The following is a 72,089-nucleotide window of genomic DNA, read 5'->3' as shown; positions in this document are numbered from 1 at the left end:
GGGGACCAACTTCATATCAATGTCTATGTATTTAGAATGCAATGTCCTCAAAATTCCTGTTGGTGTAATGCTCAGGTGTCCAATACTTGCATATAGAATGACAATGTAACTTATGTCAGAGACCTACCTCTTGGCCAACGTGGACCTCAAGTATTGTCTTATCGGCTTAAATGTCTTCAGCATCTTCCTGGTCATGGGGTCACTAACTTCTTTATCTGCCAGGGTAGTAAGGTAATTTTTTGGTGGTCATTGGGTGACCCTCAAATTGTGATTCTGATCATACCCTGAAGGTTTACCCCTTGTCTTTTGGTGTAAGAGTGAAGAAACCAAAGTCCTAACTGTCAGAGTACATGTAGGCTTAAACAGGAATGTGCCTGTTATAAGCTGAAGACCATTTATCTCAGGGCTCTCCATAGTTGTCTCAGACAAAGGGTCCATCAGTGAGGCAGTATCTTACATTCCTGTGTCCTCTAACTTCCCCACCCAGCCCTTTCTATACCCTTGCCCACTTCTCTCAGCCCTACATGCCTTGTATTTGTGCCTTGCTCATTCATGTTCTACAGCTGCTGTCTGGCTTCCTCAGACACTGACAGGGCTCTGTGAAGAAAGAGGATTGTGTGTTTATGTCAGGGATAGACTGGCCATTAGCACCCCAAACGCACTCGATCTTCTACTCCACCAGCAGATAAGGTGCTGCAGTGGTCGGTCACCAGCTGCAGCTGCCCTAAAATATAACTTAATCGAGAAAAAAAAATATTTAGAGGTTTTTCTTTTGTTTACTTGGGGGTAACAATTAACTAATTAGAAAATTAAAATTCCTACAAATCTATGTACGAGAACTTGACTTGGATCAATACTTATATGTAGAGGCAGCTATAGAAATCCCAATATTGTAGGCATAAAGGAAAACATGTGAGGGTCTCTCTGTGCCACACTAGGCTGCAGCATGGGACTAGACCAAGGACTGATAGGGGTTTGAGTCCCTTATACCATGAAAAATGGGGCAAATTATTCTAATGTGCCATTAAATTCAATGTTTCTGTGTTTATGCAGAGGGAAGTTTAGGATCCAGCTCTCCAGGTCCTCCCAACAATAGGCAGTGTAGCGGTGCCCTCAGCTTCACTGCATCACACGGTATTGGGGGTCTCAAAGGCACCACTACCTTATTGGCCTTGGCCTGTTTACTGGGCATTCTTATGGGTGAGCCCCTTGCTGCCTAACTACTGTTGCTAACTTCCTGGCCTGCTTTTGACCTTGCTTCTTGGGATACCCTTGTGCACCTGTTACCTGGCTTGTTAGATGTTTCTGTATTATCCTCTGGGTCTGACGCTGCAGTTTTCTCTGTTACCTCTGCACACATATGCTTCATCCCGAGTTGCAGTGGTCCTGCACTTGATTTCCTGTGTTCCACATCTACAGTGCAACCCAAGTCACAGTGAGTGTTCCTGCAACTGGTTTCCTGCTGCCCTTCATTCTGCCCTTGCTCACCAGTACTGGCCTGTCCACTTTTGCTATTTTTGGTGATTGACTGAAGTTTGTGGCCATTCCTGCCTTTGGTTCCTCCACCTGTGCTATAGATCAGGCAAGGTCGTGATAGTTACTATGCATAGACACAATTACTTGTTTAATTTTTATTTAATAAGCAGCTACTATTTATTTTCTGTTTTTAATATTTTCACTCAAAGTATTGATTATAGGAATACAATTGATTAGTTGTGTCATAATAGCATAGGGTAATACAGTATCTCACAAAAGTGAGTACACCTTTTTATTCGACAACACTGAAGAAATGACACTCTGCTACAATGGAAATTAGTGAATGTACACCCTGTATAACAGTGTAAAATTTGCTTCCCCCTCAAAATAACTCAACACACAGCCATTCAAGTCTAAACCTTGGCAACAAAAGTGAGTACACCACTAAGTGGAAATGTTATACAGGCTGTACACTTACTACTTTACATTGTAGCAGACATTTCTTCAGAGTCATTTCTTCAGTGTTGTCACATGAAAAGATATACCGTATTTGCTCGATTATAAGACGACCCCCCAAATCTGAATATTAATTTAGGAAAAAAAAGAAAAAGCCTGAATATAAGACGACCCTATAGGAAAAAAGTTTTACCAGTAAATGTTAATTCATGTAAACTATTTTTTTTTAATAAAAGCTATGATTGAGAAAAATATTTTGGTTTTATTTCCTTCTATTTTCCAACCTGCCCCCCCAGTTATGCACATCTTCCCCAGAAATGCCTTATACCCCCTATATGCCACTGTGCCCCATTATATGCCTTTTAACCCTCTAAATGCCACTGTGCCCCATGCTATGCCTTTTAACCCTCTGAATGCCACTGTGCCCCATGATATGCCTTTTAACCCTATATGCCACTGTGCCCCATGATATGCCTTTTGACCCCCTATGTGCCACTCTGCTTCCAGAAATGCCTTATACCCCTATATGCCACTCTGGCATTAAGGGGGTTAAAAGGCATATTAAAAGGCATATTATGGGGCAGAGTGGCATATAGGGAGGTTTAAGGCATTTCAGGAGGCAGAGTGGCATATAGGGAGGTTTAAGGCATTTCAGGAGGCAGAGTGGCATATAGAGAGTTAAAAAGGCATTTCTGGAGGCAGAGTTGCGTATAGAGAGTTAAAAAGGCATTTCTGGAGGCAGAGTGGCATTAAGGGGGTTAAAAGGCAGCTGCGGGGGATCTGGATCTTAGTCGTCTCATAGTCAGACCTATTTGAGGTCTGATTATAAGACGACCCGATTCTAAGACGAGGGGTATTTTTCAAAGCATTTGCTCTGAAAAAAACCCTGTCTTATTATCGAGCAAATACGGTAATAAAATATTTACAAAAATGTGAGGGGTATTCTCACTTTTGTGAGTTACTGTATATTTCATTTTTTATTACGTGCCATATGTTTTCTTGGGTTACAGCCCATGGGATTTGTTTTAAATTTATGCACTATGCGTGAGTTGGTCTTGAAACACTGCAATTAAAAAAAAAATAACCATTGGCAAAATGCTTTCTCGTGTAGCCTACATTATGATGTGCCAGACTCACCAGCTGCACATCCTAACATAGCAACAGAAATAAAGCTGACATTTGAGCACACCTGAGGTATCTGCAGGAGGAAATATTTATACACTAAATCTGACAAATACAACTGACATTATTGATATCATAAATATTTCATTATGAGGTTTCTCAACACAGGAGTGCAGAAACACAGACCAAGAGGGGCCATTAGGTAAAGAGAAGGTATTGATTGTTATTATGAGAAATGTTAGACATAAGGGATGTGAATAGTATTACTTTCTCTGTTTTAGGATCATTACATAATTACTTTTGAAATTCTGCCCAGGAAGGGGGCTTTCAAAGTCCTTAAGAATTGGGTGGTGAGTGGATGTGGCTAACTAAAAACTGCTCCACTGACCCAGAGAAGCAGTGCTTCACTCTGAGATGCCAGGTTGAACCTGTATAGTTCCCAGGTATGGGAATGAGATGTCAGGTAGCATGGTAATTCCACATGGTAGAAGAGGTACAAGAAAATTCCAAAAGTAAGAAGAGCCATCGAATTTGTAGAAGAATAAACGAAATGTATGGCATATGTCGAGCTGTATTATGAAATGTGTTATGAAATGTGTTGAGGCACTGTAAGCTGGGAGTTGCATTGGGGTCATAATTCCCTCAAGAGGTTATGTGAAAGTGTTGGAGGTTACAAACTGTTGAGTTACAAACAGTCAAATATTACCGTAAATATGGTGAATAATAGTATTGAATACATGTGTCAATGCTTTAGTATTGAACAAAGAAAGGTTTGTTTGCTAGTTTGAGAGAAGACTTTCCAATAATGGGAATATCAGTTTTATTTATGTTGATATTTCATTAAGTATATGTTTACTTGTCTTTGTTAATGCAAAGCTGTCACATTTACGGCTTTGAACTAATAATCATCCAAAACCTGAGAACAGGTAGATCGCCGCCCCAAATGCTATGGGCATTAGATTGGTTTCTAATATATTTGTATTGCTTTGCTGTATGGCAACACATAATATTTTGTATTTTTGTAATAAGATTTATAGATCTGCTTTAGCAGCAGTTCAACAGATGTGTGCAAGTTGAATATCCAGTTTAAAAAAATCCCTGTATGAATGAAATTCTAGGTTGTCACCATGTCCTGTGACCTTTTGTACTCAATAAGGTTTCTAAACATACCTGCTGAATGTGTGCTAGAATATATGCAAACATTTTCTTCACTTGTCCCCATGTGCATTACTTTATTGTTTATAGTACACATGTCAACTGGTGAATCGAAAGTTAACATAGAAGCCTTGTTCACATGTACACCAATCCAACCAATATTCATATACTGTACAGAGTTTAAACAACTGGGAAACTACCCTGACTGGGACAATTGGTTCCTAAGCGATTGCATGTATCATGAAGGGTTTACTCTGAAGAGGAATGTTAGCAAACCAACATTGTCTTCATTTACAAAGCAAACTACAAGTAATGTTATCACAAAACATTGAATCGTTATCACTTCAGAGAGTAGTATTTGATTTTGGGCCCATTATTTTACTAACATCAGAAGATTACAGTTGTTTACAAATAAAATATACATTTAAAAAAAAGGAATAGTAACACAGCCTTTCTAAGAAATCAAATCTACTAAAATAATTTTACTAAGTGGCTTGTTATTATATGAGCAGCCATACATGTAATTATTCAGTTTTTATTTATTATTCTAAAATTTATTAGACAAAAATGATGAAGCCATCATATGCACTGTATTGCATATAATAGCTGCACAGTTCCCTTAACTTTTCATGGTGTCCGTTTTGCAAATGCATGGGGGAGTGTACAGAATCCCCCATATGCATTTGCCTCTTTCCCCACCTTCCAGCTAGTTGCTTTACATTTCTATGTATGTGAAATACTTATCTCCGGTCAGTCAGTCAGGGGTGGGGGTCTGTTCAGGTCACTGTGCACATGCACAGAAAGTGCTCCCATTGATTCAAGCAGCCACTCAGGTGGGCACCTACAGTTCTCACGGAATTCTTGACATATCTCAGGAATAACATTCTTTTACTGTGACATGCCACAGAAAGGCAACCTTGTATACCTCAGAGGTATATTTCTCCAACTCCAGCTTAGAGTCATTTTCACATCTTCCCAAATGTAATCTAGGTACACAGTTGCAAACTGCTAAAAATAGTTTTGCAGACCTAATCATACACATATTCCTGAAACACACTAGGTAAACAATGAATTGCATGAACGTCTATTCAAAATGTCCTGAGCATGTGTTAAATGTTCTTCCATTTGCCATTTGACATTTTTAACAGGTTGTACATACTTCTAAGTTTCAGTTTTTCAAAGGTCTTAGACCCCTTCAGCTTATTGAATGTTTGGGAGATCAGCCATATTGGATGTGTTAAAACCTATATAGTCCACAATCTCCCATCTTTTTTCAATGAAAAATCAGTCACAAGCTAGAACGTCTGATGAATCCCTTGTCTAGACTCTATTTAATTTACTGTACCAGGTCAGCAATCTCTGGTGTGGATATGGGGTACACCCTCCCTCAGGGTCGTAACTAGAAACCACTGGGCCCTGGTGCGAAAAATTGACCGGGTACCCCAACTTCAACAGCTAGTCTGTGCCATCTTTGCCCCCACACAACTGGTCTGTGCCTCCTTTGCCCCCCTTCCAACATACAACATATCTAAACACACTTACACAAATTACATTCACTCCATCTCACCCCACTTACACAATTTTATACCCATTCTCTCTCACACACAAACACACACACAAATACACATGCATGCTCACACACACAAGTACACATGCATACTCACACACACACACAAGTAAACATACATGCTCACACACAAGTACACATGCATGCTCACACACAAGTACACATGCATGCTCACACACATATACAAGTAAACATGCATGCTTATACACACAGTGGATATAAAAGTCTACACACCCCTGTTAAAATGCCAGGTTCTTGTGATGTTAAAGAATGAGAAGATAAATCATGTCAGAACCTTTTCCACCTTTAATGTGACCTATAATATGAACAATTCAATTGCAAAACAAACTATGCGAGCAGCCTCGGTTTCACTGCTTATATGTTCCGGTGTCCCCTTGCCGGTTCAAAATATTTTAGAAAGGGCCCTTTCCGACCTGGATCAGGGTGGCCCATGTCAGAAGGGCCCTTTCTAAACAATTTTAAGTCCTCTTGTTTTTTCATTCACTAGATTCATATGTGATGGTCATTCATCAATGGCCTCCACACCCAAAGGACAATTCTCATCTAGTAGAGGAAGTCCATGTTTAGAACACAAAACCTCAGATTAAATCACTAGCCATACCAGTGTGAAGAATTTCTTTTGCTTCCACAATACAAACAGAAACCTCTTCAGTAGGTCTTATGAAACTCAGCTACATGGGCTCCTCTCGCTGTACTGGACACCAGCACCATTGGTATTTTTTGCAGTCTTTGTCTCTCCCTCACACATAGCTCAATGTGGCTCACAAGAGCAATCAGAGCTTCAAGATCATTATTTAAGTCTCTGGCTACATAACCAGAGTTATTATGACATTAAGCGAAGGTTGCGACTAGTTCATTACTGTCCCAATTCTCCTACTCGACAGGTCAAAAACCAGACAGTATTGAGCTCAAGATAGTTGTTCACTAGAAGGACTTTACTTTGCCACAATGGAGATGTCCAAGCTAGAGATCTGTCATGTAACAGGAATAGGCCATTGATTGTGGAAGCACATATAGGTGGTCAGGTCACCCCTGAAGTGAAGTGCTGGAGGCAGATTTTGGACTGGATAGATAGGTATGTCAGATTAAGTGGGATCAGTGTGGGCTAGCCGGGTCTGGAGTGCATGGGCAAACTGATCCAGGCTTTCTATTATCCCAGCAATGGCAAATAAACATATTGGAAGAGTGTCACGGACTGGGTCCAAACAGATGACTAAAAGACCCAGCGCGCCCGAGGATTGTGTGCAGGAGTTACGGTGCAGTAGTGGAGTTGATCTAGGGATGTGCAGCCAAACACCAGCGCCCTGATATGGCAGCGGATGTAGTCCAGAACAAAGTGAAATCCTGCAGGGCACCCTGGAACAGGCATGAGACATCACACAAGAATCACGTGCAGGATGCTGCAGGCTGGGAGTATGGAAGCTAAGCAGAGAAATATAGCAGACACATAACAAGCAAGGGACAGGGAGACCAAGCACGAAACATAACCAGACATGATATACATATTACTGAGCACAACAGTGAACAAGACAAGGAATAAACATAACTAGACAAGATATACATAACACAGGGCACAACAGGGAACAAGACAGGACACCCCGCTGCCGGGGATACAGGACAGGACACCCCGCTGCCGGGATACAGGACAGGCTGACACACATAACTACAGAAACTAGCCTAGGACTGTATAATAACTATTGGAGATTCCGTCACATCTTATGGCCATAGTATGCTTAGCCCACCACTACGCCAAAGTACTCCAATGACGGTGGGTCCTAACGCTAATCCCTGCTGACAGTGGTACGAAACAAACCAAACATGTAAACCAAACACATAGCACTGAGACATACCTTTAGACTGAAGACTGAGACAAACAGAACAAACGGGTGGGACACACTTTATAAAGGAAACAGAGCTGAAGCAAAGAGCAGAACTAGAAGCCAGGAATGAAAGATCAGAACTGAGCATACGGAAATCCAGGAATGGATTAAAGCAAAACAGAAAAACTGAAGCAAGATAGATATGCAGCTCCGCAGCCTGGGTAGAACGTGACAGTATCCCCCTCCAAATGAGCGGCCTCCGGACGCGAACAGGAACATGAACAGAAGGAAGGCCTGCTCTCTGACAGAAGAACTGCGTAGACAAGGCAACCCAGGAACCTGCATACTCAGGAATCTGAAATCACTTAGGAGTCCTTCGATGACCAGCACTGCCGCTTAGCAGGTCAATCTCCTCCAAAACAGGAATCAGCATATCTGATCAGGAATGAGGAAGCCGCTTCTTGCGCACTCTCCACCAATAAAAAAGGTATTACAAGATTCTGCAACATTCTGTTTTTTTGCACTCTCCACCGAAACAGGAATCAGCATATCTGAACAGGAATGAGGAAGTTGTCTCTAGCGGACTTTTAGGTCCAGGCGAAGGCAAGGTAGATCAGGTAACCCACTTGCTGGGCAGACACGACAGGTAACCCGCTTGCTGGGCAGACACGACAGGTAACCCGCTTGCTGGGCAGACACGACAGGTAACCCGCTTGCTGGGCAGACACGACAGGTAACCCACTTGCTGGGCAGACACGACAGGTAACCCACTTGCTGGGCAGACGACAGGTAACCCACTTGCTGGGCAGACGACAGGAAACCCCTTTGGTGGGGTGCACACGACAGGAAACCCCTTTGGTGGGGTGCACACGACAGGAAACCCCTTTGGTAGGGTGCACACGACAGGAAACCCCTTTGGTGGGGTGCACACGACCGGAAACCCCTTTGGTGGGGTGCACACGACCGGAAACCCCTTTGGTGGGGTGCACAGCTGCAGACTCCACTCCGCGAACTCCTGGCCGTTTGTCTGCGGCCATGTGTCACGGACTGGGTCCAAACAGATGACTAAAAGACCCAGCGCGCCCGAGGATTGTGCGCAGGAGTTACGGTGCAGTAGTGGAGTTGATCTAGGGATGTGCAGCCAAACACCAGCGCCCTGATATGGCAGCGGATGTAGTCCAGAACAAAGTGAAATCCTGCAGGGCACCCTGGAACAGGCATGAGACATCACACAAGAATCATGTGCAGGATGCTGCAGGCTGGGGGTATGGAAGCTAAGCAGAGAAATATAGCAGACACATAACAAGCAAGGGACAGGGAGACCAAGCACGAAACATAACCAGACAAGATATACATATTACTGAGCACAACAGTGAACAAGACAAGGAATAAACATAACTAGACAAGATATACATAACACAGGGCACAACAGGGAACAAGACAGGACACCCCGCTGCCGGGGATACAGGACAGGACACCCCGCTGCCGGGGATACAGGACAGGCTGACACACATAAATACAGAAACTAGCCTAGGACTGTATGATAACTATTGGAGATTCCGTCACATCTTATGGCCATAGTATGCTTAGCCCACCACTACGCCAAAGTACTCCAATGACGGTGGGTCCTAACGCTAATCCCTGCTGACAGTGGTACGAAACAAAACAAACATGTAAACCAAACACATAGCACTGAGACATACCTTTAGACTGAAGACTGAGACAAACAGAACAAACGGGTGGGACACACTTTATAAAGGAAACAGAGCTGAAGCAAAGAGCAGAACTAGAAGCCAGAAAAGAAAGATCAGAACTGAGCATACGGAAATCCAGGAATGGATTAAAGCAAAAGAGAAAAACTGAAGCAAGATAGATATGCAGATATGCAGCCTGGGTAGAACGTGACAAAGAGGACCTAGTAGCGGCATTACAGATAGAAAGACCTGTCTAAGATGCAGCCAATGGCCTAATTGAATGTACTTGAGACTACCGCCTTAAGACCTTCTGACCCATTAGTGAAGAGTTGGAAGAGAGTTTCAGGGCTTACCTTGAAGCCCTGATAATGGTCCCCAGTGCTTTCTCTTCGCTCTACTTGAACCTGGTTGGCGGACTTGTATTTGCCAGCCACAAGATCGCAGCACATGTCTCACCGGCTTAACGAGCAAGGGGCTCTAAATTATGGCTGGGTTTGGGAGGCTGTCAGAAGGCAGCTGATGACCCCTCTTGTCATGAAAGTGCAGGTGGTTATTGTAATGGTGCAAGGGGGTGTGACACAGGTGTTAGGAGTGCGGAGTTACCTCACTTTGGTCCCAATAGCTCTATAAATCTCTCCTGGGGTCAGTTGTTCTGGTGCCCTCTCTGAGTGTGCTGCTCTGCTTTCTGGATACTTATTTATCTGATCTCTAGGATCCTGACTTTTCTTTGTTCTCCTGGACATCCCTGTTTGCCACCTGCCCACTGAACCCTGGCTAGTAAATATCAACTATGTTGTTTCCTGCCAGTGCTTTCACCTCTGTACCTCTACCGAGCACCAGAGGTGAACTTTGGGTCCTTGGCATGCAGGGGGAGAGAGCAGACAAGTGATCCTCCTTAGAGAGGTGGGCCCTGTCACAGGTTTTTGTCCTACTTCTATGAGAGGCGGGAGCTAACCATGTTACTGATGCAGTTATAGTAAACCTGGATTTACATATCAGTGTACATGGAAAACACAGAAAACCTACTTTAAAAAAATCTTTCAAGTACAATAAGCATTCTACATCAATGGAAAATACTCAACATCTTAACATTTAAAAACGGGAGGCTGGCTTCCTGCTATCAGTGACTATTTACATAGCATATCAGCTACTAATAACTTTTTTAAGAGACACTCATTGAAGGAGAGGATTTAGAAAATCTAACATCTTCTTCATTAATCTTTCAGAAAAACAGGTGGTTGCCCTTTCTGCCAATGCTACAGAAAGAAGTATGCTATTTTATTAGGCATTAATGTGTTATTGGAGTCTGAAACTAAAGTATAGGTTGTATAAACGTACCACAATTTACTAAAATAACATACACAAGAATAATCACAGAGAATGGTATATAAAACTTATGATGCAGATAAGATCATCACCGGATGTGTTTGCTTACATATGAAAAACCACTATGGCCTTAATTTATTAATATGAAAAGAAATACTAGAAAATTCCATGCGGTAACACATCATTAATCTATGCCTAGATAAAGCTGTTGGCTTGCTCACGTTCCTCTTGCATCTGCTTTGGTATTATCTGATAAAAGCAATGGAAACATACATTTTAAAAACTGGAAGAGGACACAGAATGCCTACAGTACTTTAAAAGGCAGTGGGTCAGACAGGCATCAGGTAAATAGTTCATAAGCATCATCAACATTTCAGACTACATGTGGATTATCCAGGCCACAGAGGAAAATTTCTAAATATATTCCAAGCTGACACATGTATTGAACAGGTATGTTTATCTATATTCTGAGAAATATCAATACATTTTCAATACTTTTGGCAATAATTTTAGAGAGATTAAAACCAAACCAACACAAGAAATAGCTGTACAAATACATGTTTAAAAAATAAAGCATTTTCATCCAGTATTAGTATCTCATGTAAGCATACACCCTTAGGTCAGTGGTGCGCTAAGGCCAGTGTCCTGCATCTAGGCGCCCAGTAGCCAAGAAGCTCAGCAGGGTCACAATATATGCAATAGGTGATGACAGGGCTCCGTGTGAGGTAAGAGGGATGGACATTGAGGCAGAACTGTCTAAGCTATATGGATAACAGTAGAAGAGGAGATAAGTGTATGATCCTAGAGCGAGCATGTGTATGTTTGTATTTATGTATGTGTTTGATGTTAGACTAACTGACTGCATGTTGGTAGAGTATGCGTCTGTTGCCTGTTTAAAAGAAGTTGATTGCCTCCTAAGCTTAAACCGAAAACCCACCCCAGGGTGGACTGTGACTGCTCCTGAGAGCCTTAGCAAGAGATTCTGCCTTTTGTAAGATGGCGGCGCCATCCAGACCTTCCTGAGAATGATGAGCTCCCCTTGGAGGTTGAATACAGGTATTCAATGATACAAGCCAATGGAGCCAAGCTTACTGATCACAATGTGATTTGTAAAAAAAGTAAAAAAAAAAAAAATGAGGTAACATGTAAAAATAATTCCCCACTGATGTCATCAGTTCCAACAAAATGTAAAAAAAAAAAGTCCAAAACTATATATAAAAAAATGTCCTAAAATAAGCACTATATTTTCATAAAAATAGTTCCTTGAAAAGTGGTAAAAAACTGGCATTTGAAATATTCATGAGGTGTTTAGTTTAGACATATACTGGGAACTGTAAATGCATACCTGAAGTACAATGTGTGTGGGGAAAAAAACACACAAAAAATACTACCACACACTTTGACGAAGGATGGTGGTAAAATTAGCGCATGGAAAGGATTCAAATATCAGCATTTGAAATACATTTTGACTAGTTTTCAGTGTCTATTTTTCAAAAACATATGGTTTGATTGGGTAAATTGAAAAAGCCAGCTTCAAAGATCTCCCAAATGGGACATAGGGGCAGAATATTAAACATGTCAAAATTCCAAGTTGAAAAATTAAATGGTGCTTGTTCTGAATGTGTCCTTTTACCCCCAAACAACCTGACAGACCCATGCATTGATGGTATCACCATAGTTTTTAAACACATATGGTTTGAATTGGGGTAAATTGAACTGACTGCCTTCAAAGATGTCCCAAATAGGACATAGGGCAGTATGACCAGATTTAAAAAAAGATGGTTTTGATATGTGATACTTGTACTTATTGACCTATAACTTGCAAAAAAAAACAAAAAAAAATAAAAATTGGGTATTTCTAAACTTACTACAAATATAAAAATCTATTTAGCAGGTTTTCTCGTTAGCTTTTGTAGTAGAGTAAACTATTCTGAAAATACTGGTATCTAAAGAAAGTAAATGAGAAAGAACAAAATTAGAGCTAAACATGAGCATCGCAGAAATGTTAAAACAGCCATTGTCAGGAAGGGTACAAAAAAAAAAATCTGCCCTTAAGGGGTTAAACCTTTAAGTGCCATACATGTGAGCAATATCCTTTTGTACCAAACAATCCCATGTAGCACTGAAAGTTAAACATGCCACCCATAGTCACGAAACATTAATACCAGAGATCCATCCTCACTTTGATACATGGTGATTATACTGTGTGCACAAGAGGTGTGAAATATTTATCAAGATAAGAAACATCAAAAGCTTTATCTTAATGTTGCCTTGAGTGATGAATTTTAATGTTGTTTTAATTATTAAGACAAAATGTCATTCATCACTAGCAATATTGCTCAACATTGTTCATTAAAGCTGAAATTACAGTAGAGACTTTCTCAGTTAAAAAAAATACATTTAAACAAAAAAAAACAATAACAATCAAATATGCATTATTCTGTCAAGGATTCTGGAATATAGCGCATGTTAAAAATATTCCAAATTATTTTGTTCTATAATTTCATCAGATATACATAGTTACATATTTGCTGACCAAATTAACACAAAGAATGGAGTCCTAGAATGTATTATGCATTATGACCAAATTATACATTTCCTATACTTTTCTATATCATAGCTGTGACAATCATAACTGTGTAAGTCCCAGAGCCAAACAAGATTATTCAGGCTAATTAAGTTATAAGTGGCAAGTAAAAACCCTTATGAAATGTTGTGGTTTGGTCAAATTAGTTATACGTGAATGTTAACATTCAACACATTACATTTTTTTTTATATTTCCAAAGGTCTACTTAGAAATTTTGCTCCAAGCAGATAGTTCAATTTGTTTGAATATGTCCTTTACGTGTCCTTGTAAGGTTTCCAAAACAGTAACAAACAAAGCCTCCAAAGGCTGGTTTTTGCTTGCTTCTCTTTAGGCCACCCTTCCTTCCTTTGTGCTGAAGTAACACTTTCCATCTTCAAAATGTGGTTTCCTTTAGCAGCTTCTACTGTTAGTGAGTTAGAGCTTACGTTATATACGACCTAAGAGCAAACTGACAAGTGGTATTTGAAAAATGCAATTACAAGCGAAATATATAAATTGTCTGTCATGTGAAGGAAAACTTGCTTTAGAAATCATATACTGCAGAAAGAAACAAGGAACAAAAATAGAAGCAGAAGTGAAAAAGAAAATCAGCAATATATTAAACATTCAGTAATCTGATTAAAATGAGCAATGTACAAGACCACTGAGTCAAACAAAGTTTATTGAAGGTTTAGTGCTAATAATAAAAATACAGCAGATGAATTAATGGAGAGGAAAACATAACTGAAAATTCTGATGTCCCCTGAAGACTATTAGGGAAATGAAAGAGAGTCTTTGTAAAATAATATAGGATTTTTTAATCGTTACCTTATGAAATCTACCTAAAGGAAATTAAATAGGTTGAAACCCACTTGTTTTGCATAGTTCTGGACCTAATTATCTTAATGGTGCAATTTTGATGTTTAAAAGGGGTATCAAAAGCATTATATTTTTCAGTCAGAGTGTTAGAATTGCAATCTAGTCAACAGCAGTCAATGTAATAGACCAGAAAGCAGGGTCAATCCATTGGCTTGCATGATGATGACTACTTTAAAAAACTTTCTTACTAATACCTCTAACTATATCATCTTAAATGTAAATCTGTATTCATCATTTGTTATCTCAAAAATAAATGGTCAGCTATTAATTAACACGCAAAGAATCACACAATAAAATCATAAATAATAAGGCAGCTGGTGTTTAAGGTAAGGGTAATGAGACCAACATTGGGGAATATATATAGTGTCTTTAGTCAAAATTTATATTTTATTGAGCCAACACAGAAAAATATAAAGTTTTGGGACCTTGGTGGTCTTCTTCTTTTCACTACAGGCTCCACTTAATCTTGAGTTGACATTGTTATATCCATTTTCCTTAGGTTGAGTTGAAGAGTTAGATTAATGTATGGGACTGGTTTATTGTGAGTTTCAAGGCTGCACACTAACAGCAAGAAGAGTGAGAAAGACATTATAAATAATTTATATGGATGAAAAGGAGGATAAGAAGATGAAAATAGTGATTTGGGGAGAAACACCACGGTTAGAGTAAATGTATGCATAAAAAAAAAATGCTGGCTGTAAACTGATAAAGATACATGTTCCTTCCATCTAAACACCTGTGCTGTACTGCCCTGCCAACCATTCAACTTTGTGCTTGAAATATGCAAAAAAAATAATTTATGACACAATGTACTTATTTTACTCAAATAATTATGTTATGTTAATTGTGTATGCTAACCAACCCTGATATGCATGGTTTATAGAGTACATTGAGTACACTACACTCTGTGTATAAATCTATATAGATAAAGTTATTTTAATTATTATTATTAGTAATGCTATTTTACTTGATGTGAACATTCCAGTACTTATTTGGCATGAGAAAATTATTATTATTATTATTAGGTTGTCTAGTTCTAACTTACTATATTATTTCCTGTTAATTGTAAGTTTCATGTGCGTTGACCCTCAATTATATGTTTTCTGATTTCAAATGAAGCTATTGTGCCTTTATTTCAATAAAGCACATTAATGTTATTTTTTTCATGCAATTTAACTGATAAATTAGAAACAAAATTTGTTAAACAAGGATTATATCAGTCCATTTACTAATGCTACTTTGTTGATGCCCATTACACCAGAACATTTTAATGCATCTAGGATTAGAAATTCCATTCAACATCAGAATGTAAAACTTTATTTAAGGTTCTGTGTGGGTCTGAATTGAGAATGCTTACCAAGTTTGGTTAAAAACAGGAGCACAAGAGCAGCACTGTTTAATTATAGGATTCTCTTACCCTCAAACAACCAGATAGGTAAAATGATTAACACTGTTTTATATCATTGTATCATAACAAACTTGACATTTACATTGCACAGCGCAGCGAAGGATTGTCCAGAACATATTTCCGTCTCAGACAATAAACACACGTGTTGTTCCAGTGTCTATTTAAGCAAAGTAAAGGGAGCAATAGGGTTTCTGATTATCTAAGAATCTATGTTCTGTACAGATGCAAGAATTAGTTACAAAACTGAGGAGCAAATATCGATTTTAAAATATATGTATTTATACTTGAACGCTGCTTACCACACACACAAAAAAGTGATTATATGTCAGCATACTAGTCTGTGCAGTGATCATGATGAAAGGTACTATGTATATTGAAACAGTTTATTTAAGTATTACTTGAGGGAAACGATTACCTATTTTGTTTCTACACAGAGCAGCGGATGAACCAATTTTGTACAATGAAGGTGAAATCACTCAGAAGGGAACAGAATTACAAAACACTAGCCGTGCTGAATAACTGCAATAGTCCCATGCAAAAAAAATTTTAAATGTCTAAAAAAAGAGAACCTATTATGCTACTGCCTGTTTTTTCTCATTCTCGCTTCATAGACACCAAAGACTGTCTGGCTAGATAGAACAGACAGTGCTCCTAGATAACACAGAGAAATGTTGTCTTCATTGAATGAACATAGTAAGACTGTTTTCTCTATGACAGCAATAATACTACAGTCTGAATAGCTTTATTACCTGGGAGTCCAAATCAACCAGATTAAGGGCGGTTGTATACCCATTGCATTCTAATACCTGGTTGTTTATGTTAATGTTTGCTTTGCTGGCTATATCTAGCCACGTGTGAAATATAATAAGTGTTCTTCGTTTTTTAAATACCGTATATTAAGTCTCAGCTGGTGACTGGGCAATCGGGGAAGAGTATGTTGTCCCAGGCTAAAAGAGCACAAGTCGGTAGGTAGTCGGTCAGACTAGCCAGCTCTGTGACAAGAATTAAATCTGTGTGGCTGCACCTTGACCACAATCAATTTTGGTCTTCAGATTCTCCAGCAGTTCTGAGAAATACATTAATGAGGCTAGTAGCTTATCTCCTCACACTGGTAGTTCTGATGCCTATAGTTGGATGCTTATGATGCTTTTTTATTGGGAAAATAACTACAAGGCTGTGGTTTTGCATAGAAAAATGGATGAACTCAATGTTGAAGCACGTTGAGTCGTGGTGATCTATGCAGATTTGATGCAGATTTTTATAGGGAGGTTGTATGTGAACATGTTTTGGCATTTTGGGTATTTTCCTAAATGTATTATACTATTTTAATATATTATGTATATTAATAATTTACCTGTGTCACGTTCTGCCCAGGCTGCGGAGCTGCATATCTGTCTTGCTTCAGTTTCCCTGTTTTGCTTCAATCCATTCCTGGATTTCCTTTTGCTTTCTTCTGGTCTTCCATTCCTTGCTTCTGCTTCAGCTCTGTTTCCTTTATAAGGTGTGCCCCACCTGTGTGTTCTGTTTGTCTCAGTCTTCAGTCTAAGGTATGTCTCAGTGCTATGTGTTTGGTTTACATGTTTGGTTTGTTTCGTACCACTGTCAGCAGGGATTAGCGTTAGAACCCACCGTCATTGGAGTACTTTGGCGTAGTGGTGGGCTAAGCATACTATGGCCATATGACGTGACAGAATCTCCAATTGTTATCATATAGTTCTAGGCTAGTTCTTGTATTCATGTTTGTTTGTCTCTTATGTACCTTTCCCTTCTTCCTTGTATTATCTGAGGATTCTGGTTCCTCTCTCCTCTCCCTATGTCCTAGTTTATATGGCCTATCATTGCTTAAAGGAGAAGCGTCCGAGGATTCCGGCTCCTCACTCCTTCCCCTGTGTTCCTTGCCTTGTTCCCTGTCCTTTGTTGTGGCCTGTATCATGTATATCTTGTCTAGTAATGTTTATTCCTTGTCTGGTTCACTGTAGTGCCCTGTAACATGTATGTCTTGTCTGGTTATGTTTCGTGCCTGGTCTCCCTGTCCCTTGCTTGTTATGTTTCTGCTATACCCTTTGCTTAGCTTCCATTCTCCCAGCCTGCAGCATTCTGCACGTGATTCTAATGATATGCTTCATGCCTGCTCCAGGGTGCCTGCAGGATATATCTTCACTTCATTCTGGACTTCATCCGCTGCCATATCAGGGCGCTGGTGTTTGGCTGCACTACCCTAGGTGCTCAACACCTGGGTGAGTGTGGTCACCCTGCAACCAGGCCCTGTCCAAACTCCACTACTGCACTGTGACTCCTGCATATAATCATCAGGCGCGCTGGGTCCTTTCAGTCATCTGTTTGGACCCAGTCCGTGACAACCTGAAGTCGTGTAAAAACATGACAATAATCAACAGACCAATCATATTAATACAATAACACAATGTAAACTCAATTCTTGTACATATTAAAAAAAAGTTGAAGAAACCTTTTTCCCTATCCAAGGCAAACATACCACAGGATTTTATCATAACAATATAAACATACAGGAGACTTTTTTTATAGTATCCATTCAGAATAACACTACCTTCCACGGTTGGTTTCTTATCCCAAGGTGACAAGACAATTATTCAAGCAAGAATGATTTGGAATTAAGCTTCAACAGCATCTGTACAACTCTTACGATTTCCTTCAAGCATACAGGCAACACTATCCAGAGAAATGCTAGGAAGCCTCTCTTTTATTGAGCGAAAGATTATGATTCCTTTTTCCAGTTTAATCATTGCAATCTCCTTTATTCCCCCCCCGTCTGAAATATTGTTATTGACTTTTTCTTATAAGAAGAGTAATTGTAATTCACTAAGTTTTTCTTCTCAGAATGTCCATTTTTCTTTTATCCGTGGAGTGAAAACAATTCAAGACCATAGGACCATAATACTAATAAATAAATCTGTAATGCAATGTAACTTATTTTTTAAACAGACACAATAATGGGCTACCAGTTGGACAACAGACCTTTTCTATCAGACAACACATTCCACCTGTGGTAGTGATTGTTTCATCAAGTAAAACAGGGGTGGTATCAACACCTCCACCATCGATGTACCTATTGCCTTCTATTGAGATTGTGCTAGATAGCCACAGTCCTCCATAGTGTAAATGGGTTAGTTGGCCCATTAAGCAGAAGCGCACTAGGGAGCCTATGGTGCTATCTGCCCCCAGTTTTGTGGCATAGAGGCTGTCACCTTCTCAGACCTGCAGCCATAAGTCTACTTGTCTAGGCCAGAATATGTCACATGCCTCAAAATAGCACCTTATGTGGCTTTACTTTCCCTTTAATTGGTCTACGATATAATGTCTTCCATGCTAAACGTTTTCTTGTAAAAAAATAAAATTGTGTGGGATTCATTTGTCTGTTTCCTGCTCTTCATATGTAAATCAGTGTCTTCATTAAAAACAAAGAAGAAGCTATAAAAATAATCACATTCAAATTTGGAAAAAACATGAAGAAATTTGTACAGTAAGAAAAAGCACAAACGCTCATGGAAAATAACTGTTTACTTAGAAGTATCAAAACAGTAATGGTTATATTGTCCATTTTATTTTTATTTTTAAGAAATGTTTCCAGAAGCAAACATTTTAATTCTGGAAGAATCCTAATCTTTCCCAAAATAATAATAAGTGCATTTTATAAGGCAAATATATATTTTTTATATACATTTTTGTACAAATATGAATATATTATGTATACCTGTTCAGGTGTTTGCATAAAATAGTTTAACAATGTTTGTAATATTTTAGGGAAACTGATATTGTGTGTTGATTACAATTGGAAGATGTTATAAACAATAAAGATGCATGGCACTCATCAGTAGGTGGGATATATTAAATGATGTTAGAAGCATGAAAAATGGGAACGCGATTTTAACAAAGGCCAAATTGTGATGGCTAGACGACTGGGTCAGTGAGCATAAGAACTGGACCACAGAGCAATGGAAGAAGGTGACCTAGTCCGATGACATAACGTGGATGGTCGGGTGCAGGTGCGTCGCTTACTTGAAGAACACATGGCACCAGGATGCATCCATGGAGGCCCCACCTTGCAACTTACAGGACTCAAAGGATCTGCTACTAACGTCTTCGTGCCAGATATACCACAGCACACCTTCAGAGGTCTAGTGGCCTCAACGGGTCAGGGCTGTTTTGGTGGCAAAAATAGAATAACGTACACTATATTAGGCAGGTGGTCAGAATATTATGGCTGATCACTATATGTATAGAACAGTGATCTTGTGCTTAAGGACACTTTTAGGTTGAATTCAACCTTGCTTGTTAGTGTATTCTATGGTCATTCACTGTTTTCCATTTTACTTTTAGAAGGATATGGGACTAGATACTGCCAATTTTCCAATTATGTAGTTGGTAAGATAGACAAGAAACCCAGTAATAGCCCACCAGTGACATAAAGTGGCCATTAATCATTCCATACAGAGATCTACTTATATAAAGAATAAATAAACTCCAATCCATACATGTTTATGACTCAGGAGAAAGTGAGGATTGGGAATATTCCAGCTGCCATTGCTGAATATTTTTATTGCAGTCGGATGGATTTAATGGCGGCCTTTAGTGGTGGTCTGGGAAGAAAGTTCAGTACTACGTCTTAATTGTAATTTGTATGTCCTAAGTGCAAAGGGAGATTTCAAAAGTTTATGTTTGTTGTGTTTGTCATGGTGACAGCTACAGTACACATGCCTTTGTTTTGAGTCAATCAGTCAGACACAAGGTCTAATCCGCTGCACAAAGAGAATAAGTATACAAATAAAAAAGATAACCAAGATTACACATACAAAGGAATTATGAACATCGTTATATTCCAATACACTTTGTATTGGCAGATTAAGTATCACCTACTAGAAATCTCAAAACAAGAAAACATATAGCTCTACAGAAACTCTTATTATTGCCGGAGATGATGGGAGTTGTCATCAAAAGTACTGCCACTGAAGGGTCACAAGTAGCCTGCAGAGCTTCTATATTGAAATGCTGCTCAGAATAATGAGCCTCTGAACTAAGGTCACACCTGACAGATGAAAGAAGTGGATTGATGCATCACTACTGCTTGTGCCCTTTGAGTTTCAATACACTTGATATGTGAGATTCTTTATTTATTTAATTTTAAGAAATATTAACGTTTAACTCTTTTGCTTTATTACCTTTCCTTGCGCCTAGAGCAGTATTTCCCTTCAATTTTCCAGCACAGATATGTAATAATGTCAAGGCTGATTATTTGCTTTTTAATAATGCATTGGTATCATAAGGTATCTCATAGAGTACAGTCATCCCACTTTCAAAGTGTTTGAAAAATAGAGATGCATTACCTAAAACAGTTCTCCTTTTCCTTTTTTTTTAAATGTAAATGCTTATGTGATCTGCGATAAAAGAAAGGATTTGATGCGTGCATGATGCTTCCATAAACATAATATTTAACCTTTTGAGTGCCATATGTGGTTTTGCAAATTGCACCTAATAATTGAACATTTTAATTCCATTAATTGTCATGGAATCGATGTTTGCATGCCAGGCCTCAGTGCGCATTTCTGTCACCCTTTGATTAACAGGATAGTGTTATTCTTTTTCCATTGCATTGTTCTCATCCAGAGACCGTGTTATATATTGGATGTGAAAGGTATATGGCACACTCCTTTCGTGCTAATTCTGCACAGCTTCTTTATTTCCTTGTCTGTTTGCCCCATTAATTCGTGGTTGTGCAGGTGAATAAGGAATGGTGGCAAGACGAGAGTTTAAACTCATTACCTTCAGTAGCTTCTAGGGTATTTCTGTTACAATACTCATTAATCATTTGCAAGTTCATTAATTAATTACACAAGACAGAAAAATACGTACTAAAAGATCTCCTACTAATTTTATCCAGACTTGGACTGCCTTAAACATAGCCACCAAGGCACTGTGCAACTGCAGACAAAATTTGAAGGGACTATCATACCAATAACTTCTTTTATACAGAGAGTAGTTCAAACAGAATGAAATGAATAAATAAAACAACAGCTGTAGGTTGTTAGTAGAAGTAAACCAGCCTCTAAACTGCTGCTATATTGCCAAAAGTCCCAAGAATGTATGCTGTTAAGAGGAAGTTTCTATCTTTGGTACAAAATATAAATAAAGAACTCTCGACAACACTCAACACTTGAATTTTCAAAGTGTAAAAATATATTTGTCAACAAAAACAAGGCACTTGATGCCTAGGAATGACAGTACCTGACAAGTCATGCACATCTCCACATGCTACCGAGTGAATGTTTCTATAATTTTTGGAAACTAGAAAAATAAAATTCACATAAAAAACCTCTGATCTTTAAAGGGCCACCACACTATTTCTTTTTTTTTATTTTCTTTTTTTTTGTAAAAATCTTGTTTTATTCATTTCCAGACAGGACCATTGGGTCATCTGGGACAGACAGCTTGTTTCAGGATTGAACCCGGGTGTGACCTATGTAAACAGGTATCAGATTGTGAAAGGGGGACACCAGAGAAACATTTTACATAACACAGGTAGGCTACCATTGGGACTTTGTGATTTAGAACAAAAAGAGAAACAGCCATACAAATAAACAATCCTTTAAAATTTGATACAAAAGAATAAGCAGTGCCTTCCACGTGGTCAAAACATGGAAACTGTTATTTATTACAGTCAATTGAATCACAATGATCCAATGTGATTCACTGAATTTGATGTTTTATAATTTCGCAGTCCCTTGCTTTTATTTCTTTATACTGATTTCGAACACTATCAAGTCACTACAAGAGATAACCAACAATCCATATTTGAAACAGCTGTCAAAACTTTTTGAGGGCAGCTAGAAAAGAATTCTCAACTAAGCTTGGGTATTGCACAGTTTGGATGGTCAATAAAATGTTGTCCCTACAATGGAACAGCATTCTTATAGTTGTTGAAGGCCATGGACATTTAAATGCCCTGAAGCCTCACAATCAAAAAGGAAGTTGAAAGGAGAGGAAGTTCCCCTGTGCTCCCAGGGCAGGGAGAGGTCCTAAAGAAAATCCTTGACCCATGTGTGGCATTTCCTGCCCATGTGTGCTGTCTGAGTGAGGTTTTCCTGAGCCTGGCTTAGCTGAGTCTGGCAGGGCAATTCAAATTAGCAGATGCCTAGGCTAGTCAGTTTGGGCCAGCAGAGTATGTAAGAGAGGGCCTCTACTGTCTGTATCTATCATTTCTTGCTATTTTTTCTGTGGCATCTTACATCTAGTAAATTTATATTTAAATGTATATATATATAAATATATATATACATTTATATTTTTATTTAAATGTGTACATTTGTGAGCATAGATGTATAAATATGTTTGAGCATGATGTGTAAGCGTGTGTAAGCATGAATGTAAATGGGTAAAGGTGTCAGCATAGATGTGTATCTGTTTGTGTGTGAGTGTGTATTTGTAGATGTTTGTATTTTATCATAGATGTGTGTGTAACCGTGTATGTATAAATGTTTGTGTGTGAGTGGATGGATGTGTATACAGTTTATAAGTGTGTGTGAGCATGTATTTGTTTGTGTATGAGCATTAATGTGTGTGTACAGGTATGTGTATATGTGTGTGCATGGGTGTGTATGTTTAAGTATGTGTAAGCATGAATGTGTATCTATAAGTAGTGACTATATGTATGTATCTGTGAGTGTGCAAATCTTTGCAAATGTGAGAGTGTATGTAAAAAAGTGTTCCAGTGCATATGTGAGTTACCCAGGTAGGGTAATAAGGATTGTTCCTTCATAAACCTTCATTAGTCAGAATGGCTCAGGCTGTGTACCAGGACTAAGCTATTTTACTCTGTACCACAAGGAATTAAGGTAAGGAGCCAGGGTGGCTTGGAGTATATATAAAAATATATGTGAGAAACAAGGTTGCTCAATCCCTCTGGTAATTAATATTCAAAATGCGCTATGGTATTAAAGACCATCAGGCCCAGGGGGGAACTATAGAAAAACCTCCCATATCAGTTTATTACTTATTCCACCCAGATTGTACAAGTGCCCAAAGGATAACATCAGAGAGTTGTGGGGCCCAGCATGTTGGTAATCCCCACCTGAGCCCACTCCTCATAGAGAGAAGTACCCCTCAGGATTCACCTTGGTTTTTCATAGAGGTTATCCGTTCTCTGCTATTATTAATTCAGGGCTGTGTGTTATGGACTATATAACACATAGTAGAATAAACAACCAGTGGCTTCTACTATAGTATGCATGTCTGAGGTTTAAATAGTCAACCTGTTGGATCATGGGTGTCCATAGAAACCAAGAACAAACTGACATCTGTCGGTTTAATTTAGTTAATTCATGTATCAAGCATCATTTTTTTCCCTAATGGCTATTTTAGGTCAATAGGTCACATGAAGTATGCCTCCAAAGTTGTATCTGTTTCTATAGAATAAAACCGTATTTATATATGTAATGGTTTTAAAAACCTAATAGGATTTAACTTGGTTCATGGTTCACTTTCTATATAACCATGCCAGAGAAAATAATTTAGCACTTACTTAATTTTTGAGTATAATGTTAGAAACAGCAGCTCCTGGAAAAAAGCCAAGGAAATGTGCTTTCAAACTGTAGTTGAGAAATACCACCTACAGTTTCAACTATCTTTGTCTGTCAAAGAATGCAAAGCTTCATATTTATGATTTCTTATGTATATACTGGTATAAGAGAAGTTTTTTTGTGAATATAGTTTTCTTTGAATGTTGTCTTCCATGCAAATACATAAATGGCATGAACTATGTTTCACTGTAATGATAAGGCAGGCATTACATGAAAAGAATAATGAGGTTAGTCAAGCCTTAGAAAGCCTTGACTTCACACACTATACAGTATATAGGACTAGTTTTCATTTAATCAGGATTGCTTTATACTCCTAGTCTAGCCCTGGTTATTGCACCAATCACTATTATATTTTGGCTAGGTTTAGGACTAGTACTATATTAGGACTATTACTATATATATATACTAGTATAGAATGGTAGTGAATGAGAAAAAAAAAATCACAGATGGGGCTCAAGAGATAGGGGAAATCAAAGATAAATGAAAAGGACTGGAGGGGTGAAAATAATAATACTAAAACAGCAGGTAGACCGTAGGGAAAGAAGCATGCCCATATCTTCAACAGCAGATTCCTAAATTCATTGATATAACACCACCCTATGCACTACTCAAATCTAAGCTGTCTGCCCACCACAAAAGTAGCATGTAACCCAGAGTGTATTACATGTTCAAATGGACTAAAGCTTGCCATCCAAGTCAGGTCCCTCAGTGTTGTCCAAGTTTAGTTCCTGAGTGTTGAGATACAGCCCTAAAAGAAAGAGTTGTAAGATTTTATCACATCTCTGCCTGGCCAGGCTAAGCAATGAATTCTAGGCTTTGTCTGCCTCTGCCCACATGCTTTTCTTTGTAAAACATTTTTTTGGCTTCTTCAAAGGATAGCTTAACATGACTTTGCATTGTCAGATTACACCACATATGTTGGGTCAGTTAAGTGCAATTCAGATCACATCCAGTGATCAAAAAACACCTAAGGCATAAATATTGGGGATTCCATCAAACTATATGGCCATATATTGCTTAGCCCGCCACTACGTCAAAGTACTCCAAGTTTGGTGAGTCCTATCTAATTTTTCATGGCTATATCGCTTACCAAGGAGCTGTAGGAACACCCACAACTTTAGCAGGTAGGCCTGGCCATATCCCGCAAGGGTAGGTTTCATGTAGCCGGGCCCAGGTATGCTGTTCTGTCCCAGAGAGCCCCACTAAAGTAGAATGAATACTTTATTAGTACTTTCATATGTATTCTTTAAAAGACTTATAGTAATTAAATATGTAAGCACTTTGGGGAGAGGGTGTAGATACAGAGCGGCAGCTCCCTTCCTTCTTGTTATCCAAAAACTGAAGCAGCCAATCAGTGACAAGAAGGGGCTCCTGGTGAAATCAATAGGAGTGCTTTCAACTTGGTCTCAATAGACCTCTGGCCATAGTGTTTGCCGAGTCAGCACTGGCGGTAGGCATATCAGGTGCAACACATCTTCTGCACAGAAAATAACTGGGGTCAGACAAATGTGCAATATTGGGAGATGGCTGGAGTATTCCTTTAAAATCACAAGTTTTGTCCACCTAAATTATTTGTAACTATTTTCTCTTAAACCATAAAAGCATTATTTACCTAAAGAACCTGAACATTCTTTTTCTTCAGCACTTGCTGTTTTACGCACGTATATATATCGTTTTTTAGATTTCCTTTTGTTGCTTTATAGTATGAATTTACTTTACACTTCTACAGTTCTTGTCTCTCACATTTGCCTGTTATTTTAAAATGGATCAAAGGCATGATCATCAGATTACACTTCCAAGCTACTCTTTTTCATTCATTTTAAAAGTGTCTCATTTATAATTAGCTGTCTTGTTAAAGTACTTGGTTAGTATAAATCATTTCTTTACTGCATAGCCTAAAAGTGTCACAGAAATTTCACTCTTATAGAGTTCGTTAAAAATAGAATGCTACTTCTGTGCTTAGGGATTTTAATATTCCCACAGAGTTCTGCAAAACGTGCAGTAAAACAGGTTACACCAAAGAAAAGAAATTGGCATTTAGAGAGATGTACAAAATAAAGATAATGCACAATAAAATAGGTTTTATTTTAGTATTTTCTTACGCAGCTTTACATTTCCCACATTTATTCATATAGAGCAGCGGTTCTCCACCTGTGGGTCGCGACTTCTGTGGGGGTCGAACCTTTCACAGGGGTCGCCTAGGACCATCGGAAAACACATATTTCACAATATATAATTACATAATTTTATGGTTGGGGGGTCACCACAACATGAGGAACTGTATTAAAGGGTCGTGGCATTAGGAAGGTTGAGAACCACTGATATAGAGCAATCTAAAAAATAATAATAAAATGTGTTTAGCATACTTGAAGATTGTGATATATGTAGCATAGTAAAATGCCCCCCAAATGTTTGCATCTGAAATATGTATGTGAATTATAAGCAGATGTTTGTTATATTCAAGTATTTACAGCACACGTGTTGTGTTGTCCTTTGCTACATAGTAGTTCACAGTTTGAGATAATAAATCAGTCTGTTGGAACAAAGTATAATTTGGACACACTTACCTTCATCCTTACACTATACACAAAATGAATGGTATTGTCTACTGTGTCAAGGAAATAACTGATGGGAGCAAAAGAGCTTCCAGTACCCTTCATTACAACATGAACCCTTACAAAGGGTGATATGAAAAAAATGCAATAGGCAAAAGAGGCTGCCTTGCCATCTAACAATGGTTATGCCCCACAAAGCTCCCTTGGCATGATGTACTTTAATATGAACTGCATTATGATGTGTCTACCTCAGGATGAATTGAAAAAGAAGAGCCTTCTATGAGGACCCATAACATCTATTATGGCAAACATCATTGACCGTGAAATGGAAATACAAGGTTAAAAGTAATCAGATGCCTCTGATTTATCACCCTTGACATCCAACAGCTACAACTTGCACAACACTTTTTACAAGACTACAAACCTTGTTTTAAAAATTGGTCATGGTTATTGGTTCTAGAGCATAGTAAGCTCACAGACTTTTAAGTCGGTAAAATTATCTGATTCCAATTTAATGTAGATTACCTTATCTTGTTGGTTATCACTTCTTAACCATGTTCTTGATTTTAGTTTTTAGATTTACACGTTCCATACCTAACCACTCTATTGTACTTGTGTAGTCACTACGGTCAGTACAGGCTTAAAGTCTTTCATCTTGACCCAAGGAATAGTCACTAAACCTGTATGCGCTGATTTTTATATTTTTTTACATTTATTTATTATCACAGTCAAAGTGTTTTTTAAGTAACACTTTTTTGCCCCAAGTTAAAAGTAAGTCATATTTTGATTGTTAATTCAATCTAACCATACCTCAATTTCCCAACTTACAATTATTGTGTACTACTAGGTACAGTGGCTAGAACCCCCCTAGTGATTTTCTTACAATGTTATCACAATGCCAGGCTAAAACTATAAACTCTTGTTTTAGTTAACCCTATCTCTAAATAAACCTTTCCACTATATTATGTGTCACCATTTCCAATGTAAACCACTGTCTAATGATTTTCTCACAACCTTATCTTTGTGCAAGACTAGAGATATAAACTTTAGTCTCTCGGTTAATACTTTCTCTAAATAAAGCTTTTTTTGGAATGAACAGATCAGTAGGAACATAGTTTAAACACTGCTTTCCAACATTTTATTGAGGTATTAAGATCACTAATTTATACAGGCTAGGGAAGAACACATTAGTAAATATTTCTTATCAGCATATTTCCCACTAATGGAAGATACTGAACATCTAATTGCTAAATTAACCTATATTATCCAAATATTCGATTTAAAGGAACATTTTAGTGCCCCGCCAACAATAAATTACAACAATGAAGCACTTTATAAGTAGTTTAATATGCATACTTTTATTTAAAAATACCGTATTTGCCCGAATATAGGCCGCACTTCCCCCCCCCCACTTTAAGTCTTTAAAGTGAGGGTGCGGCCTATATTCGGGGTCTAGCGCAGGAATGCGCAATTCTTAACGCCCGACGCCCGGGACATGCAGTTCTGGGCACCAGGCAGGCAGCAGGGTTAGGATACAGATCCCCCGCAGCGGTGCAGGGGACCTGCGTCCTACTCTCTGATACGCTCAGACAGCCTCCCCTGCCAGCCCTTCGCAGGCGGGGGGGGAGTTCCGGCACTGGAGAATGTCTAAGCACATCGTGCAGACATTCACCGGCAGCGGCGATGCGCGTAAACAACCTCCGCTGCTGGCACGTCTGCACGATGTGCTTTAACAATATCCCTTGTCGGGAATTCCCATGGGGGAGTCCCGGCAAGGGAGATTGTTAAAACACATCGTGCAGACGTGCTGGCAGCGGAGGTCGTTTACGCTCGCATTGCCGCAGCCAGTGAACGTCTGCACGATGCGCTTTAACAATCGCTTTTGCCGGCACTTGCCACTGGAAGTTGTCTACGCGTATTGCGTAGATGTCCCCTGCTGGCCCCGCAAGACACCCGGGAGTCTGCTTTGGTAAGTCGGGGGGCACATCTTGGGGGCAGAGTGGCAGCATATCCCGGGGGGGGACAGAGTGGCAGCATGTCTCAGGGGAGGGCAGAGTGGCAGCATATCTCGGGGGGGCAGAGTGGCAGTATATATAGGGGGGAGGGCAGAGTGGCAGCATATCTGGGGGAGGGCAGAGTAGCAGTATATATCGGGGGGAAGGCAGAGTGGCAGTATATATCGGTGGGAGGGCAGAGCGGCAGCATATCTATTCTATATTTTTTACTAAGAATTTTTTTTCTTTAGAAAAGCACCTAACTTTTAGGGTGCAGCCTATATTCGGGTGCGGCCTGTAAGCGAGCCAATACGGTAATAATAATTTTGGTAGAATAATGATACATGAGCTGGCTCGCAGTGATTATCGGTGCACATGCACATTGCTGAACAGAAGATACAGTTGATGGAATGAGCTGAGAGATAGGGAAGAAGACCAGATGCACAGTTAATCAGGGGCGTCCAACGTGCGGCCTGCATGAGATCCGCAGCCAGGGCAACCAGGATTGCAATGGCCCTGCTGCTTACCTTTGGGAGGGTCGTTTTTACTGCACAGAGGAAGCGGAATCCAGCAGAGTCATCTGAATGTATGTCACATCACATGACTCTGCTCCATTCCTGCTTCCTCTCTACAGTACAACAGAAGTTGCTTGCACTGAATGCGAAGAACGCAGAGGGAAGGAGCCGCCCCTGCGGAAGTCTATGAGCGGCACCGAGAGAGCTGCAGTGCAGGTAAGGGGGTGGGGGAGGGTCTATGAATGAGAATGCGTGGTAGAGGGAATGAATCTGTGAATCTGTGAGTATATGAATGAATGAGTGTGTGTGTGATAGCATGGATGTGTAAGTGGGGGGGCATGGCACAGGGTGGCTGTAAGTGATAGCAGACCCCATATTGCTGCCAGCATCAATACACAATGGGGCAGCTAGCCATTTGGAATGATAGGAGTGTGATTGCTGTTATATATATATATATATATATTGTGAGACTGTGAACCCCAGGGAGTTGATTGGCATGGCATCTGGGTACAGCTGCTATGCAGATTATACATATGGGTCCCTGGAGTGGAGCAATTGGAGAGCAGGGTGGGCCCCCATTCTGTGGAAAATCCATGCCGGCTTTTCCAGGAGGTTAGAAGTCTGCAGGATCCGGTCTGGGATTCCTATGGAGCCTGCATCAGACACAGGTGCTGAACATTAAAAACCCCTGGAGCCTGATACTCAGAGAGACTGTTGGGAGAAGACAAAGTTACCTGCGCTCCCAGGGCAAAGAGAATAGACCATCCCTGAGCCGAGTGAGGCAATACCTGCCTGGACATTTTGTGTGCTGTCTGGGGGAGGTTTTCCAGAGCCTGGCGTACCTGGGTCTGGCTGGGAGGTCAAGTTAGTGGGTGATTAGGCTGGTCAGTCTGGACCAGCATAGTTTAGGTAGAGAGGGCTCCAATTGGGAGCTAGGTTTTGGTTTTATGATTTGGTTTTGGGGTTTGAGCAGTTAAAATTTTTTACAAGCTGGTGTTCCTGACTCTGATTGCCTTAGAGGACTGTGCTTAGGACCCCTAAATGTGACATGTATGGCCCTCATGTTACAAGGTTTGTCACAATATATATATATATATATATATATATATATATATATATATATAGTTGCATTTTATGTCCAACTTTGGTTTGGGTAACCACACTTTTATTAAAAAGTAAGTAACACACCAAAATTGGCCAAAAAAATACATTAACAATATTAATTTATATATGATTTTTGAAAGCAAACACACTCCTATCATGCCCAGGTTCCAGCATTTACTGGTTGCCTGGGCTTGATAGGAGTGTGATTGCTGTTAACAATTTTATATTGTTGAATTTTATGTCCAATTTTGGTTTGGTTAACCACACTTTTATTAAAAGTAATTAACACATCAACATTGGACAAACAAATTACATTAACAATATTAATTTATATATGATTGTTGACAGCAATCACACTCCTATCATGTCCAGGCAACTCGTACACTAGTACATGCTGGAATCTGGGTATGCCTGAGATTTCTTTTAACAATTGTGTGTGTATATATATGTATATATAGGGGTAGTAGAAGTATTATTAAACACTCATCTACAGACACCAGACAAGCCAGAAGGCTTGTTTTTTTCCTCAGAAATCTCATGGTGCTGCCACAACCACAAGGGATTCTGGGTAGGCGCATGCAAATAAGGTTAACAATTATTAGCTTTGCCTCTATATCCACCTGTAATACTCATTGAAAAAAGCAGTCTTCAACTTTGTTTTATTTGGTTATTTCTAATCAATTCTGACAAACATATAGTCTTATATCCTTCCATACATCTTTGAACATTCCGATTTCACTTCATTTAACACATGCAATACAAACAGGTGAATTAAGTTGCTTTCCCAGGCCATTCTCTTTATGCACACCCCACATTAACATGTACAGTATCTCAAAAAAGTGAGTACACCCTTCACATTTGTGTAAAGATTTTATTATATCTTTTCATGTGACAACACTGCAGAAATGACACTCTGCTACAATCTAAAGTAGTGAGTGTACAGCCTGTATAATAGTGTAAATTTGATGTCCCCTCAAAATAACTCAACACACAGCCATTAATGTCTAAACCTTGGCAACAAAAGTGAGTGCCCCACAGATGCTCAATAGGGTTATCATGTTGGAATACTGCCCTGCGGCCCAGTCTCCAAAGGGAAAGGATCATGCTTTGATTCATGTTGGCATCCATGGTTCCCTCAATGAACTGTAGCTCCTCAGTGTCAGCAGCACTCATGCAGGCCCAGACCATTACACTCCCACCACCATGCTTGACTGTAGGCAAGACACACTTGTCTTTGTACTCCTCAACCGCCACACACGTTTGATACCATCTGAACCAAATTAATTTATCTTGGTCTCATCGGACCACAGGACATGGTTCCAGTAATCCATGTCAACATGCTTGTCTGCTTGTCTGCGGACTGTTTGCGGGCTTTCTTGTGCATTATCTTTAGAAGAGGCTTCTTTCTGGGAAGACAGCCATGCAGACCAATTTGATGCAGTGTGCGGCATATGGTCTGAGCACTGACAGGCTGACCCCCCACCCCTTCAACCTCTGTAAAAATGCTGGCAGCACTCATACGTCTATTTCCCAAAGACAACCTCTGGGTATGACACTGAGCACGTGCACTCAACTTCTTTGGTCGACCATGGTGAGGACTGTTCTGAGCGGAACCTGTCCTGTCAAACCGCTGTATGGTCTTTCCCACCATGTTGCAGCTCAGTTTCAGGGTCTTGGCAATCTTCTTATATCATCATCTGAGGAAGCCTGATTGGGTGAAACGCGTTATGCAAATTGGAGACACGCCCACCTGGAAGTAGCACAAACTACACAGGCAAAGCATGGAACTCTGTTTGCTTGTTGCAAGCATATCGTTTTTTAACTTTTACTATTAATAAATTGCTATCTTTGCTTTTAAAATCCTCCTCTTCATTTTGGCCTCCTGTATATCTTGAGCTGATGCTCATTGAGGAACAAGAATATTGAGTGGAATACCAAAAGCTGCTGTTTTCCAGAAACAGATATCCTATTGGATCCTATGATATTCCTATACAGACGCCCTATAGTTTGAGCAAACTTGGTTGCTCAAAAGATTGTGAGTACAAATCGTATAGGGGGGTTAATATATCTCTTGTATAAACAATATTATACTATTATCTATATGTTTCTTTTATTTTTCATGTAAACCTGCTGAGGGTCTCATAGAAGACATCACCTGTGATTTGTGATCTGAATCTAAGTATACCTGTTGTTTTTCTCTTTTTTTTTTTTTTTGCACGATTATTTATCTTTTGTTTGTTTTACTGTCACATAGGGGTTAAGTGTTAAGTGCTGGCAGCTATTTATATTCACTTTATATATCTAAATATCTATTAGAAGCGCCGTTATTCACTTTATTTTTGTGCAATCTTCTTATAGCCTAGGCCAGGGGCGTCCAATGTGCGGCACGTGTGAGTGAGCAGGGCCGGACTGGCCCACCAGGAAATTACCCAGTGGGCCGGCTGGTCCGTGGGCCGGCAGACCACATTCAAAGCGGCCAGTGGCTGTAAGACCGGCTGTTTTGAACATGTGACTTTCAAGGGGGCGGGCCCACAGAAGGTGTTCCTCGTGGCAAGGAAAGGGTCATCACATCGGAGGAGAGTAGGAAAAAATAAAAAAACAAAAATTAATACCAATTAGTATTACCAATGGACATGATAGAAGTGTAATTTCTGCTAGCTTTTGCTACTGTGGCTGCTTGTGCATGATAGGAGTGTCATTCCTATATTAAATATATATGATTACTAACAGAAATCACACTCCTATCATGCCAAGTCAGCCAGTACATGCTGGAATCTGGGTATGCCCGGGCATGATAGGATTTTTTTAATATAGCAATAACACTCCTATCATGCACAAGCAGCCAATACATGCACATAACCTACAGCCTCCCTGTGCCCTGCCCCCCTACTTACACATCCATGCTATCACATGCATATTCATTCATCACAAACATTTCCTCATTGACGTATACTCATTCATACACCCTCCCCCACCTCTCCTTACCTGAACTGCAGATCTTCCGGTGCCACTCACAGACTTACGCAGGGGCGCTGTCTCCCTCTGTGTTGCTCGCAGTCTGTTTGAACTTCTCTTGACCTGCCCAGATGAACAGGAACGGCATTCACGTGGCTCTGCTGGGTTCCTGCGTCCCCTCGACGGAGGGAAGCGGCAGGGCCCCTGCGGATGATTGTTTTCTGTGTTTTTTTGTTTTTGCTCCGGCATTTTGCCTATAATGCTTTTTTCGGCCAATACATTTCGGCAACCGATATATATCGGTGCATCCCTACTGTCTTGGTGTGAGTGTGTGTGTGTCGGTATGGCAGAGCCTGGCTTGGTGTGTGTGCATCTGGGTGTCAGTGTGACAGAGCTTGTACTGGTGTGTGTGTGTGTGTGTGTTTGGGTGCCGGTGTGGCAGAGCCTGTCCTGGTGTGTATGTGTGTGTGTGTGTGTGTGTGTGTGTGTCTGGGTGTCGGTGTGGCAGAGTCTGTCCTGGCGTGTATGTGTGTGTGTGTGTGTGTGTGTGTGTGTCTGTGTGTGTGTGTGTGGGTGTCGGTGTGGCAGAATCTGTCCTGGTGTGTATTTGCTCCAGCCTTGTGCAGTTTTATTTGGCTAAACTTGTTTTAAGTGGTTTGTGGACTGACTTTGTTTTACTGTTTAAGTAATTTAGTATTGATAGAATGACATATAAAGGTTGATCAAAAAACTGTTTGTCCACTGCTTTTTTCATTATAAAGCTAAAAGACCATATTTTCTCTCAGTGAAAAATTAGTGCGGCCCACGCACACACATTTCTGATGAAGTGGCCCACTGCAGAAAAAACTTGGACACCCCTGGCCTAGGCCATCTTTATGTAGAGCAACATTTTTTTCAGATCATCAGAGAGTTCTTTGCCATGAGGTGCCATGTTGAACTTCTAGTGACCGGTATGAGAGAGTGTGAGAGCCATAACACCAAATTTAACACACCTGCTCCCCATTCACACCTGAGAACTTGTAACACTAACGAGTCACATAGGGAGGGGAAATGGCTAATTGGGCCCAATTTGGACATTTCCACTTAGGGGTATAATCACTTTTGTTACCAAGGTTTAGACATTAATGGCTGTGTGTTGAGTTATTTTGAGGGGACAGCAAATTTACACTGTTATACAGGCTGTACACTCACTAATTGCATTGTAGCAGAGTGTCATTTCTTCAGTGTTGTCACATGAAAAGATATAATAAAATATTTACAAAAAATGTGAGGGGTGTACTCACTTTTGTGAGATACTGTATTTCCTTTATCATTCTGGTTTTAGTTGCCCAAACCTGTATGCCCCAGTCTATCCTGTTTATTTACTCCAAGTAGGTGTGTACTGGAGCATGAAAGATCTTTGAATTGTTGGATTTTCAAGAAGGCATGTGCATTGATGCAAATAGCTTGGATTCCACTCTGCAAAAGGCCTTGTGTTGATCTAGTCAGATTTATCCAGGTATAGCAAAACCCCCATCCTGTGTAATGCGAGCTCAAACTAACCAGTTGTTGTACCTGTACCACAATGTGAAATACAGATATGTTTAACACTTAGAAAGTGATTTGCGATACATTGAGAGATAATGCGTCATTGTCACATTAATAAAGGAACACTCCAGCCATCAAATGCACTTGAGAAGGAGGGGGGGTAAATGCAAATGATATGTGTGTGGCCCCTTCAAATGTTTGTGTTTACTGTTTTGCAAATGCAAGGGGGGTATACTGTGGAATCCCTACATACGTTTTTGCCCTTCAAGCAACCCCACCCCCGGTTTTTGCCAAGCAGATGTGTTTGTCCAAACACGTCTCCTTGCATGTGTAAATAGTTACTGCCAATAAAGTGCCCAATCAGTCGCAACAAGTGTCATACCATGGGGGGAGAGGTTTTTTTGACTCATCAGTATACCTCCATGCAGTATTGTTCCTTTCCTTGGTTCCTGAGCTTGCAGGAGATGGGTTTGAACATTGATCAATGGGATCACTTTCTACACATGTGTGCAGGGGGTGATATAAGACCCCCTGGAAATCTCACATGAGCAAGTGCTGGAGCTAGCTGGTGGTAAGTATGCACCTATGAGCACTAGTAAGAATGCTTCCATTCTGGGTGTTGGGCAGATCCTGTGAGTGATATCTGGGTGCTAAGGGGGGGCATTAATTCATGAGAGGGTGCTGGCTGGGGGCATCACATAAATCAATTTCCTACGCCCAGAAATCAGTGAGCAGAAAAGTGAAGGTTTTGTGTTATTTAATCTATTTCAATCTGCATATTTTATTAAAAAGGATTAGTTGTGTTAAATTGTGGCTTCAGGCGTCCCGTGTATGATGACTTTTTTTAGTATACTGACGTACTCCCAATCCCATCACATTACATTAACATGTTTTAGAAAATCAGTAAAAGGTGGGGATGGATGGTGGGCTACTTGACTATACTTGCCCCCCCCCCCGACACATCTGACCCTGGCTATCTGTTATCTGGACTATGGTGTCTTCCGTGATCCTGACCATGGCTACGCTTCCTGACCAGAGTTACTCCTGCATACCGGACTCCTCATTCTCCCAAGCCTTACAACATTTGAGCTCTACAGGCAACAGCGACATATTTATGGGCTCAATGCCATATGCACACACAGGGCAGAGCATCTTGCCACCCTCCAGACCTAAACTATTGGGACATCTGATCATTACACCAACAAGTCAGTGTCTGATCATTACACCAACATCAGTGCCTGACCTGACAAATGCTCTACTGGATGAATGGGCAAAAATTCCCACAGAAACACTCCAAAATCTTGTGGAAAGCCTTCCCCGAAGAGTGGAAGCTGTTGTAGCTGCAAAGTGGGACCAACTACATATAATTACCCAAGACTTTTGTCCATCTAGTGTACCTCATTCCCCTTGTTCTTTGCAAGCCTTCCTTTAGCAATGCTCTGCGATGTGATGTTTTATCCCACTGCTCCATATTAGTTGGCTCTTAAGCACTACTATGTAAGCTTGTACACATCTGTACACACCTATGCAGTATAACTGGGCTCATTTCAGTGGTGATCTTGAGAGTTGCTGTGTGCTATAGAGTCAATTGCACACCATAGCAATATGCTCCTCATAAAGGTGCCCAGGAGTAGCCTTGGACCTGCTGCCCTAGGCATAATCAGCCTAGGCCAGAATATACCACTGACAGGATGGACAGTGAATTTGCAGTAAATACACTGACGTATACTGGCCTAGGATGATCACTCCTTGAGCGATCATGCCTCCCAATGTTCCGCCACACAATTGGCTGGTTCCAAGGGAAATCTTTGATCTCCCTAACTGGCCTTTAATAAAAAGAGCTGGGCACCTTTAAGATACAGTGGGCCAATATATGATGTCATATCCCAGCGCTATGTTATATCGTTATGAGGTGGAGGAGACTGGGGTGGTGCCCTAGGTCAAATACACCTGGTGAATACACCACTGAGAACATACATATAAAGTTTCCATTTAAGAAGACATTTACAACATGTATGTATTAGGAGGACCAGTGCTATATCATCTGAAAGTTAATTATAGATTTGATTGACAGAATAAAAAGCAATCTTAAGGTTGCAAAAATGTTTGTATAATATGAGGCTTTGGCTGAGTTTTAAACAGTGGAATAAAAAGTAGACTTGGGCACCAGGGGGCTCTTCGTGTTCGTCTTCGTGCTCGTCTTCGGGGAAAAAAAAATCTTCGTATTCCGCGAATATTCGCCCGTTCCTGTCTTCTCTTCGGGCGAATATTCGCGGACATTCTTCGTGCTCGTTTAATCTTCGTTTTCCTCCTGGTTGCCTAGCAGGGGTTAATACGGGGTTAATAACACATCACAGCAGCAGCAGCTGCCATGAAGGTACGTGTGTGCAGCTCTATTGGCCGTTTCGGCAGGGGGCTGGTCTGGCATCAACGAGTGAATTGCAGAACTGCAGAATGCACTTCATTCGTTGATGGCAGGCGAGCCCCCTGCCGAAACGACCAATAGAGTTGCACACACATACCGAGGTGTACTGTCCATAGATGTTTAATAAAAGAATAGGGAATATTTTACATTTTTAAATTGATTTTGGACCACTTTACATGCCTAACATTTGCTACCTATTTACAATGGCATACTTTGCAACAACCCAACTTACTTATTGGACAGGACTGGAAAATAGCAGGACTGTCCACCAAAATCTTGGGTGTGTTGGCAGGTATGCTGATGGAAAAATGTTGGACAAGAACTAAAAAATAGCTTAGGGTTAATGTACGGTTATGTTTAAGATTAGTAGCAGTGCACTGGTTTGGTTAAAGATGGATTATGTCTAAATAATAATAATTTAATTTTAATGTTTTTTTTAAAAAAAAAATAGGGGTTTATTTAAATGTATTTTAAAGTTAGATTTATTATTTAGTACTTGATTATATTTATTAAATGTTTATAGTAGCGTTACCTACCGAGCTATAACTACCTATGTGTATTTGCATTTTGCATACCTAGTTTAGCTAAATTAGATGGGACAGGACTGGAAAAAAGCAGGACTGTCCCTGAAAAAGTTGGGTCTGTTGGCAGGTATGTGGATGGAAAAATGTTATAGGGTGAAGTGTGAGTTATAGTGTTAATGTAATGCTATTAGTGAGTGAAGGCCAGGGCAAATAACAAGGAAAAGGTCCTTGTGTTTTGTGCATTGTAAGTGTGTGTGTATGTGTGTTATGTGTGATGTCACTGTGTGTTATATGTGTTATATGTGTTATTGTGTGTGTTATGTTTGGTTGGTTGTGTATCAGAAGGAAAATAATGAAATGGAAAAGGAAATGGGAAAGGCAAATGAGTGGGCAATTGGCGACCCGCTCACCTGTTTCACCCCAGGGCAAAGCACCCAAACACTGTCAGTCTTAGACGTTTGGCAGCAGACTTCCAGAGCTCAGACACAAGGCCCTAGCGTAAGCTGGCCACTCCGGCGGAGGTAGCAGGCGTTGCCACACCGCAAACAGAGGCAGCCAGGGGGGAGAAACTGCCCTTACCATTAGGGACATTTTGGGCATGACTCTAGCCAGGAAGCGAACTGGCAGAGAAGAGATGCTGGCACCACCACCAGCAGCAGCATTGAAAAGGCGAATGAGTGGGCAATTGGCGACCCACTCACCTGTTTCACCCCAGGGCAAAGCACCCAAACACTGTCAGTCTTAGACGTTTGGCAGCAGACTTCCAGAGCTCAGACACAAGGCCCTAGCGTAAGCTGGCCACTCCGGCGGAGGTAGCAGGCGTTGCCACACCGCAGACAGAGGCAGCCAGGGGGGAGAAACTGCCCTTACAATTAGGGACATTTTGGGCATGACTCTAGCCAGGAAGCGAACTGGCAGAGAAGAGATGCTGGCACCACCACCACCACCACCACCACCACCACCAGCAGCATTGAAAAATTGGAAAGGCGAATGAGAGGGCAATTGGCGACCCGCTCACCTGTTTCACCCCAGGGCAAAGCACCCAAACACTGTCAGTCTTAGACGTTTGGCAGCAGACTTCCAGAGCTCAGACACAAGGCCCTAGCGTAAGCTGGCCACTCCGGCGGAGGTAGCAGGCGTTGCCACACCGCAGACAGAGGCAGCCAGGGGGGAGAAACTGCCCTTACAATTAGGGACATTTGAGGCATGACACTAGCCAGGAAGCGAACTGGCAGAGAAGAGATGCTGGCACCACCACCAGCAGCAGCATTGAAAAGGCGAATGAGTGGGCAATTGGCGACCCACTCACCTGTTTCACCCCAGGGCAAAGCACCCAAACACTGTCAGTCTTAGACGTTTGGCAGCAGACTTCCAGAGCTCAGACACAAGGCCCTAGCGTAAGCTGGCCACTCCGGCGGAGGTAGCAGGCGTTGCCACACCGCAAACAGAGGCAGCCAGGGGGGAGAAACTGCCCTTACCATTAGGGACATTTTGGGCATGACTCTAGCCAGGAAGCGAACTGGCAGAGAAGAGATGCTGGCACCACCACCAGCAGCAGCATTGAAAAGGCGAATGAGTGGGCAATTGGCGACCCACTCACCTGTTTCACCCCAGGGCAAAGCACCCAAACACTGTCAGTCTTAGACGTTTGGCAGCAGACTTCCAGAGCTCAGACACAAGGCCCTAGCGTAAGCTGGCCACTCCGGCGGAGGTAGCAGGCGTTGCCACACCGCAGACAGAGGCAGCCAGGGGGGAGAAACTGCCCTTACAATTAGGGACATTTTGGGCATGACTCTAGCCAGGAAGCGAACTGGCAGAGAAGAGATGCTGGCACCACCACCACCACCACCAGCAGCATTGAAAAATTGGAAAGGCGAATGAGAGGGCAATTGGCGACCCGCTCACCTGTTTCACCCCAGGGCAAAGCACCCAAACACTGTCAGTCTTAGACGTTTGGCAGCAGACTTCCAGAGCTCAGACACAAGGCCCTAGCGTAAGCTGGCCACTCCGGCGGAGGTAGCAGGCGTTGCCACACCGCAGACAGAGGCAGCCAGGGAGGAGAAACTGCCCTTACAATTAGGGACATTTTGGGCATGACTCTAGCCAGGAAGCGAACTGGCAGAGAAGAGATGCTGGCACCACCACCACCACCACCACCACCACCAGCAGCATTGAAAAATTGGAAAGGCGAATGAGAGGGCAATTGGCGACCCGCTCACCTGTTTCACCCCAGGGCAAAGCACCCAAACACTGTCAGTCTTAGACGTTTGGCAGCAGACTTCCAGAGCTCAGACACAAGGCCCTAGCGTAAGCTGGCCACTCCGGCGGAGGTAGCAGGCGTTGCCACACCGCAAACAGACGCAGCCAGAGGGGAGAAACTGCCCTTACCACTAGGGACATTTTGGGCATGACTCTAGCCAGGAAGCGAACTGGCAGAGAAGAGATGCTGGCACCACCACCACCACCAGCAGCAGCATTGAAAAATGGGAAAGGCGAATGAGTGGGCAATTGGCGACCCACTCACCTGTTTCACCCCAGGGCAAAGCACCCAAACACTGTCAGTCTTAGACGTTTGGCAGCAGACTTCCAGAGCTCAGACACTAGGCCCTAGCGTAAGCTGGCCACTCCGGCGGAGGTAGCAGGCGTTGCCACACCGCAGACAGAGGCAGCCAGGGGGGAGAAACTGCCCTTACCATTAGGGACATTTGATTCATGACACTAGCCAGGAAGCGAACTGGCATCGAAGAGACACTGGCACCACCACCAGCAGCAGCAGCAGCAGAATTGGGAAAGGCGAATGAGTGGGCAATTGGCGACCCACTCACCTGTTTCACCCCAGAGCAAAGCATCCAAACACTGTCAGTCCTTGGCGTTTGGGAGCGGACTTCCAGAGCTCAGACACAAGGCCCTAGCGTAAGCTGGCTACATTGGCGGAGGTAGCAGGCGTTGCCACACCGCAGCAAGTGCAACCAGGGGGGAGAAACTGCCCTTACCATAAGGGACATTTGAGGCATGACACTAGCCAGGAAGCGAACTGGCAGAGAAGAGACACTGGCACCACCACCAGCAGCAGCAGCATTGGAAAAGGCGAATGAGTGGGCAATTGACGACCCGCTCACCTGTTTCACCCCAGGGCAAAGCATCCAAGCACTGTCAGTCCTTGGCGTTTGGGAGCAGACCTACAGAACTCAGACACAAGGCCCTAGCGTAAGCTGGCTACACCGGCGGAGGTAGCAGGCGTTGCCACACCGCAGCAAGTGCAACCAGGGGGGAGAAACTACCCTTACCATCAGGGACATTCGAGGCATGACACTAGCCAGGAAGCGAACTGGCATTGAAGAGAGACACTGGCACCACCACCAGCAGCAGCAGAATTGGGAAAGGCGAATGAGTGGGCAATTGACGACCCGCTCACCTGTTTCACCCCAGGGCAAAGCATCCAAGCACTGTCAGTCCTTGGCGTTTGGGAGCAGACCTACAGAACTCAGACACAAGGCCCTAGCATAAGCTAGCTACACCGGCGGAGGTAGCAGGCGTTGCCACACCGCAGCAAGTGCAACCAGGGGGGAGAAACTACCCTTTCCATTAGGGACATCTGAGGCATGATTTCAGCCAGGAAGCGAACTGGCAAAAGATACTGGCACCACCACCAGCAGCAGCGTTGGAAACGGAAAAAGGTGAATGAGTGGGCAATTGACGACCCACTCACCTGTTTCACCCCAGGGCAAAGCATCCAAAGACTGTCAGTCCTAGGCGTTTGGGAGCGGACTTACAGAGCTCAGACACTAGGCCCTAGCGTAAATTGGCTACACCAGCGGAGGTAGCAGGCATTGCCACACCGCAGCAAGTGCAACCAGGGGGAGAAACTACCTTAAACATTAGAGAGAAAAAATTTAACTTTCCAAGCTAAGAGCTGGGTAACCCAATTTGGGCAGATTGAATTTAAGAAAGGCAATCTGCTCCATCAGATGAGGTGCCATGCGTGAGCGCTGTGGACTCAGTATGTTTCCAGTCATAGAAAACACGCGCTCACTTTGAACAGTGGTTGGCGGACATGATAGAAGCTGCTGCGCAACCCATGAGAGTGCAGGCCACACACTCTTCTTTTCATCCCAGTAGCTAAGAGGATCAACATTAGGAGCAGAAGGAACTTCACAGAGGTAAAGTTTGACCATTTCAGCAGCACTACTCTCCTTTCTGCTGCTAGCTCTGTCAGATGGTCCAACTATACTGCCAAGTGCCTCTTCCCAAAACGCAGCTGCTCCACTCAGCTGTGTTGTGCTGCTTGTGGCACTGCTGCTGATGCTGCTGCTAGGGGTAGCAGACCACATCATCTCTTCCTCCTCCTGCACCTCACCCTCCTCGGACAGCATTCCCATTTTACGCTGCCAGTCACGCACCTTGTTGACCAATTGCTCCCGGTAGCTACTGAGAACATTGAATTTCAAAGCTAGCTTTCCCTTAATTCTTGGATCACAAAGGCACGCTAGCATCATTTCGGGACTCTCTTCCATTCGCTTGCGAAGGTGTACTTTTAGCAGATCCTTCAGCTTCCTGACTATGGCTGCTACGTCAGGATGTAGAGTGCCACCTTGAACAGCCTCACGGTTTCCAAGGAACACATCCATCTTGCTGCCTAGATGGGAGAACACTGGGATTACCTGGGCCAGACTGGCAGTGTTTGAGCTTAAATTTTCTGTGGCATCCCTGAATGGTTTAAGGACTGCCACTAGCTGGGCGATCACTGTCCAATCCTCCCTATTCAATGGAGAGGTAATCCCAATATTGTGCTCTGAGGCAAGATTATGGATTGCCCTCTGCTGCTCCAAAATCCTCTCTAGCATGTCTAACGTGGAGTTCCACCGTGTACTGACATCCTGACGTAGGCAGTGTACGGGAAGACCTGACCTCTCTTGCTCTTCCCTCAAAAGTTGGCTAGCCTTAACACTATGGTGAAAGTGCCCAGCGATCTTTCTGCAGCGGGACAGAACTACTGCTGCCACATTAGTTCCTTCTGACATTGCTGCCTTCACTACAAGATGGATGATGTGGGCTGCACAGCGCACACCAACAATATGACCATCTCGCAGCGCTTTCACCATATTGGCACCTCCGTCAGTTACCACAAAACCAACTTCAACATTGGTGCCCGCCTCTGCTCCCACCCAAAGGCTAAACATTTTCCTAATCGCATGCAGAATATTTTGGGAAGTGTGCTTTTCATCCATCACTTCTGCATGGAGAAGGAATGATCGGTAGCCTGCTGCAGCAACTTCCTTAGACACACCGGGCTGCCACCAGTGTGCTGTCAAAGAAAGAAAGGCATGCTGGGCGCTAGGTGCACTCCACAAATCTGTAGTGAAATGAACACACTGACCAGCAGCCTTGGAAAGCTCCTCTTTCACTGCTGCAACACAGGACCGATACAGCGAGGGGACAATGTTCCTGCTGAAAGTGGAACGTGACGGAACTGTGTATTGTGGAGCCACAGCCGCCATCAATTGTTTGAAAGGCTCCCCTTCAATCATGGAGAAGGATGCCCCTCCAACAGCAATGAACTGACCAATAAGTCGCGTTACTTTATTGGCCTGCTGTTTGGGCATCGTTCTCTTGGAGTGGAATGCCCCAAATTCTTCCAGGGTGGGCTGGGCATGCAGTGCTCCAACCTGCCTTGGTCTCTGGCTGCCAGCACTAGTTGCTGCTGCTGCTGCTGCTATTGGCTCAGAAGAAGAAGCTGTTGGGGTTTTTCCACGGCCACCAGCTATGCTGCCTGCACTAAGTTTTACCTCTGCATCTTTCCCCAATAGCACAGCGTTGTGTTGAGTGCTGAGGTGATGCTTCATGCTAGCACTGGTAAAATGGCCAGACACTTTCCCTCTGCTTATTAGCTTCCCACAATGTTTGCACTTTCCATAGCGCCCTTCTTCAACATTTTCAAAGTGCTCCCAAATTGGGGCGCGCATAGCCTTGGAGTGTGCCTTGGGTGCTGCTCTTACTGCTCGGGGTGGATGAACAGAGGCAGAACTAGTGGTGGTGGGACTGGTGGTAACAGTACTGGCCATAGTGGGACTGCTAATTGCTTTAGATTTGCTAGGTTTTGCTGCTGCTGCTGGTGGTGGTGATGGTGATGATCGTAGCGGAGAAGGTGGAGGCTCAGGGGAAAATTGTGCACTAGTCATTTGGACACTGCTCCCTGAGGAATCTGATTCCTGACCACTCATCTCCTCTACTTCCTCTGGCTCATAGTCTAGCTCTTCATTAGCCAGATCGAATGGAATTCCTGCTAGGCTGGAGCTAAGACTGATATCGTCGTGAGACTCGTGACTAGTAGTAGTGCGAGCAGGAAGAATAGACTCTGCACTTGGCCTCTCAGTCTCAGGCTCCTCTGCTACCTCGCTAGGTGGAGTTCCACTATGTGTAGCCCTCTCTCTAACTGTCTTTACAAAAATTTTGTAAGGACTTGGTGGCTTGCTAGAGGTACTAGGAGGACATGGCGTGGCGGTACCAGTGGGAACAGTAGGCGCAGCACTAGTGGTGGTAGAGGCGGGGGTGGTGGTGGTGGTGGTTTTCCCTACAAAGGAATGAGATCGCTTTGGTTTGGGACCCCTCTGAGTCTTGCTGCTAATTTGGCTCTGCTTGGTACCTTGCATGCTGCTGGTGGATGGGGAAGATGCTGCTTGGGGCAAAAGGCACTTCTTTTTAGTCACTGGGCTGGTACTACTTGTGCTACCCTTTAACTTTGAACGTGCTTCTGGTGCTTTAGGCTTTCCGTAAAAAACCATAGAGCTTGTGGGCCTAGCCGCACTACTACTGCCTGCTTTTGGTGCCTTTCCTTTACTTGATGATCCTTCAAGCAATGCTTCCCCAAATGATAAGCGAGAGCTTGGCCTACTTGGCCGACTAGACTGACGCAAAGGCTGCATCTTAGAGCTGGTGGTGGTGCTGGTGGTGGTGGTGGTAGATGGAGCTTGTCCCTCCTTAGTCCCAAAAGGAGGATCCATTTCAAATTTTGTGTTGTGTGTGTAGTGTAGTGTAGTGTTTAAAAAACTATAAAAAAAAAATAAAAAAATAAAAAAAAGGAAAAACGAATTAAAGACAAAAAAATTAGAGGAAGTTCTCTTCAGTGCTACTGCTTAAAAAGTAAAACTATGCACTACTGCACTGTGCTGTGTGCAATCTGCCAAAATCCTAAAGTTATTGAAATTATTAACTCAAGATTAACTATTTAATAACTAGCAGTATTTTATTTTTAATTTGAATTTACACGGGCCTAAGAGCTTAGCCTACCACTATGCTAGCCTAAAGCTATATTTCCTTACTATAAGTCTACCTCTAGGCAGACGCTCTCAAACCCACTAAGCTAAAGTGAGGTTAAATCAGATTCAGTATATGATTTATTAATTAATATTAAGTTATATAATATTAATAGATTAGAACTAATTTACTTATATATTATGTATTATAGATAGAAGAATATAGATTATGAATTAGAATTTAGAATTAGAATTACTTATATTATAGATTATGAATTAGAATATTATTATTTATAATATATTATAGATTAAGATTAAAGAAGATTAGAATTATTTTAGTACTACAGCTAGTAGCTTGAAGCTTTGCTTAGTACAGCTCGTCACAGTCAATTTTTCTTGAAAAGAATTAGAAATAAAATAAAATGTCACAGCAAAACGGTTATCTTCACTGCTTGCTGCACTCACTAGCCCAACAAGTTCACTTCACTGATGGACTGAGGTGAGCAAAACACTAAGGGTACTTTTAATAAAATTGAAATAAAATGTAAAATAAATGAGAAAATCTTTGCAAAACAGTTAACGTCACTGCTTGCTGATCAAAAAAAAACACAGCACTTATGCGGCTGCACTCACTAGCCCAACAAGTTCACTTCACTGATGGACTGAGGTGAGCAAAACAAATGAAATAAAATGAAAGATTAATTAAGAAAAATTGACTTGGTCTCTTACTGTTGCTAAAACAAAGCACAAACTATAGAGCTGCAGCACCAGTACTAATAAGATTAGCTGAACTATACGCTAGTAGTAATTAATTAATATTATTACTTTTATTTATAGCTAATTTAATTAACTATTAAGATAAGAAAGAATTAGAGAATTATTGATATTACTGATTTTAGATTAGACACTAGTAGATGTTCTGAATGTCTACAGTACACTCTACACTAGTATACTATTACTAACTATAACTGACAAATATATATATAATTTTATAATGAATTCAATTATTAATTATATTAATTAATATTACTGATTTTAAATTAGACACTAGTAGATGAATGTCTACAGTACACTCTACACTAGTATACTATAGTATATATATATATATGACTGACAAATATATATATATATATATAATATTATAATGAACTATTAAATTATAGATTCTATTAAATTGTAATTTATAAATTCTATTTAATTTATTTAAGCAGGACAGGCAATAGGCACTAGTGCCAGCCCAGGGCAAGGGCACCCCAGTGCCACTGAGGCACTGGGTGCACTGTCAACTCAACAGCACTTACACTAAAGTTGATGACAAATTAATTTTAAAAAAATTAAATTAATCAAATTATTATTATTAAATATATTAATTAAGTAGCACTGAAGTGAGGATGAAGTACACAGTGAGAAATGGCAGGCTAAGGCTTACCAGTCTCACACAGAACAGAACAATCTCTCTCTGTAACGCTCGGATGCAGCACAGCAGTGTTGCCAAAGCAGTCACAGCGAAAAATGAATGGATCTCTCAGGCAAGCTCTGGTCTTATAAAGGCGCCTTCAGAATTCAAAAAACAGCAGCACAGGCATTGGACGAGACCCTTAGCGTTACGTCACAAGAGTGAGCTGATTGGACAGACGAGGATCAGCTCACTCCTGTTTGAAATTTTGGCGGTTGCGCGGCAAAAACGAAGACGATTGTGAGTCTTCGTCTTCGCCTACGGTTTGCCGGCACTGTATTCTGTTCTACGTTCCTTCGGAACGAACAAAAAAACGGCCTCTTCGTGCTCGTTTTCATGTTCGCCCGAAGACGAATGCACAAGTCTAATAAAAAGATAAACAGGTTACACAATCGGTTTCTTAAAAAGATTGTATTTTCCACATCTTCCCCTGTGACAGCGAACCGAAAAAAACATTTTCAGACGTATATGTGGACACACAAATGTTAGAGGCTGGGTTAAGTGATGTGTTTGGAGTTCCTAAATGTACTCTTTATTATAGTGTAGCACTCCCTCCAAGATTTTATGTGCACATAAAAACATAGAGAAACCACAGCATGTATAAATAGAAACCATGCGAATGGCTGCTTTTTCACTGGAATAGCTTATTTTCCAGAAAAATACCAATAAAGTAACACATGAGTAATGTTACACTGTCACCAGTTGTCCCCTGGGATCAGGTTTGTAAATAACTGCATCTTGCCCTGAATCAGGCATTTATTTTCTTCATCTTTTCCAGAAAAAAGCACACACACACATACACACACAGAAATGGAATGAATCTGGTGGATGTGCCAAATGCCACTGACTTTTTTTTATTGAGGCTATAGCCAAAATCAAGAACTGTTTTAATTAAAGCTAGATCATGTCACTAAAATCAGTATTTTAAGGATATTTGTTATCCTTATATGTTATATGTATAAATCACGGCATGACTTGGACTCAATATAGGGTAGGAACTTAACAACAATGGAGCCCAAAGATTTCTACAAATATATGCCCAAAGGCCTTCTGTCCTATGGCAAGGGGATGGCAGGTATGATCCAGACAAGGGGGTAACCCCTAGCTACAGCTCCAATAATATGTTCTTCCAAAACATTTAGCTAATGATGACAAAGAAAACAATGCAAACAAATCACCCCTGTCCAGGACATTTTTGCCAAAATAGACTGCATAATATGAGCACATAATGGATTACTTAATGGTGTATGGACTGGCTAAAGCCCTTTTATCTGTAAACACTGTGGATCTTGTGTGTTGCAAAGTCTTAAATCTTTAAATCAGTGCAGTCCAGGTTATGATTGCCCCTCCTGCGTCTTTTGCCAGCTCACCCTTTTCTATGGCTTGTCCAGACCTGTGTGCTCCTGCTCTCACAAAAGTAACTTATAATGTTTTAACTTTTTGTAAGACTATTTCTTTAAAAAAGGTTCACTTGAGATGCTTTCAAAGCCCTTAAGGTTGTTCAACATCCCTGGAATAGATCTTCCATGTATTACATCTAGCAGTGTTTAAGGAGGGAGCCAGAATATGATTGCACGAGCCAGGTCCTGCATCCCTGTGAGCAGTGGCATGAGCCTCACCTGTGACAGGAGATGTGTGTCAGAGGACAGAAAAGAATGCTTCCTCCCAACAGGAAAAACATTTCATGCTCAATTATTCTCCTGAATTTACTCATTCTGTTGCATGGCAATGCAGTGCAAGTTGGCTTTTTGGGGCCCAAGTCAATAACAGCTAAACCCTCATGACCTTGGGGCTTCCACCTCTGACAGAGACCAAAAATATATCAATGGGAAAGAAGCAGTCATTTCAGGATATTCCACAAACAAAATATCAAATTAAACTAATGATCAAATATGTAAATGGAGAGTAGGTTAAAAAGCAAGGGAACATGGAAAAAATCTACAAAAAGCGTGAAATACAAGCAAAATATTTAACCCCTTCGTGACAAAGGCTGATTTTACTTTTTGTACCCTTCGTGACAATGGCCGTTTTAACATTTCTGCGCTGCTCGTGTTTAGCTGTAATTTTCTTCTTTCCCGTTTACTGAACCCACACACATTAGATATTGTTTTTTTCAGGACAAGAAGGGCTTTCTTTAGATGACATTGTTTTGATTGTATCATATTATTTACTATTAAAAAAAGTATAAAATATGGTGAAAAATTTAGAAAAAAATGACTGTTTCTAACTTTTAGTTGAAAAATCTTTTACTCATCTATAAAAGGTAATAAAAAAACCTGCTAAATAGATTCTACTATTTGTCCTGAGTTTAGAAATACCCAATGTTTTTATGTTTTTTTGCTTTTTTCTACACATTATGGAGCAATATGTACAGGTAGCGTTTTGCTATTTCAAAGCCATTTTTTCCAAATCTGGTAATTCTTCCCTCCATGTGCCATTTCGGGTATCTTTGAAGCCGGCCAATGCAATTTACCCCATCAAATCATATATTTTTGAAAACTAGACAGCCCAGGGTATTCCAAATGCTGGTATTTTAACCCTTTCCAAGCACTTATTCTACCATCAGCCTTTGTCAAACTTTATGGTAGTAATTTTTTTGCATTTGTTTTTTCACACACATTTTAATTTAGGTATGAATAAACAGGTTCTGGTATATGTCACTATCAAAAAACACCCCAATATGTGTTTAGCAACATCTCCTGAGTACAGCGATACCTCACATGAATGATTTTGACTGGCTGTTTGGGGGCAAAAGGGCCACATTTGGGGCATGCACATTTTTCAATGTTGAACTTTGGCATTTGGGGATCCACTGCCCATGCCCTATTTGGTACATCTTTGAGCTGGGCCATTTCAGTGTGCCCAATAAAGCTATATATTTTTGAAAACTAGACACCCCAGGGTATTTCAAATGCTAGTATTTTAACTCTTTCCATGCACCATATCTACCACCAGTCTTTGTCAAACTTTGTGGTAGTCATTTTTTTGCATTTGTTTTGTCACACACATTTTACTTCAGGTATGAATTAAAAAGTTCTCGTATGTGTCACTATCACAAAACACCCCAATATGTGTTCAGCAACATCTCCTGAGTACAGCGATACCTCACATGAATGATTTTGTCTGGCTGTTTGGGGGCAAAAGGGCCACATTTGGGGCATGCACATTTTTCAATGTTGAACTTTGGCATTTGGGGATCCACTGCCCATGCCCTATTTGGTACATCTTTGAGCCGGGCTATTTCAGTGTGCCCAACAAAACCATATATTTTTGAAAACTAGACACCCCAGGGTATTTTAAATGCTGGTATTTTAACTCTTTGCATGCACACATTTTACCACCAGCATTTTTGCAGTTTGCAGTAATATTTTTGTGTGTGTATTTTTCCCACACACACCTACTTTATGTATGAATTTACTGCTCCTGGTATATGCCGCTGTCACATGACACCCCAATATGTGTTCAGCAACATCTCCTGAGTACAGTGATACCCCACATGCAGGGGTTTGTCATTTTTCTAATTGGAAATTAGATGTGTGGCCATCCTTCCCCCCGTGTTAATTGGGACCTTGTTGAACCCGGCCAATTCAATTTACCCCATCAAATCATACATTTTTTAAAAGTAGACACTCCATGGGCATTTAATATGACAGTATTTTAACTCTTTCTATGCGAGAATTGTTTTAAGCTAATATGCTAATTTTAGGACTTGCTCACAAAAATATATTTTTTATATATATTTTTTTTTTTTGCCTTTTTTTTATTTTTTTAACATTTTTTTTCAACTTGAAGGTTCCCCTGATAGTGACATCAGTGGGAAATTATTTTTACTGGTTTTTTACTATTTATTTTTTCTAATCACACTGTGATTAGAAAGCTGAGCTCCATTGACTTGCATGGTTGAATGCAGTACCTATATTCAACCTTCAAGTGGAGCCAGAGTTCTCCACTTTTCATCTTTATTATTTTTTTTCCCGGGCCGCCGCCATCTTGCTGATGGCGAAGATCACCAGCAGCTGCGGCTGTGACCGCTCTCCGGAGTGGTCACAGTCCATCCCCAGGTAAGTGTTTGGTGTTGCTGGATGCCTCCTGATCGAGGCATTCCAGCGACACCATTTAAGTTTAGGAGGCGATCAACGCTTTTAAAACGGGCGTCCGCCGCCATACAAAGTATGGCGGATGTTGACGCCCCGGGGAGGGGCCAGAGATGGCCCCTTTGTGCCGATAATGGCGTTGCTGAATGCCTCGAGGTTGAGGCATTACAGCAACGCCGTTTCGGTGCAGAAAGCGAAAATAGATCGCTTTCTGCACCCGTTTAATGACGTGCCGGTCCTGGCACGTCATTTGTCGTTATCGACTTGAATTTCCGTGACGTGCCCGGACCGGCAATTGTCATCAAGGGGTTAAACAATGGTATTGCATTCTTTATACAAAGATGAGGCAGGCCAGATTTTTTCAACATGCTGACAAGCAAATATACAATGCATTGGAAACCTTCTATTCATCTTGGCATTCATGGCAGTTAATCAGTAACCTGAATGGTTTTACTATCCAAGTCAATTTATGGAGACTATTAAATAAAGATAAAAGATAAAAAGGATCTGATGGTAGACCTTTACATTTTATCTAAAAAATCATCCATATGTTAAAGCACAATAACACCAACACTAATATTTCCCGGGTAGTAGATTATGCTCATTGGGTGTAGGAAAACTTGTATGTTAACTGCAGTAAAAGTGAGGAGGTCATAGTTCACTTTTTTACCTAAAGCTATACTATCCTAGTAAAATACTAGATAAAGGCCCAGGTATTTAAAGCATATCAGTCCATAGGTTATGCAATTACATGCTTTATGCCTTTAAAAATAAAAAGGCCCTGTGGTGAACCAGTGTGCCCCATCAGGGCCGGCCTTAGGGGTGTGCGAACTGTGCGACCGCACAGGGCGCCATGGTTGCAGGGGCGCCTGACCGGGACTTAGATTAAAGCATCGGGGGGTTTTTTTGTGTTTTTTTTTTAAAAACTTTATTTAACATCATTCATGTTAAATAAAGTTTAAAAAAAAAAACGATGCTTAAATCTAAGTCCCGGTCAGGGGCGCCGAGCGGTTGCTCGTAAAGTTCTCGGCAACCGCTCGGCGCCCCTTACTCTCCGTGACTCCGTCGATGTGCCGGCATCTCATGTTGAGCGCCGGACTATTCCGGCTCTCAACATGAAATGCCGGCACCGCGGCAGAGGGAGAAGACGGATGCCTCCCGCTCTCACCGCAGGACTCCGGCAACAAGGTAAGTGGGGGGGGGTGTAGTTTGAAGGGGCAGAGGGGGGGTGTAGTTTGAAGGGGCAGAGGGGGGGGTGTAGCTTGAAGGGGCAGAGGGGGGGTGTAGTTTGAAGGGGCAGAGGGGGGGTGTAGTTTGAAGGGGCAGAGGGGGGTGTAGTTTGAAGGGGCAGAGGGGGGGTGTAGTTTGAAGGGGCAGAGGGGAGGGGTAGTTTGAGGGGCAGTAGTTTGAAGGGGCATGGGGGGGTAGTTTGAAGGGGCAGAGAGGGCGGGTAGTTTGAAGGGGCAGAGAGGGGGGGTAGTGAGGGGGGGTGCCAGAGGAGTAGTCCGCACAGGGCGCCACAATGCCTAAGGCCGGCTCTGTGCCCCATGACCAGAACCTTTAACGAACCTTTTCATTTAACAAGTCCATGTGTCGCATTCAAATGTTTTTATTTATTTTAAGATGACTGCAATGTTAAGGTATGCATTTATAGATAGAGCCCAAGTTTTAGCGTGCTATGTAAATTTTAGAATAAAGTAGGTCAGGCAAATTCATACTCTTTTGGAATGACATGATCATCAAAGGTTCACCCTTCAAGCCTGCGATTCCTCAACCATGAAATGACTTTTCTCTGAAGCCATATTCTTACAAGGAGCAAAAATTAAAAATTGATGTTCCGTGATTCTAAGGCATTCATTTGTGGTCTTTTTTAATGTTGCAAAAGCAAGCTTTTAACTTTTTTATGAAAGTGAGCACTAAGAGTTAGAGGGAGTTATTTACAGTAGAAGTTTGTATGATTCACACATTCTTTCTTTTAGGAGAAAACAAATATTGTCTGTGTAGAGGATCTGTCAGTGTCATTAAATGTTTCCTTAGGCTTCTGCAATCTTTTTTTAATGATGTTGCCGTGGTATCACATCTTCAGATTCCTGGCAGAATTCAATGCCTTGGCAGTACGAAGAAAGTCAAATATGGACACCCCAAGCTTTCGAAATAGAATCATTGGAATTGCACTGGCATTTCAGCAGGAAACAGAGCATTCGGTTGGTGGGAGGATTTTAAGAGCCACAGTTTAAGAAAAAGAGACGTGTACATAAGCATGTCAATAAACAGCTATAGATGCAGAATGTATTCTTACCCCACTCACTGGAATACTGGGCAATATAATCACATTTGTATTAACTCATTGATGACAATACATTTCACCCACACAAATTATCTGTTTTGTTTTAAGGTCAGAGAGGCAGCTGTTCCAAGTGCATAAAAGGTAAGGGACACACTTGAGCCACCCAGTGACGATGTACAACCCCAGACCTGTTCAGCCTATGACCCCAAAACAGACAAGAGATAACAGTCTCATACCAGGTTGGTATACAAGAATAGATTGTATTGTTGAAAGCTGGCTAATCAGGAACAGCACTGGTATATACAGTGGAATAAATAATAATAAGGATAGAGCTTGGAAGCCCTCTGGCAGAAAGCTCACTGGCAGGGCACACGGCAGGAAGCCCACTGGCAGGGCACACGGCAGGAAGCCCACTGGCAGGGCACATGGCAGGAAGCCCTCCGTCAAGGGGAACTGTAGCGAGTACAGGGAAACTGTAGCGAGGACAGGGGAACTGTAGCGAGGACAGGTCACATGGCTTGGAAGCCCTCTGGCAAGGAACACGGCTTGGAAGCCCTCTGGCAGGGCACATGGCTTGGAAGCCCTCTGGCAGGACACATGGCTTGGAAGCCCTCTGGCAGGACACATGGCTTGAAAGGCAGGTAAGTCTAGGACACGCCGGGGTCTGGTACACAAATCAGGATCAAGAACGTAGCCAAGGTCATACAAAGGAAATCAGAACAAGTAAACAGATATTTAGCTGCAAGGAGACTAACAGGGACCCAAGCCAAACAATGCAAAGGCCCAGACTGAAGGGCAGAGCAGGTATGAAAGGCTAAACTCAAATAACGAGGCTCAGCTGTACTAAGTAATAGGGGGTGCTCCTGAGAGGGAAGGGTGGCCACTACTGGCTGCAGGTAGACAAGAGTTCTAATAATTATTGCATAGTCCAGGCTGGCAGGGTGGACCCTGACATGCAGTCCCTCTGGTGCAAAACTCTTGGACGATCAGTCACCTTGGTGTACCAGAACTTATTTAGGAAATCACAAGGGAGATCTCTGTTCTACCCAACTGGCCTACTTACACTACGCAGGACTGGGCCAAGTTGGCACAGCTTCCATAGTATAGAGTAAAAGTATGTGGCTTTAAAACACAGAGTGCCAGCATATGACACCATATCCTAGTGCTTAGCTGTGAAAACAGCATGTTGGTGATGACTGGGCTCAGATTTATTTTGCAGATTGTTCCTCCAAACTACTTTTCCCTAGCCACATTTCAATAATTTATGGTTTTGATGAAAATTAAATGCTGCAGAATATGATGCCTATGTAAATGAGTTAAGCTCTTCTGGGTTTCTTTAAAATATAAGAATCCATGATATCATTTTTTTTTTGTTTTTTTTCTGTGGCTTCTCGACCTCTTTAAACATTTTGTTTGATTGCTTTGTTTTGCTTAGAGGGGAAAAATGCACATCAGACCAATTTGATCCAGCAAAAGCCACCTGTCACCATATGTCACATTTAAGCTAACTGCATAATTTTGAGTGATCTGCCTGATCATTGCCCTTCTACATACTTATGTGTTAAGTGTTTAGTTTTAGACACTTGCTGAACATCCAATATACTGTATGTCAGTCAAATTATTACTGATTCTTCAATCTTCATTCACTCTCATTCATTCACTGGATTATGTTACACTAACAGTTTGGAAAGGAATACGATGAAAAAAACATAGTCTATAATGAAAATTAAGAAATGTAGTGAAATCTCAAATGATTATATTACAGGATTTTTTTCCAGTTCTTAATGATTATATGCAGTATTAAAAAGACCTATTGGAAGTACTAATAAACATAAAATAATACATTTTGCGCAAACTATACACAGTAATATATACAATTCTAATGTATGGGAAACCAAAAAAAGTTAATACTTATATGTAATGTTGTATTTGTTGTGCAAGAATGTTTGTATGAGTAATCATAAAAGAGAAACAAATAAGCAATATGCAATATGTTTAAAAAACAACAATTTTACCCACAACACAAAGAATCCCCAAATACTCTTACTTCAGGCAAGAGTAAGTTGTGCTCTAAATTGGAAGGCTGCATAATGTATAGAACACTTTATATTCCTCCAGAGTCTCATAAAAAGAAAGAAGCATACACTTTAGTGTAAACCAGTTAGATAAAAAGTGATATTTTAATACATTTCTAATATACAGTACTGTGTGAAAGGTTTAGTCAGAATTTATTTTGTTTTACAGGCAAAGAGTGGTCACACAAAATATTAATTGGATTTAGATTTTTCTTGTGTTCACTCACTTAGCATTTTGTTAAATGATAAAAATAAACTATTACCATGTCTATTTTTTCAGTACTGCTTAAAATGTTTGCACAGTGCAGTATATACTTATACTTATAAAGTTTAAAGAAAAAATCTTATAAAATATAAAAATCCAGGAAAGCTTTCAGTTATCATAACCTCAATGCAGGTAAATCCAATGTAACTCCAATGTTTGTTACACAACTCACAATTCTAGTTGATAGTCGCAGTTCTAAAGAATTCCAAAATACGTCCACTGATCTCACACAACATTTCGATGACCACTTCATGAGGTCATCACATTCTGGGTCTGAGTGGACTGAATTAACTACTTTTGTCAGTTTTTTTACACTGTTTGCGCTGTCACAAAATTATAGATTATTAAAACTGCACTGGGGTAACCTGAGCACCACTCCAACCCTTTGGCTCCATATGAGAGGTAGAAGGATGTTGAATGTGGGGCTTGCCGCTGGCCATGAGTTAGCAGTGAGGAGTAGGCACAGCCAACCATCTCTCCTCATACCCAGAGATCAAGGACCTAGTTGTCAGAGTTCCCAGTTAAGACTAATAATTGCCAAATGTAAAATTAAAGTGCTGAAAGAGAAAACTAACGCCTTAGTGAATGGTGGCAGTTGATTCTCCTCGGCCTATACAAATCGCAGTGTGATGGCTGATAACAGATATAGATATGCAGAACTTTATTACAAATGCTACTAAACCTCAGGAGATAAATGCGACTTTGAAAAACACAGAAAATGATGTAAATGTTCCTAGCTCCTACAGTGTAAGATGAGTCAGCTAGAGCAACACTAGATTTGTCTAATGCAGTCTAATTTATACATGATGCATATATATTCCCTATGCTCTGCATGCTAATTTAATTGTAGCATTTGCTAAAATAGGTGTTATTTATATACTGGTTTGATTGTCATTAGCCAAAGTTTGCACCAGCGCTACGTCATATACGGTAGCTAGGAGTTTTTTAAGCGATGTGGGCTGAATCTCATTGCTGTAGTCAAGCGTAAGGAGGTAAAGTGAGGTTTCTGACATTTACAATACACATCATAGTGATTCAGGGATGAATAGCATTTTGAGAGATTTAATACGCATTAGCTTCAAAACTAAATAATAATATGTATGTTTGCCATGGTGTTTTTCTTTTAACGTATGTTTTGTATATTATATATCGTCTTATGTTATATCTATTACATTCTTTAATTTGAGGAGTTAATGAGCACTACTATGTCAAGCTCCAAATAAAGGTTTCTTGGGTGAAAGAAAGGGTAGGATTGTACAAGCCCCTACATACATGATTAAGGAAAGCAAACAAAACCCTTACTTCAACTTTGCTATCGTCTCCACACTGGATATGCAGAGATCCGTGGATGTTGCCATCTAGCAGATCTGCTTTTCTTCAAGGTCATGCTCGGTTGATAACCTGATTCCTTATAGGACAATCTACAGTTGGAAAATGTTAGTGTTGTTACCAGCTTTACCATTTACATGTGTTATGCGTAGATGATCAGGACTTATCATGTAAAACACAAATTGGCTGCCCAAAACCATATGAACTGGTAATTTTTGGTTTAGAACATAACACCTGTTGTGCTGAGAAATGATAATACATTTCAGTTTAAATATCACCTGTACATTAACCATTTATATTACACATTGTCAATATAGCATCCACATTTCTCATACTGCAACAGCACCCATCGGGCTACTATATAATGCCTCCCTGGCTTATCACTTCTGGGTTTTGCCACCATATGACCCTAAATGTAAGCCTCATCAGATTGCAGGAACCATAAGTACACAGTTATTATGTTCTCCATTTGTGGCCAGGACAGGACTGGGGATGAACGTCCCTGGCCAAGGGACACACTTTGCCAACAGCAGAAGACTACAGGACCCCATCTTCTACTGAAGGGCTGTTTCAGTATTTGTCCTTATTTACCTAGTGTGCTAACATGTTAAAAAAAATTGAAATCACCATGTGAGGCCTTGGTAGTTCCAACCTATTGATAAAATACCAGTGTAAAAAAGAAAGTATAAAGCACAATCTACATTTGCCAGCCTCAAATTCCAGTAGAAAACACAGATGTTCTAGGTACATCACAGGGCAGTAAAAATCATTCCTGCCTAGTAGATAGCGGGAAATACAGCCACTCTACAGACCAATCTTTCATTTTAGCAAACATGTCACAGAGGTTGGATATTAATTCACACATTCTTCTACAGTAACCGTCTAGGCTCTAGGAATCAGAAATACACTGTGAATTCATTCCTTGCTGTTAGTCAAAGAGTAACATTTTTGAGTTTTAATAATCTAATAATCCTCAACACTTTTATAGCGATAACGGTAAGAAATAGTATAATAGACATATCTAAATGTATTTACATTAAGACAAATCTAGTAGCAAATAGTCTAATAAACTGCTGTGGGAAATAAACAAACCATTAGAGTACTGTTGAGCTTCACTTCCTTTAAAATATTAAGATTTAAGCTCCACCAGAAATTTTAGCCAAGGGTTTTAATATGGATCCACTTGGATGGACTTGCCCTCCAGACTAAATGTTGACAGCTTTCACTTGTATAGTGAAATGCAGTCTTTAAATGGACCATAGTATGAGGACAATCATGGGTAGGGTGTTCTCCTGTGGCATCTGCCTTTCCCTTTCATGCGAGCCTCTGGGTTCTTGGATGCCTCTGGGTACCAATTGGGCATGGTGTCTAGTTACAAGGAGCTTTTAGGGCAGAATCCTGATGGTAACAGTAGATAAGACCAACAGTAAGACCAAGCCAGAGTAACAGCATTTTAGCCAAAGGAGCAAGGAAAATAGAAATCCAAAGCCACGCCAGAGTCACACAATCAAATATAAGGGCATTCCTACAAATAATATTAAAATGCTATATGTATAAAGCACACGATGATTTGCTGCACCAACCTATAAACACAAATTAAAGGAACAATTAAGAAAAGGGACTAAAACTATATTACTACACACACATATAATAGTGCAAAAATAATTACATTGGGATTCACTATAGTAAAAATTAAGTTTACTTTTCTTAAATAAATATTTACTGGTATGTAGGAATAGAAACAATATTCTAAAAATAATAGTCATATAGTTATCTTAAAATATTTATATGTTAATATATTTATATTATATTTGTACTAAAAGTAAGGTAACCAGGGAGCTTGGGTCATATCAAAGAATTTCAATTCAAGCTGCTTTTAATATGTTAGAGTTTGATATTTAGAAGACCTTATGTGGCATCTTAAAAACACAACTAAGATATTGTTAGTGGACAGGATCTTAAGTGCAAGTCACATGATTGCTCATTAATTAACAAGCAACCTCTGCTTATGTGCCTGGAAAGCATTTTTGTTGGTAGACGTATGATCACATTATTTTAATGCTTATTTTAAAGTTTCCATTTATGGCCTCTTCAAGCTTTACATTTAGAATAAAAATTCCCAAAACACAATGAGTCTCTTTATGAAGTGGTCACTCATAGGAAAATTGCGAATGATCCATAAATAAACCAGCTTATTGAATTTTCTCCAGCATGGAAAATAAATACTGCTTTGCAATGGAAAATTGCAAAATGTACTCCCTGCTCAAAAAAAGAAAATACTGTCCACTGAGTAGAAGGGTTCACAGTTCATATGCTCTTCTGAAATTATAACTTCTGAATGCTGACTCTAGCTTACTTGCTGTGGGAAATTCCATTTAAAACTCCACTGAAAAGTCAGGTTTAGTATTTCAGGCTCAGGTTTTCAAATATCTTTTACAATTCTCATTATGTTTACTTCTACATGTTACTGCAGTTGTGGTGTCTGTAATATGTGTTTAGTGGTATAGTATAAGCAACAATGATAGTGATATTAGAATGTAATATTAATCATAAATTGATGACCTACTAACTCCATCTGACTTTTTGCATTTTCGTATGCCCTTGGTGGCTAAGGCAAAATGTTATTTTGATAGCCCCTGCAGCTTAAAAGTCGCTTCCCAGAGGCTCCAAGCTATTGTCTGCAATCCCTAAAAGTGAGTGTTACTTGGTGATGCTCATTCTTTGTCCAGGTCCCTGCTCCAAATTTCCCAATTTCAAAGTGATATTAAGACTAGCCTTGTCCCATGCCATGGCTGCCCAAACTTTGTGCATCCTATAGGGAACATAAGAGAGAAGCTCTAGCCCTGGAAGATTCCCAGGTGCATCCTCTAGGCCAAGACATTTAGCAAATGAGCAGATGTCTAGGGCCATCTTTTCAATAAAAGGGCAATGAGGCAATGAACCATAATGTTTCTGAGTCTTACAACCTTATCTAAGTCATGGAGCTTCTTGTTCATACATAGTAGCCTTATTATATACAATAGAGAGATTAGCATAATTGTTGAGAAATTTAATAGCAACAGAATAAACAGAAGCAACATAGCAGAACAATCACAGTTCCTGTTTGGGCTACAACATGGTGGCATGGTACTCTGTCCTTTATTACTTAATGTCACAATTTTGATACAGGCAGAGCGTATATGAGACCCATAGTGTTAGTTGCATCCACAAGCGACATACAGTTTATAGTACACAACTATCAAGGGGCAGTGAAACTCAAACTGTTTATGGGTCCTGTCACGAGCCATGTCCACAATCCCTGTTTAACCATTCTGGGACTTTAAATGCACGATATGTGTTTTGGACTGTGGAACTAAAGATCATTGAACTATTTTTAAGTGACTGGGGATATCAGTTTCATGGCAAGTTATGGCAAGTTATTTGTATGTTTGTATGTTATTCCTCACAGTATACAATAAATACTTTTATATTTTTTCTACCATTGTCACAGAGTGTATATTACAGCATGTTTGTATTATTCCTGACAAATGTGAAATTAGGACCAAACCTAATTGCAGGGTGAAGCTCTGACACAAAACTGTCGGGTTTAAATCTGACATATGCCTAGGGAAGTGGTGTATGAATTCAATGATATAGTCACCATAATTCGATTTAAGCAGCCAGTTTTTAGAGATTTCTACTGGATGAAAATGAAACCTTTCACTCACACTATGGGTCAAGGAGACCCAAAAGACAAAGATATCTAGGAACTATGTTATTACACAAGGAACCTGCAGGCTGCTGAATATGGAAGCAGCACATTACTAGGAATGCATACATTTAATGCAACTGATTCTTTATTAAAGACACCTGCTTAAGGGGTAACTGAATTGGTCTCTATGGTTACACTATGGAGGGGTCATGTTTCCATAGCCTTAACCATTAATTTCTGCACTTATGAAAAATGTAAAATTTAATTGCAACAATGTGATTCTCTATTATCCCATAACACCTTGTTGCTATGTAAATAGATTAAAAAGAAAGCATAGTTTCCATGAGACATATTTTTGTTCCTGGAGGGCAAAGTATAAGAAAATATAAAAAAATATATTTTTTATACTTCACATATTCCGTGGAGGAGAGAACAGTCAAGAAACGGGAGCGTTGAGTTAGTGGCACCCAGGTGCACTATTCCCCTCTTCCCATACTTAATGAACATTGTAACACACAGACTCGCTCTAACACCTGTTTATTCTAACAACATACAATTTCACCTGTACACTTACTCCAACATCATACACATACATACATACACACACTCACTCTCTCCCTCTCCCAGGTGCCATTAACCCTAGGCTAACCACTGACACTTTAAGACCATCCACTGACACTCATACACACTCTAACACATACACTTAATACCATACACATGCACAGTCACTCTAACACTAAGCACTATATGTATATACCATACATATACACACATATTTTCCCTCTCACATTTTCAGTGCAGCTTACACTGCTCTCCCTTTCTTTCTCCTTCCCTCCCTCTTACCTTTTCCCACTTGTTGCATGACCCCGCTGAGTGCTTTGGTTGCTAGGACACCTGGGAGCTGTACACCTGCCCCATCAATTCGGAAGTCCAAATTGTGGCACCTGTGTTGAGGAATGTTACAAAAGGATTGGGACTGGCCCCAGAAGTTGGTCTGGTCATACTGAGAGAGGGTGAGGGGCATGGCTGCCATCCCATCTTACCTGTACAGCCATCTTGCGGTGCTCAGCTTCAGACTGTGGCAAGAAGGCCACAGCACATACCTCGATAAATTTTCTACCACCTTGGGCAAGTTGGGTGAGATCAGAAGAGATTTCTAACCTGCCCATGATTTGAAAATTGTATCCTGCAAAAGACCTTTGGGAGGTAATCAGCAAGTAATAAAATCCAAGCTGCTGTATGAGAGTATCCAACTCGACACAAGTGCTAAACCTTTTTTTAAACCTTCCTTTATTTAACCTTACAATTATATGCTCCATGGTTAATATGAAGATCCTATGCAGGGGGGCATTTTACATGTTTAATATGTTGGCAATTCTTACAAACTTAAAAAAAGTAGCAGAGGAATTATAAGCAACCTGGAATGTGCCAGCTGAATATGTTCAAAGACATGTGGAGATATATTAACCATAGTGTTAAATATCAGCTAGAAAATGTACTGTGTAGTTCTGCAGGTCTTCATGTGAGGGACGTGCTTCTCCTCATATAGCCTTTGTAGTGTCTAAATCTGAAGCTGACTTGTGCAGTTTCTTTGGGATTCAGGCCGGAACAGGCTTTCCGGCATACATTTTCTTTGTCCTTGTATGGACACTTTGCCTAACACTTGCAAGCTCAATAGTGACATTGTTGCTAGTGCCCCATGCTTAAATTATGCTTTGCTGCACCTTAATATTGTCATTGCTCCTCCAGATCTTTAACCCCGACCAAAATTCCTAGTCCACGGTACTAGACCTGTAATTGCTATGTTTTGCAACTGCTGCTCAAAGTCTGCAACCTTGATAAGACAAGTCTGACAAGTTAACACTTTCACTTCTGTGTATATGATGTGTTCTCATATATTCGGGCAGTATGTAGAAATGCTATCGATTTGTTTTTTACCTTCTACTTTTTCATGCAATTTGGTAAATAAACAAAAACTTAAATTGAAAATCCATATATATTACCCAGTCAGCACAAAGATGGGGTGAGATAAAGCCTCTTTGATGTCAAGTAATATTTTTCAGTAGTATACAAATTATTTAAGAGACATTATTTTAAGTCACAGCTTATCAAAAATGTTTTAAAAAAAACGCCTATAGCTTGTGGTTTTTCTTTGTCAATCAGTGTAATTATTTTGGAATATTTCGTTTAAAATGTGCTAATTTTGCAAGATCTTCAAGCACTTAGGTGGGTTTTAATATTCCCCCATGTGTCTCTGTTTACGAGGGACAGACCCTATTTGGGACCATTTTTATGGACAATATAATGAAATATTTGAAAAAAGGGACAGATCCACCTGATGATACATAAATATAGAATCTGTTATTTAATGGTTTCAAATTTATTGGTTATAAATATATTACTTATTATATTCATAATATATCATAATATGTCTTACCAAATAAATGGTGTCATACAATACAATACAAACTGACAAAAATATATTTAATATGTTTGTACTATAAAGCTTAGTTAAGCTCTGTTAAGAATATCATGTCCCAATGACTTTTTACAGCTGACTGTAGATACAGAGGCTGGGTGAAAGTGTTCAACAGAATTAATTTATGTTATCTTAGCACTGAAGAGAGATGTCAATTTATCAATTGGGACCAGAGCTATTTAAATCATTCTTCTGTAGCAAAAAATACCAAAAGCAAGAGTGAAAAATTAGGAGCCTGTAAAGGGAAATATAATATTCATAACAGTATCAATTATAACATTATATAGAAACTATATTAAAAATAATAAAATTATGGAAATATGCTGGCAAGACAATCTCTACATTGAATCCTCCTGTTGAAGCCAATCTGAAAAATACATAGGGTAGGAAGAGCATCATTTTAACTGCATGGTAACGTTCACATTTAGCGAGCCATTACCTTCAATGGGATTCAATGTATTGATTGAGGAAATTTGTATTTTAATTACGTATGTTTATTCCTGATTTATTAAAAAACTTCATACAGTACTTTATTAGTGTGCCCTTTTTTCTTTTCGTACGTTAAATATGATCATATATAACAATCATAGCAAGAAAACAGACAGGATGATTAGCAGAGTTTGTCCAGCGAATGTACAACAAGCCAAGAAAATAATAAGGTGGCAGAGAAACGTACAGCCCCTGATGTCAGATTTTGGGTAGTTTGTGAAGAGTAATAGGAGTAGGAGTTTGAAAGGGAGATTTCATTCTGCATGTATCAAGATATCGGCAGTCTGTACTTCCAATTGGAAATTTATCAGATACAGAACATTTGAAGGCTATTAATTTAAAACAGAGACTTTTTTAATATGGTTTCCTAAATGGACAGTTTAGCTTAGTGTATAAGAACCTTTGAAGAATATAAGATGTCAAAAAAGTTACAATTGGAAGCCAATGTTGAAATTTCCTGCTGGTTTACACAGATACACTTGTATTTTTCATTTATTAAATTAGTGAATCGTGGTTCAAATATTAAATTACAATAACTTAATTCTTTTAAATGCAGATGTTTCATTGTTGGTAGAGATGGGCCCTGACTGTTCAGATATTTCCTAAGCCAAGAAAGCTACTAGAGAAAGATTGTTCCATGAAGCAATTGTATGTATTGCTGTTCCCATCCATTTACTGACATGCAGAAAGAATAAAATACTATCAATTGCCACAAGTAAAATCACAGGTAAAATCATGATACCTGATGATTAAATGATGTTTTATTTTTCCATAAAGTTCTGTTCCAGTTTTGCAAGATCTTCAAATACTCACGGTGTTCTTCTGAGGAACCCTTTGTAAAAGGCACCCTGAAGTAGCAGGTCATGGTGTCCCCTCCTAGTCAAAATAAGATCTCAAACTAGATGTGTCAGACAAAAGTTGAATATATGTTTTAATGCAAATATCTGGACGTTTACATTCATAGTCAAGTTATTTCATGTCAGGTTTGCTGAAGAACAAAATCAGAACTGATGCACAGATTGTAAAATGTGAAGAACAATTAGAACAGAGTAGATTGCAGTGGCTTGGCAGACGCCAATTAGAACAAATTACATGTTTCATATGAATCAGAATGCTCCATAAAATGTGTGCTACCAGAAAAGGTTTTAGAAGTTATGAAGGCGAGAAATTTGAAGGCAGTCGGACAAAGGTACACAAAATGTAAAAGTCAAGTTCAAACATCAAGGATGGATAAGCATTACAAGAAGATTCCACGGTTATATGAGCTGGTTCCAATTTATAAGGCACCAATGTAGACTTGTCACTGGCGTGTGAAGATATAAATAAGGAGATATCAAGAAGAGTTGGTGAAATTCAAATGAATGGATTCCACCATAAGCTTCTGCTTTGGGCTTTAATGAGTTTAAAGCAGATCTGTCTTTTTCTCAAATACTACATTTGGCAGTTTTATGCACTGAATAATAGTGTTTACAAATTAAAAGCACAATATATATATATATATATATATATATATATGTGTGTGTGTGTGTAATGAAAACTTTAGCCTTTATGTGTATACTATTGGAGCAACCGTTACCTTACTGTTCTTAGTAACAGCATAATTATCGTTGCCCATTATGTTATCTCTCAGGTATTTTTAAGTTGCTGGTTGCTCTAGATTAGTTCGAACTGCCTATGTAAGAGTGGATGAGAAGAAGGCAGAGAACTTCATGGTACGATATTGATAAGAAAATAACAGCCCTGCCACTCAGCTTCAGTCACATTACCATTTAAACTCAATATCTCCAATTATATTTGCAAAAAAAGCACAAGCTATAGGTAGCTTTACTTAGTTTATTTATGCTGAAATCACTGACAGCAACAATTAATTGTTTAACATTCCAATATCAACTAAAGCTTTGTGAAACTGAAGAAAACAGTTCTATGGCCAAAGTAGTGAATATCAAACCGGTTACATCCCAGGGAGAGCTGCCACTATACATCTGGCATTGGAGGGCCTAATCTAGCCATTTGGCCTGGGTAATAAACCATAAAAACACATTTGACAACATGTTCAATGTACACTGTCCAGTTTTGTCCAAAATACAACTGCTCTCCTTGCCGACAGTTTTTGCTTATATCAAACACACTGTAGTGTCCATTTAGAACAGCAAGGACCTGGTTTTCCAAGTAAAGACTAAGTCAGCATGTTATTGCAGTATAATGGGTAGAGATAATAACCCCTCTTCCTTGTAAAATTGCACCGTAAATACCACTTGTATATTGTCATCCAAATATTTTTATCAGCCATAAGGAAAGCAAAATATTAACAGTTTCTGTCTCTAAACAATAATCTCTTTCTTCATTTTGCCTATCATAATTTTCCATGTTCACTGTATCATCAGATTTTCCCTCCTACAGCTCTCATTTACTCATTCTTTAGTTTCAGCCCCTCTTCAATTATTAAATATGTCTCCACTCATTTAATCCCCTAAACCCTTGTAATCACATAATCCACTTCCTTTCCACTTTGCAATGCCCTGCAGGACCAGGTTCTTAGCAATGGAACCCAGCAGTAACTGTCTCACTAATGACATGTAATATGTGAAACAGGTTTAGGATATTAAGTGAGGTAAAGGGCAGTATAAACCTTTTTATTATTGTGCTCAAAATAGAACAAAAAAATCCTATAAAGAAATGGACAGAGGACATCACAGCAAGCGTCGCTGTGTTGCTCTCAGTTCACATGAAGGCAAAATGATGGCACTTGCAGTGACATCCTCTCCTCCGGTAGGGGGTTCGGTGAGATGGCGTCACCACAGCGCCACCATTTTGGCGGAAGTTGACGAGTTATGTACGTGGCAATGTGGATGATGAAAGATGATTAAGGATTGAAGATTGAAGAAACGGAGAAGATGCAGAAGAAGATGTAGAAGAAGATGCAGAAGTGGTCGGCAGAAGCAGAAGTGGTTGTCAGATAAAGTAGGGAAACAGAGTGCATGAGAGAGTGAAGGAGAATGAGAGTATTAGAGAGTGAGCGGAGCGACAGTATGAGGGAATGAGTAAATGTGGGAACTGGGAACAAATTGCACTTCACAAATTAAAAATATATATATATATTGTGTGTGTGTGTGTGTGTGTGTATGTGTATATATATATATTTATATGTGTATATATATGTATATATGTGTCAGGACCTGTTGCCTTATGCTAAGAAAAGTAAAGCCGGGAAAATTACAAGTTTTCTACCCTTAACAAACTTATATTAAGTAAATTTGCGCAATCATTTCCTTAAGATTTTAACCGACCTGCTGGTGCTGACTTCTTGTTATGTGACATAATAACGAGTATTATGGTACTGCTTATGACTAACCTCATAGTGATGTGGGTATTTTGATTTATGTTATATTACATCAAAAAGGTGCAGAGCCAGACTAGGGATGACTAGACGACCATGGCACTTAAAAGCCAACGACCGCAAAATGGCATAAGTGCTGCTGCCGGCTGGATAGGTGTCATTGCACATTTCATTTTGTATATCCAGCTGGAATGACAGATCGGGAGAGGATAAAGTCGTCCGCCAGTGGCCCACCAGGCATGTCCCCAATGTACCAGATGGCCAGTCTGGACCTGAAGAGTTATTTCTGATGAATTCCCATTTTAAAGATGATTTTGTGACCCATAAAGTAAGAAGTACAATTGATGAAATTGTAGTGTGCTAGGAGCCTAATGGGGAAAAAATCCTTGAGATCTGGAAGGAAAAAATGTTTCTTAAAACAATTTACAAAAAAACAAAATTGCTTTATCTTTTATTCAGTAAATATTTTGAGATGAACTAACCCTCCGCATTTACTGTGTTACTCACTAGCATAAATATATTCATGGAGATAAAAGCATGCAGTTCTTTAAATAACCTAGACACCAATTCAATGTTAAAAACAACCTTGTATATAATGAAGAATGTGGTTGGAAGAAACTGTTTCCAAAGCTCTAATGTTGCAGTCCAAAGCAATGACTTTTGTTAATCTTTAAAATGTATTCCAACTGAGGCAATTAATTGGATGCAGCATCCACAAAAGCTTTATTTAGCAGAGTATTTTCACAAGAAAGGACCAGGCACTAAATATCTGATTCCACAAAGAACCCCAGTGTAATGAGCAGAAATCAAGATTAGTAAAGCCAGTTATGGGCCCCTATCCAAACAGTAGACTACTGTGGTACTGTGGCCACTGAATTAACCAGGCCTCGCTCTTTGTGTAGGCACATGCCTAGAGGAACATCAGAACTGGTGTTTCTAACAGTGATTTATGTCTACAGACTTGTTATCTTTATACAGATGTACAGTCATAATTCTGCAGTTCTGAAATTGTTTCAAAGTAAAATACTGTTTTTGTCTAAAATGGTAATGACCAAGTCGGAAAAATATTTTTTATAATTCTTTTTTTTAATCAGACTACATACAGCAAAGCTCCATTGTGGGGAAAGGAATACATTTCAATCACTGACCCAGAAGGATGCCTTGTGTTGCAAAGAACATTTCCTCATTCCAACCCACTACCACTCTGAACCTTGTGGCCTGTTTAACTTCTGGCCTAATTAAAAAGTAGGAGGCTCTGTTCCTCGGTTGTTCTTATAATTCAGGGCACCGGTTTCTAACATAGTAATCTGATGACTGTAGAAAGGTGGAAACAGAGAAGACATCCACGTGGACAGTGACACAGATCTCCCCTTTCCTCATCTTGACCGACAGGTATCCCAGTCTATGTTGTCTCCATCCACATGCTATTTTTGGAGTGGGATATGAACAATGAAAGACCCCCACCCCAAGTGCTTCCATAGAGACATAAAAATTACCTTTTATGAAATAAAACAAAAGTGACAAAAGAATTACTAAAAACTATTCATCAAACTCATTATGCATACATTGGAATAAATGTTTCATTAACCATCTCTTCCAAACTGTTGAAAACCTGGAATGTTTTAGCCATGTGTTAGTGGAACAGCACCTTTAATAACCATATAGTAATATTTGCTGACAATTAAACATTAATTAGAGGCCTGACATGTTTCGTTTTCTTTGCTCAGCATCTGGTGTTGACTGTGCGGCTAAAGAAAAAAGCAAAAACGCTGCAATAACACATCTCAACTTCATTGTCAGATTTCATGAAAGTGGACAGAATGCAACCAATCATTAGATCGCATGCTCATGAAAGCAGATGTTCGGTTGGGTTTTCCAAACATCTGTGCTCCAAGTTGCATAAATTGTCATTAAGCAAACAAACTATATTAAAACAAAACAATGACTTCATACATAATTTCTGTGGTGTTCTCATATACTAGATCAAGGGCATTTAGGTTGACAAAAGTATGGTTTTCTCTGATCGTCAGTCAGCTGTGGAACTCTGAAATGCCATTATATATATATATATATATATATATATATATATATATATATATATATATATATATATATATATATATATATATACATATAAACAGAGTATTTGCAGCATATACTTTGCTTTGACAAGTAACTAAATACTAAGTAAAGTAGTAAAAAAGAAATGCTTTTCTATTTAGGATCTTGTTGACAAGAAACAATACCTGCTGGACTGGTTACATTTTTTGCTTGCGACTCAGAAACCTTTAAATTATATCTCTGCATCTAAATATGCAAAATGGAATTTAATACTACAAAGTTATGCATTAGTGCTTCCTGTCTTGAGTAAAACTGTCCTACATTCAACGTTATTGATTTTTCTGTACATATTAAAGTCACATTACTTATTTGTTAGTAGTTTATCAGGCTCAGAGTAATGACTTGCTTTGGTCGGTCATAGATGTGGAAATCGACCAGGCAAAACAGCAAAACTCTATTATGTGGATCTGAACCTGACCTTATAATTGTGTAATTAATTAACCATTACATTTATATAACAGTGGAAGGCAGTTAGCTGCCCTAAAACTAGCAGGGTCATTTAATTCATTTACCACCTAAAACAATGCAAGCAAATGGATTACAACTAGAATTCCACTGAGGATGCATAAAAGGCCTCTACTGAGTTTATTTCTCAATAACCCTTTCCATACCTAAACAAATATTTACTTCTCTGTTAAATTGGGATACATTAATGCTGTGATTATAGTAGACATAGTTTTAGTTATTAAGGTCATAAAAGCCAATAACATCCCAGGCCCTGACAATATTCAAATTCTTGCTACAAGAGCTTAAGAGGAATTTAGTTCTCTGCTGTCATAAGGCCTTCACTTCCATTCTCAATGTGTCTCCTATTCCAGGCAATCTCCTAGCTGCCTCCATCATAGTAGTTTCTAAATTTGTTAAGAACCTTAACAAGTAATTTCCATTCTGTTTCTGGCCAACCCACCCCTAGGGTTACTTAGGGGTGAGAAGACATTGGCTGGCTTGAGGGACAGAGGGGCAATTGTCCCTCGGAGTGGCCCAAATGTCTTCATGAAGGCTACTAATGCCTTCAACTACAGAAGCCAAGCACGCTGCTTTTGCAAACACTTTGCTGCATTGCTTTAAGACATCAGAAATAATTACTCCTAAGACCCTCTCTTCTGTTCTTGTTACCAGCACCGTACAAAAAATACAAAAAGTGAAGCACACTTTAAAAAGCATATACATTTTTGGGGGAGCTGCTGAAATGACTAAGTAGTCATCAAAGTACCCCAATTTTAGTGAGTCCTTTCTAGTTTTACAGTAGCTGAATTGCTTAATTAATGGGACTGCATTGCCTCTTAACCTACTGAGACTCTCCTGCAACATAGATACCTTTTTGCCTTTAAATTGCAAGACAATCTCAGTGGTCATGGCAAGACACTAACCCAATACTATATCTTGCCTTTGGATATTTACTTCCCAAGTGCATTATTTTACATTTATCAACATTAAACTGTAGCTGCCAAACCCTTTACGTTAACAGGAATGGGAAAGAGTGGAGAGATCATTCCTTATGTTTTATGTTACTGTGGTTGGTTTATATTTTCATATTTTCCCCATTAGGAGAGATTAATAGTGAACTGTTTTTAAGAGATTCCCGTCTACTTAGGACCCCAGTTATAATCTATGTTCTCATAAGGTTAACCTCTGAATTACACTTATATGTGACTGCCGTGGGTGGGTTGTTTGTGCTCATTTACAATTTATCTCCCTAGTATAAAAGGTACTTTATTGCATATGTATTTCCAGCCACAGACCACAGAATGACCACTCCTTTCCAAGATAAGACACTAGTCTGTTTATTACGCTTTCTGATGTGACAGCAACAGTATTTGTGACAAGGCACATATACCATGGGGGTATCAAATGTGATGGATAATAGATTTGGTATACTGATTATCATTAGAGCAACAGTTTTGTTATGCCTAGTTCCTCTGCACTTGTTTCCACACATGGTCATCACTGTAATTGCTTGATACCTAGATATGAACAAATTAAACTCATAAAATGTACTCTGCTCACAATGCAAAAAAATACATAATTGATCTGAAAACCAATCTGATCAAATGAATTTAGCTAAATTACATTTTATTCATCAAATATCAGTAAGTGTATATATATATATATATATATATATATATATATATATATAAAGCAATAGTGCAATTTGTTAATGAGATAACCATTTATTTCACCATTTTTTCACTCTTCTAATTTTGTTATTATTGGGATGTTATTCTGGAGTAATAAAGAATCACATTAATAACATCAAAGTGTCAAAGGTATTAAAGTCAATGGTCATAGGTAAGAAACAAAACGCTATATCTTTTTCTACCAAATTACATTTAGAAATGGTATTATGCAAAAAAGTAAATGAACAAGTAATAAAGTAAAATGTTAATTTGATGAAGATTCATAATGTTTTAGTATTCTGTGTGTCATCATAAGCCACGAATTATTAGCCTGTTATGCAACAATATAACCTGTGTTCCAACACACAATACACAGTGGAAAAACTAGTATAGCCGTATGTCTCAAATATTTTACCTGCATGGCCTGAGGTTGGATTGCAGAATTTGATATGTTGTGTTTGTGTTGTAAACATCACAGTGGAAACATTTGTAACTATCAAAGGGATGAAATCCAGCTCTGTGTTTATATAAAATCAAAGTAGTTTTTATTGCTGTAACTTTAGCATTACAAGTGGAATGATTTTATTGCAAAAATACATTCCTCCAAATCCATGATCTGCGATGATACAACACCATTTTTTCAACATTTTATTCATTTAATTGTTTTTCTACGGGCATCCGTCTTATTGAATTAAACCACACTTTTATCCAGCTCTTTGGTCTCACATTCTATTAGATATCCCGATAAAGCTTGATTCACAGCAAAAGTTAAAGCAGTTGCACCCACCCATACCCCTACTCATCCCTCTTTTGACCTTAAAACACCTATTTCCCACCAATTAGATCAGTGGTGGCACTACTATATGTTGAAATTACTGTAAATAACTGCCTAGGGCCCAAATAACTTATGGAGTCTCCGGTAGAGATATCTGTGCAAATGCTACAGATTTATCAAAACACTGAATTACTAAAAAGTATTTTTAAACAAAAAAATATCTACATATTTACTGTGTTCATAGTCTGCAAATAATGAATTATCATATCTTTTGGTTAGAAATGCAGTCCCTGAAAGCCCAGACCTACCCTTGCGTTACATAAATTTTGGTGTCTCAAAATTGTGTGATAGGCTTAGAGCTCTCCTAGCATTCCAAAGGTGCTCTACAGAGAAGCCTTTAAAATGTTTGAAACTCTCATTATGGATTACAGTGCAGTGCCGTGCCACTGATTCAGCTCCTTGGTAAGCAATAAAGCCATGAAAAGTTAGATAGGACTCGCCAAACTTGGGGTACTTTGACGTAGTGGCGGGCTAAGCAATATATGGCTATATAGTGTAACTGAATCCCCAATAGTTATGGCTTCGATTTGTGTTTGTTGGGTATGCGCTGAATTCTTGTTCT

Source organism: Sceloporus occidentalis, unplaced genomic scaffold, assembly GCF_023333645.1.
Source record: "Sceloporus occidentalis isolate IW3139 unplaced genomic scaffold, rSceOcc1.0.p SCAF_28, whole genome shotgun sequence".
In the NCBI taxonomy this organism is placed as follows: Eukaryota; Metazoa; Chordata; class Lepidosauria; order Squamata; family Phrynosomatidae; genus Sceloporus; species Sceloporus occidentalis.
This window is presented reverse-complemented; position numbering follows the sequence as displayed.